A 60,948-nucleotide genomic window follows, 5' to 3' on the forward strand; every position below is an offset into this window, starting at 1 on the left:
CAGGGAAGGTGATGTTAATCATCCAGCATGAGCAGCTGCTGCTAGAGCTGTTCCTTGGCTGAAGTGCTGCTCAGCCAGGGGCCAGCAATTCCTCTGAAATATGTTTAATTTAGCAGTGTAATTTTCTGAGCACATTTCTTAAGAGGCAGCAGCCACTGGTATGAATAAATACACAGATCCACCTGCTACCCAGTCTGTGGCTAATGTTTCTACCTGGCTAATGTTTCTGGCTCAGCATTTGATCTGTTGCATGAATTTTGGCAAGGCATTTCTCTTTATAGCTGTTTCCCTTCCAGTTTGTCAAGTTGCAAGCACGTTGTGAGACAGGCTGAGTATAATCCTGTCTTTATATGAAGCCTAATGAAACAGGACTCTGATCTCAGCCAGTGCATCTAGACCAAACTTGTTGAACCTAAGTTTTTTTGCTAGGTACATAAAAAAAAAAAAAAAAAAAAGAAGGGCTCAGCAGCCTGTTTGCCAGCAGCAGCAGAGCCAGGAGCACAATGAAGTGACTGGGAGACTGCAAAGAAGTCTGGGATTTCCTCTAGGACTGCAGGACAAGTCTCATAGTGAAACCAGGCAAAACTTGCTTTCACTGAGATCCCCGACTGGAATCCTTTCACTGACTGGTGCTGGTTTAGACACTACTGTAATATAAATGATTGTAAGTGAAATCATACAACTTGCTCACAACCAGTTGTGGATCACACAACTGGTGATGTATCTAACAGCACACATGTACTGGCTTTTCTTCCTTGCTCTGGAAACCCCTGCTAGCCTTTAAATGTTCAGTCCCTTTCCAAGTCCTATGAAATTCTGGGTGGAAATAACCCTCCACGGGAAGATAAATACCATGTAGTCACCCGGCACCAGGGTGCCAGCTATGGTGCTGCAGCATGGCAGGTGGCATGCAAATGTGCTGCGTGCGGTGGCACCCAGAAGGAGGAGCTGGCTCTGCTAGAGGTGCTGTAGGCAGGGAGGCAGCACCCTGCCCTGTGTCCCTGTTGAGCTACGGAAATAATTCCTAGATTCATCCACTGTTTAAGGCTCACAGTGCAAGGAGAGGGCAAAGAAACAAGAAAATAAATTGCTGCTTTGTCAGCATTTTTTCAGGGAACCCCATGTTTTTCCCACTGGCTGATGCTGAAAGCCATACAACCTGCAGCAGAAATGCTTGCTAGCAGAAGGGAGAAAATAGTAAATATACTTGTTTGTTTCTTCACTTAAAAGAAGTACTTACAATCAGCAAAGGAACAGCAACACAGGTTGGCAAATGAACTCATTTTAAATGCTCCTTGTAGGACATCAGCGTCCGTTTTTTTCCTGAAAGCTGCACTGACTTATTTAATTAGCATAGTACAAGCTGCTGGTGTAATTTCTAGTGAAGATGGGGAGACAATCCAGCTGATCCCTGCCTCAGGTGATGTGTTCCAATAGAGTTGGTGCTACATACAAGCTGGGGCTCTCTGGCAGGAAAAAGAGCCCTCCCCAGCACAAACCAACCCATGCAGGCAGGCAGGCAGGAGGGCAAAGCATGAGGGTGATTCTCCACAGCCTCCCTTGGAGCCCGCCTGAGCATTGCCCCATGCCTGAGGCTACCCAGGGACACCCTCAAGCTGGTGGCACTCAGTTCATTTCCATTATGCCACTTCCAGAAAAATATTTTCTAGCTTTGAAATGGTGGGGTAGGAGAAGCTAAAAGGACTATTTATTCACAGTGAATCTTTGTTTCAGCAGCTAATGAGCAGATTCAGCAGACTGAGTGATGTCTCATCCTCTAAATTGCTCACACCAGAGGTCGCAGTGGCTCTTTCAAGGGCACCGGCTTTGTGTTAGCTGTCTCTGTATGCAAGAGGATGGATAAACTTTATTTTTCAGTACTCGTGGGTCAAACCCAACAAGGCGCTGAACACTTTCTGCAAGGCGCCAAGCACCCATTGACAAATGAGATGTCTTAGCACCTCTCAGGAGGTGATCAGCATCTGGCAGAATAAAAGGCTGCAGGGCTGAGCTACACAGACAGCCCCCACAGCAATAAATTAGACATCGCAGTTGGTGTGCTGGCAAATGTATTAGTTGCTTGCACTCAGCACCGCTTCTTGCACAGCTGGGCACACTGACATTAAACCTTACCTGCACAGGCAAATGACTCTTTCTCTCAAATATTTTCAAGAGCCAGTCTGTTGCAGAGGAAACACAGATATCCTGCACTCCCCTGCACACGGCCATGAGGAACTTCTATAATTTGCTTTGTCTGCTTAGAGAGGAACTGCCGGTTACTGCACGCTTTTTAAAAATCTGTACTTGACAGTCATTTCAACATATATGACCACATTCCTTATCAAAAGAAGCCAGTCTGATTTATTTTCCTTTTTCAGGTTGTATATTCCAGCATGCAGGTTTTCACTACCTAAGTTTGGATTTGATTGCCTCCAAGTTTTCTAGTTTACACCTCTTGGTATTTTGACCTAAGGTCAAACGGAGACTATAACCACCAAAGAAAATGCCTAATACCAACAATCTCAAACTGATCTCTCCCCAGCTCGTTATGTTAAAATAGGGCATTCCAAATTTGAACATGGTATAAACCACCTTACACATGCAGTATTTGCACAGTGGTAATGAACTGAAGGCAGCAGAGTGATTTTAGTGCCAATGAAACAACCTCCCTCTTAGTTATTGGAATATTTTTATTTTAGAGTCAGAAAGCATCTGCAGGCTAGTTTGCAGCACCTCAGCATAGCAACCCACTTCTCAGTTCCAGTGCAGTGCCTGTTGCTATTGTGCTGCATAAACTGAGTTCAAAAATCCCTCTGCACCAGAAATCATGGGGAAACTGTACTTCGAAGTTAGATTTTAAGATCTGACTCTTTAGGATTAATTTCTTTTTTTTCCAAATGTGCCAACTCATTATTCCTTTGTTTGAATATGAAGGTGATGGGGATTTGTCAGAGTCATAAGAGACACCAGAAATGCCACCTCAGATCTGAATAAGTTCTCTTTTTTATCTTGTGGGAAAAGTTTGATTTTGGACTAATGACCATTGAGATTTATCAGTAGAACCGTAGCGATAAAACCCATCGCGCTCAAACACTACAATTAATTCAGCCACATTGCACACGTGCTATGCAGGGACTTCTATTCCTCTCCTATGTAAAGGAGTATCTGTTGTTTACACCATCAAGTATAAATGCCAGTTTTCTCAAGAAGTGCAATGCAAACGAAGTGCTACTACTGGAATGGGAACGTCCCACTTTGTTGACTGGTGGGTACTTTAATTGTGTGATCTTCATGTTGCACAATGAGGGACATCAATTATCAAAAAGGCTGGGCAAGTGTAATGCTGCTGGAGAACTTGGGAATTTCTTGTGTGGTCATGTAACAAAAAAACTGAAAGGAAAGAAACTGCCTGCTCTGAATTAACTGGTATAAGGAATATCCACATTAGCACAGCTTACCATTAGTTTGTTTTGATATGTTCGTCATTTTAGACACATTGAAGCAACCACCTACCTTTACCTGCAAGAACCTAAAAAGAAACATAAAAGGAAGGGTAAACAAATGTGGGCCATGAACTTCCCTATAAAGAACTGTGATATATAATTAGAGACTCCTGCATCTGGGGATTTATTTTGCCTTTCATTTCATGATCAGTATGGATAATTGGAAGGTCTTAGAGCAGTCTAACAAGCACAACATATGGGAGAAGCTTGCTTTAAGACTTAATTGGCTATGCACTAAGGAAGGTGTAGCAGCAGCACCTTCCCAACCCTTGATGAACAGAGCAATTCCTCCCAGCCATCTGCAGCTATCTAAAAGGGAAGCAGCTTTCCCTGCAACTTGTCCAGGTTCCCTCTGATGTTAGAGGTACCCAGGTACCCCAGAGGGACATTCATGCTGACCGACCCAGGAGCTGCTCCTGCAATGGGACAAACAAGGTCTTCTGAAGTGCATACTCTTGCCTCCAGCTACAGAGGGCACCCAGATGACTTCTTTTATTTATTGGCAGTGGTGCTGTAGGTGGGAGGGTGTAAGGTCCAGGGCACTGCAGGGTTCTAAGCGAGGGAAATCTGACTTACGGATCAGTCAGCATAGCTGAAGAAAAACAGTCTTTTGGGCACACTTAAACTAGATAGTCATCTTTCATATGGCTAAAGTTACATGAGATCAGTCTTGTCATAATGACCAGTCTGTTTCTAGAAGCAATCATAACCCTTGAAGGTACATCTGCACTCCTTCTCAGCCTTGTGGTTGACACAACAGTATTAATTTTGGGTTAACATGAAGGTTATTGCATTGTGAATAAATGCATGTACTTCAGGAGAAAAAAACCTGCTAATGTGGGCAATGCAAAACATTTGAAATCCCTCATTTCCTCGCTTTTAAGCTACTACAAAAGCTTTTTGTAGATTTTAAGTAGATGACATGGTGTCCCTAAATTATGAAATTAAAAGCCTGAATGGCACTAGTCAAGCTACTGATACTACTCAGTGCCCTGGTTTCAGCTGGGATAGGGTTAATTTTCTTCCTCAAACCACGACACAGAGGTTCCCACCTCCCTGAAGCCAGACCTTACAGTGTTTGTCTTCTCTCTGCTGCTCAGTTAGGAACACATGTATGCAAACTAAGTGTTAAAGCAAAGACTCAGCGCCACAGCTCACACCAAACCTGCTAATGACAGTACTTCCCCAATTGCCACGCACAGCAGAGGGGTGACAGAGGATCAGATACAGAAAGCACCTTCCTGTCCCAACTTGATTTAAGGACAGAAAAGCCACATTTTAAACCAGCAAGAGGAAGATGTCTAGGCTTCAAACAATTGCTCCCAATGGAAAAAAAAAAAATCAAAACTTCGTAATACATAACTTTGTAATGCATAAAATGCAGCTGGGAGTAGCTCTGACAATCAAGCTGTGACATTTTTTACAGATGAAACCAAGATGCAACCAATACACAGTGTGCTGCTTAAGAAAGCAGTTTTCAAGGTCTTGTAAGGTCCCTTTTTCTGCTTGAACTGAAATGTGGACACTTTTTTCTCTCTCCTTTTTTTTAATGGCTGCACGACTCTTTAGCAACTGCAGTTCCAACCACTATTTAATTTTCTCTTTCTCTGGGTAATTCTGGAGTGCCTCTCTTTATATTAAATTATTGCTGCTCTAGTGGAGAATAAAAGAGATCCCGTTATACTATTTTTGGTTCATTAAATTTCTCATACTTTGGTTTTGATATTGAAAAGCACTAATTAATGCTTTTAATGTGTAATATTAGTAATGCCCTACAATTGAATTAATACCATTTTAAAGGAAAAATAGAAAATATTTATCCCCGATGAAATATATAGTAGAATTAAAGGCTGAGAATATTTATAAATTACTTATGACTAAAAAATATATAGAACTAATTGCTAGTATCTCATAACCCATCCTTCTGAATCCAGAAAATTAAATTAAGATTAGTCTTTTAAAAACCATAAAACAGTCTAAATAAATAATTCTCAGCTGAAACAATTCACAATGAAACCTCTCAAACAGCCCAAACTCCTGTCTGTTGTGTCTTAGGCTTTTTAATATTTCTCTTTAAAGACACAGGATATGTTTTCCAAATAGATTCCTCCTATGTAATTACTGAAAGGCAGCATTAACTCTTGTTTTTAAACTTGTATCCTTGTAATTACATATTTGGATAAGTATAACCACATCTCTCAGCATCCTGTGTTTATAAACAATTGGGTGCTTGAAAATAATTATTACACCACTGCAGCATTTTTTTTTTGTTTCACCTTTATGTCCCTGATATACGCTTACAGTCTGAACTTCATTTAACACAGGGCTTTCTTCATCTGACAATTGGCTTAATTTTGGTACAGCCTACTGAAAATTCCAAAGTGTGAGCACCAGCTAAGAAGTGCTTGTAGAGGATGCTACTGTATGCTCTTCACAAGGATTTGAAAAATTTATTATCAAACCTGCATCACTTTCCATTTTAGCTTTTTGAGGCAGATTTGCAGAAACCCGAATACATCACAAAAGCAAAGTAGATGCCGACTAGTTATACTGGAGCGACAGCCGCAAGGCAGTGCCAGGACGGTACAAAACAGCAGACTGTGATAGTGAGTCTCACCCGTAATTAGATATTGACTTATTGACTTGGAAGGAAGGTTGTGCTGCCCAGGACACCACTGAGGTGCCTGAGCCCCACCTCTGGCTCCCTGTAACTCATAAACTGCTTTTGGGCTCTTCCCCCAGCTCTCCCAAAGAAGAGGGTCTGTCTCAGTGGGGAAGGCAGCAGTGCTGGAGCCCTTCCCCACACCCAGCGCTGTGCTCCAGGCTTCCCAGTCCTCTGGGGAGGGGGTATCGCCAGGGCCAGGTACCCCCGAGGGCTGCATCAGCACCGGGCGCTCAGGCACCCACAGCTGTACAGAAGCAGGCGGTGAGCGGCTGAGTCAGTGCCCAGGTCTCGGGGGCCCCGTTTCAGAGCTGCTGTACTGCTGCAGCTCTGACTCCACTTGTTCCTTACACAGCCCCAACAATTAGATTTGGCAATCATTAACTGAGCTAAATAAGTACATTAGCTTTCAAATATAGCTTGTCCACTAGGTTTTCAACAATCTTAACTGCATGAAGCCTAATGACATTTTGTATGCCAAACAGCCTGATTTTTCCATCTTAGCTGAACATTTTCAATCTGCATACAATTTGCATACAATTTCAGTTGCAGCATCTCCCCTTCTCACTGCATCTTCCTGCCTTCCTTCTTTATTTGCACAAGATCTCACTGCTTTCCTCCAGTGTTTTGACTTTGGATCCCCCCACGCTGCCTCACATCCACTTATCTGTCTCTAATTCTTTACTGGTGCCGCAGACACAAAGCTCTCTTCCTTGTTTTTGTCCTCTTGCTCCTCTGCTTGCTCCTGTTCCACTTTCTCTCATCTCCTTAATTGCCTCACTCTCTTTAATTGCTCACCCTTCTCTGGCTCTTTATCATTTCAATAAATGCATCTGTTAATCCTCTTATTGTTTACAACCAACCGACCTTCTCCCCTCTCTCCCCCCTGCCACTCGTAACTACTCTTTATACATTTCCCTTTCTTTTAAACAACATTGTGGTGGGTTGACCCTGGCTGGACACCAGGTGCCCACCAAAGCTGCTCTACTACTCTCCCTCCTCAACTGGACAGGGGAGAGAAAATATAATGAAAGGCTCGTGGGTCGGGATAAGGGCAGGGAGAGATCACTTGCCAATTACCGTCACAGGCAAAACAGACTTGACTTGGGGAAAATTAATTTAATTTATTACTAATCAAATCAGAGTAGGATAAGGAGAAATAAAACCGAATCTTAAAACACCTCCCCCCAACCCTCCCTTCTTCCCAGGCTTAACTTTACTCCCGATTTTCTCTACCTCCTCTCTGTCCAGCAGCACAGGGGGCAGGGAATGGGGGTTGTAGTCAGTGTATCACACATTGTCTCTGCCACTCCTTCCTCCTCAGGGGCAGGACTCCTCACACTCTTCCCCTGCTCCTGCGTGGGGTCCCTCCGATGGGAGACAGTCCTCCACGAACTTCTCCAACATGGGTCCTTCCCTCGGGCTGCAGTTCTTCACGGACTGCTCCAGCATGGGTCCCTTCCACAGGCTGCAGTCCTTTAGGAACACACTGCTCCAGCGTGGGTCCCCTGTGGGGTCACAAGCCCTGCCAGCAAACCTGCTCCAGCGTGGGCTCCTCTCTCCACGGGGCCACAGGTCCTGCCAGGAGCCTGCTCCAGTGTGGGCTTCCCACGGGGTCACAGCCTCCTTTGGGCATCCACCTGCTCCGGCGTGGGGTCCTCCACAGGCTGCAGGTGGATATCTGCTCCACCGTGGACCTCCATGGGCTGCAGGGGGACAGCCTGCCTCACCATGGTCTTCCCCACGGGCTGCAGGGGAATCTCTGCTCCGGCACCTGGAGCACCTCCTCCCCCTCCTTCTTCACTGACCTGGAGGTCTGCAGGGTTGTTTCTCTCACATGTTCTCACTCCTCTCTCCAGAGGCACCAGGTTTTTTTCCCTTCTTAAATCTGTTATCACAGTGGCGCTACCACCGTCGCTGATGGGCTCAGCCTTGGCCGGCAGCGGGTCCATCTTGGAACCGGCTGGCATTGGCTCTGTCGGACATAGGGGAAGCTTCCAGCACCCTCTCACAGAAGCCACCCCTGTAGCCCCCCTGCTGCCAAAACCTGGCCACAGAGACCCAATACAAACATGCAACTCAGTTCTCTTTGCTTTTTAAGCTCAGTGAATGCCTGGAGTCCTCCTACTGCAGCTTCTTCTCCCTCACCTGGCCTCTGCCCCTGTATTCAGTCAGCATTGCTTTTGTGGGAGCCTTGAATGACCTCCTCTTAGGTAGCTCCAGCTCTCCCCTACATCTCTGTTCGCCTGTCAGGCACTTGCCACAAGTCAACTGAGCTTCTCTCGCTGAGAGGTTATTCTCTCTGTCTCTCACAGCTCTGCCCTCCCCTTTCCCTTCCCTCACTCAACCAGCATGGATTTTGGAGGTTCGTCTTTATGTCGCTTGCCAGACTCCAGCACGGGTGTTATAAAGCTCTGTCCTTGTCCTCTTTCTCTCCTATGCCTTATCTCTGGGTAATTCCAACGGCAAACATAAATTCAGCTGCTGAGCAACTTAAAGATCCAGTGCTCTATTCAGATCAGTCTCTCAAGGTGAGATTAACCTGACCAAAAATAAAGGGTACAGTGTAGGTGTCTCCACCTGCAATGCTGTCTAGACTCCCTTTACAGCTAATCCTATAGGAGCTATCTAAAGCAGGTCAGATGAATGGCACCCAGGAAAAACCTTTTTCCCTCCTCTACCTAAAAAGGGAGCCCAGCTGAGTGGCTCTGATGCTGATGCTGATGACTGCACCGTAGACACTTAAAACTGGGCAAGATGAATTGCAGACCTTCTTTCCAAACACAGCCTTGCCTGCCTCTCTGATGCCTGCTCAGATAAGCCTCACTGTCAGTTCAAGCTCAAGCTCAAGCTCAAGCTCAGGTGAACCAGACCACTTCATCATGCTGCTCGTCAGTCACGGTTTAGGCCAATGTTCATGTATGCCTACAACTGGGGGACATCTTTGGTCCAGATCTCTCCTTGTGTCCTTATTCAGGCCATGTCTGAGCCTTGCAAGGTTTGTTCTATAAATAATTCCTGACACGAAGCCTTTCTGTCTCCATCCATATAGATAAGGCTCTCACCCAAGCCGTTGCCACTTTGAATCGTGCTTACTGCCAAAGTGCTTGTCCCACCCTTAATAAATGCAGCCCTGTCCTGCACATAATCACTCTAAATGCCTCAGCAAAGGCTATGGTTCTAACTGGTCCTCCAGTGCTGCCATGCCTATCTTTGCATTTCTCCCCTAGCTCCCTACTGTCTGTCACATCAGATAGGAGCCACTTGTCCTCGCTTTCAAGACCTTCCATAGTCCACCCCAACTCTGCCTGTCTCAGGCACAGCCTCTCACACATAACAGAGTCAGCCCTGCCATCACCCATCAGCCGGTGGTATCACCCACTCAGTACGTTCTCATACGCAGTGCCACGGGTGTCACGCTGCCCAGCTTGTCTGGGAGGAGCTGCCTGCACACAGCTGCAAAAATAATGCACCTTCAGAATGCCCCTTTTCCTCACAAGAAACACTTGACAAGGGTTAGGCTTCCTTTTGTGCAGGGAAATACTGTCTCACCAATGCCTTGTGACTGTGCACAGCCTCCCCTGTTAGGTCAGGAGCCGGGCTGTTCCATGCGACTTCACTGCCTTGGCACGGTGGGCTCCTTGTCCTACACTGGTGCTCTTATATGCTACAAATTAATAGATCTAAACAGCAGCCACTGAGTCACAATCAGCATTTGCATAATAATATAAAGAATGGTAGACTTAACCTTAAGAGGCACAGGTGTAATTTAGAGATAATGTATGCTGTTAATAGTGCTGGGAGAAATTTAACATTATTTGTCACTCCTTTGATGGTCCTTCCACTTCTTAGAAGCATTGCAGATTTGTTTATTAACATCTGAAAATGTCTGGTTTAAAGTCAACAGTGTTTTGACCATGTTACAATACATACACTCAAAGGGGTATCATTGGACTTGCACTTTTCGCTTCATACTTACTTTCTCTCCTTTCAGTGACTAATGGTGTAACCTTAATTTTATGTTAACTGTGTTGGTTTTTTACATATGCTTTCTTATTAAAAATAAGAGGAAAACTGCAGCTAAATAGGCTATCCCTTTAAAATCCAGAGGCACTGGTGGGGGGAGGGCAAGCTGTTATCAGACAAGTTTGGGATATTGGCAGGGGCTTCCTCTCCTGGGAAAGGGGAGGTGAAGAAAGAGGTGGGTGTCTGCTAGTCGTCTTTGAACCACGCGCCTTAGATGGTTTATGTAGACTATATTCTAGAGTGTTCAGTGGAAATGTTTTATATTGAGGGTTTTTTCTTCTGAATTTTGTGTTGAATAAATTTGTGTCCTTAAATAAACTCTGAGTCTAACAGGGAGTCCTTGCTGTAATGGGAAACAGATTAGTCCTTACTTACAGGAAGCTATTGTGTTGAAAGAGTATACAGGAATCTCAGGTAGGATCATTTAGTGTTATTACCTGGTTCATTTTTTTTTCAGTAAACTTTTTTGAGCATGTATTACTGTGTTGCGGGTTTAAACATTCATCTCAAAGTTTAGCTGCTTTGCTCTAAAATCAAACTCATTATGGATGTGCTGAAGAGGTCTGGAATGCAAGAACTGGCTTGTATTCTGATTTTCACTCTTACCATTTGTAGGGTATTTTAGGACATACATGTGGGAGTGTGAGAGAAAAGGTAGGTATTAAACTGCTGGAGTGAGACTTAATAGCTCTGGTATTTTCTGGACAATTTGTAAATTGTAATGAAAATTATCTTGAATGTGATGTGCAATGAATCTCTTTGTGAAGGATACTATGTGGGTTGGAGAAAAAAACAGCATGAAGTGAAAATTCTGTTAAAATGCCAAACACCAAAATTCTCTCCTTTTGTTTTTAAAGTTGAAAACAGAAGACCTTTAGTTCCTTAGTTTGAGCTGAGGGATGAAGAGAAATTATGCTGCAGGCACTACTGTAACTTCAGTGAGCTTTACTTAACTTGTGACAACAGCAAAACACCCACGTAAAAGAAATTAGGTGGCTGCCATTTAAGTGTGTTAGTGGCTGCGTTATGCTCTGTTGAAGCTAGGATGGCTATTGGATTTCTTTTATTTAAGATAAGTATAAAAGAAATTGAGCTCTTTTGGTAGCTGAAGTAAAAGGAGTACCATATTCTAAACAGGTGTGTGCAGATTGATTAAAAACTGTCTTCTGCATGTTGATGGAGATTTTAATACACATGATAAAAAAGAACAAAATGCCTTGTCCTTGGCTACCTGGAGAAAAAGATGTGGTCTTAGCAGCAATTGTTAGGTGGAAAGGGGGTTGGAAATATCTTCTGTCACCTAATTCTTGCTCAGTACAAGAACGTGCGACTTTGCTCATTATTTGTACATAAACAATGTTGCTCAAGAGATACATCAGCCTGTTGTCACCGTCTCACCCTAATTGAAACAACATCCAGAACATCAAAAGTCATGAACTAGGATTCAGTGAACAGTAATTCACAAGTACAGTGATACTTCTCTCTCGCTGATGTTCTACCTCCAAGAGGCAAAACCCGAAAGGGTAAGTATCTTGCCAAGGTGATGGTGACATGTACCTTGTGCTGCAAAGTAAATGGAAAGAAGGTCACAACTCAGCTTGGCAAATTGACACAAAGAACTATCATCATGACAGTTGTAAATAGTTTTGTACAGGTAAGCACCTCCTGCTGCCCTCTCTTCAGTGGTGAATGCATGAGATAATCATGGTTTCTATTTGTAGAGAAATGCTTATTTATGCTGCCTTATGGGTATTTTTTTAGCTAAAATTTTATCTAATGTCTAGAGCTAAACTACTTCAAGTATTTTTAATTGCCAGTATTATTTCATTAGCGTCTAGCTATGTTTCTGCTTCCTTGCTGTTTAGACCTTTACAATCAAGTAGGAACAACTGAAATACACTGGAGACCAGGAATCCAGCATGCCTGGAAACCTGCTTATTTATGAAATGTACAAAGTCCTCTTCTCATTGGCACTTAGCATGTTCTACGAGCAAATACTTCTGGTGTAAACCCCATTCAGACTGCTGAAGGATGTTAATACAGAACCACCGCCTTTACAGACACCTCACATGCTGGTACCAGGCTTAAGCTTCACTGCACTATGGTTGCACCTTCTCCCGAGTTTTCACTGACACTGCCAAGATTGTAGTTGTTGCTGAAACAGCTGTGCTGGCAAGAGTGTGTAATGAGGTGTAAAAAACCACAAACGAAGCCTGCAAACTACTAGTGAGGAGTTCAATTTCCAGGCTAAGCTTGCCGGGAGTGGAGCCCAGTGGCGAGGGGTGCTGCCCTGCCAGCAGGGCCTCATGCCTGGGGAAGGCCGAGCTCCTCTGAAACCCATTTTCAGCAGCAACCAAGTGCCCCAAGGGGGACAGGTGGCCCCTGCGATGAAAGGGACACCCGTAGGCAGGGCTGGCCCTAGCAGGCCATCTCCCTGCCATGGCGAGTTCCCTCTTAGTGGGACAGGCCCGGCCCCGCAGGGTGAGGTGCTGGGGGCCGAGAGTGGGCTCTGCAGGGCATGTGGTTTTGCTGTGGGTGGGAGTGCTCCCTGTGGGCCGTGGGATCGCCCCCCTTCCAGGCTCCCCGGCGGCTGAGGTGGCCGCTGGGACCCGAGGCAGACTGCCGCCCCCGCTACAACCCGCTAAAAAGACGGGCGCCCTAGTAGGCCAGAAACTACGGTTCCCGGCTTGCCCCGCGCGAAGCCGGCCCGCACCGGAAAAAAGCCGGGGCGGGGAGCGGAAGCGGTTGTCAGCACGCTGGGACACGTAGTCCGGGGGCGGCCACCGCTCGGGGCCGTGTACCGCGAATTTGAAAATTCCCGCGGTGGCCGCGGCAGGTCTCGCGAGAACGTCGCCGCCCCGCCCCCCCCGCGCGGCGGGTGAGCGAGCGAGGTGGGTGCCGCGCGTGGGGGGAGGGGAGCGGCTCGGCACGGATCGGGGCGCGCGCGCGGCAGAGCAGGAACCGAGCGCGGAACGGGGCGCACTCTGTGGCGCAGTAGCCTCGCGTGGCGCGGCCGGGCAGGCGGAGGCCACCGCAGCCGCTGCGGGAGATGCCGCCGCCCTCATCGGCACGTACCGGGGAAAAACGGGCTGGGGGGGGGGGGCGGGTAGGAGGGAGCGGCGCGGAGAGAAGGCGGCGGCGGGGGTGGCGATGGCGGCCCCGGCCGGCCGGCCGGCGGCCCGGCCTGCCTGCCTTTCCCCCGCCTACCAGCAGGTACCGGCCGCTCCTGAGGCGGCTAGGCCGGCTCGGCCGCCGCTCGCGCAGCGCGGGCCCGGTGGGGCCCCTGGGCGGGCCCGGCTGCCGCCGGCCGGCCCCTTATGTAAGTGACCCCCTGGCCGGCGGCGCCTTGCCCCGCCGCACGTGGCCCGGCCGCGGCGGGGGCGGCCGGCGGCGCGGCCTGGGCAGCGCACATGGGAGGCGGCGGCGGCGGCGGCGGCGGAGGCGGCGTGCGAGGCTCCGCAGCCGGGAGGCGGCCGTCAGAGGCTGGGGGGCGTGGGAGATGGGGCGGCAGCCGCCGGGAGCCTTCTCTTCTGCCCGGCCACCCGCTGCCCGGCCGGCGGACGCCCCCGCCTCTCGCTCCTTCGGTCACTTTTTCGGAGGGTTTTTCTATTCTCTCTAGTGATTTTCTTACCCCCTCCCCCCCTTTCGATGTCGTTTTCCAGGAGGAGGCGGGAAATTCGCTCTCTGCGTAGAGCGGCGATTGATCGCGGGAAGAGGGCTGGGTTTAATGGGGAGAGCAGAGCTTTACAGGAATCCAGCGCGTTTTGTGGGGGGTCTCTTGATTTTTGCATGAAGCATGCATCACGCAGCAAAGTTGCTGACTTAAACAAAAGTGCTTGATTTCTTCCTGACTCGAGGTCTGGAGCATCTGCCAATAGAAGGAAGCGTGGAGTCAGTCTTTCAGCTCTAGCAATTGCTTGCTGATCGTCTTTGGTAAAACTAGGGGAAATTCAGGGGCTGAATTCTGTCGGGAATGCTGAACCCCGTGTAGGGTGTACGGCTAAACGTGGTAGTTCAAGTGCCGCCTTAGGCCCATCGGTCTGGATGATGGTATCAGTCTTGGCTGGCAGCTGTCACAGGTGTTTGGGCACACAGGACTGTATCCTGTTCTGCTGAGGACAGCTCCTCATCCACTTACTGCATCAGCTCGTTTTCCTGCATTGATTTGCCTGGGGTTTGCTTTTTTAAGAAGGTGAAATGAACTTAATCGGGCTTCTATTAGTTTTGTGTCTTCTCCCTAGCAAGCTGTTGGATATAGTTGTAGAGAAGTAATGGTGACAAGCCTTTGCTGGTGTGGTATTTTTTCACCTGTGTGGGGGAGAGAATACTTAAATTGGTAGGAGAGAGTCACCGAAAGCCTGGGCCTGTTGCACGTGTTGCCAACGTTTTTGCGGTTCAGCTTGTCAGGTTGCTGTTTGTCCAAGTACGTTTCAGAGCTGGATACTCAGAAGCCGTCTGGACGTGGTGCTGGGCAGGCTGCTCTAGGTGACCCTGCCTGAGCAGGGGGTTGGACCAGATGACCTCCAGTGATTCTGGAAGGCCGTCTTCTTCCAGAAGAGAACTTCTGGAAGTTCTCTTCCTTGTGATTCTGTGATTCTAGAATTTGTGCTGGGAGGGGCAAGCACCGGTGCGATGGCACACCGGTGTGGTATGCTGGAAATGTCAGCTGCTGTCTCCCTCTCTTAGGAAGGCTGCGTGGGTGTTCTGTACTGAGACACTTAGCACCTATGTCTGTCTGTCCAGGTACGCCAAGCAATGTAAAAAGAGCGTAAGTTCAGAAGGGACTTTAGGAACTTTTGCTAGCTTAGCCACGTTAGACAGGGGCTGCGACTCTTGAATGAAAGTATGGTCGTGTTAGAGAATAACCGTAGGAGGTGGCTGGGTAAACTGGCCCCAGTGTCAAATTCTGAGCTGTGTTGGTTTTGTTTGTGTTTTCATTTGAAGGGAAGTCAAATCTATGGTCTTAGCTGTTGGGGGTTGTTGGGATAGAGAGCTGAAATTCTTCCTTCTTCTCGCCTTCTGCTGTAGATTTGGGCTTGTGGAGCATCCGCACAAACTCTGCAAGAGAATCTGTAGGCTGCACTTGAGCGAAATAAGCCTGGTTGTGGAGTTCCGATACAGACCGTCTCTGTTATGCTAGTGGCTTTTTAGACTAGAACTTAGGCTTTGGAGTAAATGTAGGGTTGTTGCCTAAAGCACCGGGGCGGGGGGGTGTTTCCGCCTAAGTGGGAAAGAAATGACCCGGTGGTACTCACAAAATCACCTGCTAACTCACTCACTAAATCCTCTTTCGGCAGGAGTAAAATATGACAAAGTGCAAATTCACTGAACCCGACTACTAAGGTGCAGAAAGTGTCCTTTCCATCTACTGCTCCTCCAGCGCTTGTGAGTTGCCTCCTGCTTTTCTGGGGAAAATGTCATTGAACCAGTCATTAATAGTAATTCAGAAGATTCTGTCACTGTCATCTTTACCTGTTATTCAACAAAGTGGATGCTGTTTTTCTCAAAAGAACTTAGTTTTTCTTCCATTTCTTCTTCTTTGGCTTCTTCCCACTCTTTGTCCTGTTTCCTTGGAAAATGTGACCTGAATCGTGTCGCACACTGTTGTCCGTTCTCGGATCACCAGGTAGCACTTCCCTGAAATCGCTTTAGCTTCCACATCTGGCTGAATGAAAGAATGACGCCTGTCAGCTGCAGCCTTTCTCAGTGAGACAGTGAGTCTCTACGTGCACGAGGGAGTTAAAAGTTGACTGACTGTGTCTCGGGTGGTGTCCTTTCTAAAAGGAAAGGGTTCTTTAGCTCTCCTTGCAAACTGCGTGTGTAGTTTCACACGTGTATGAGCTAGCATAACGGCTTACTGCCACAAAATCGAGACGGACGAATTCCCTCTCCTTCTTCCCAATGCACTGTCCTGCCTCCTTCCTTGTGCCAGCTTTCATGCTTGCTAGTTCTCTCTGCAAGCCAGTTTAACTCTCTAAGCTGGTGGAAAACTATCTACTTTTCTGGGTTCGTTTCCCGTCTGCTTAGGCAGTTAACCTGGCTCGTAAAGTGCTCTAAAAAGTGCTCAAGTCAGTGCAAGGTAGGCCACAGGAATACAGCAGTAGAACAAAGGAGCAGATGGAGAGATGGGAGGCGGCAGCAAGGCCTCTCTTCTGGCGGCAGTGAAGGCAACGTGTTTTGTGAAACCGTATCTTCAGCTGCGACTGAGCGTATTTTTAGCTTTTTCTTCAGTAAGCCTGTAACATTGTTGGCCTTTGATTTTCCTGTACTACCGTCGGTCAGAACTGACATCGCAGAACTCTGACTTGGCTGTATGTGATTCCGCTTGAACATGTAATTTCTCAATTTTTTTTTTTTTTTTCCTGGGGATTTTTAATCCAGAAATCTGTCATCAGTCTATGACTTGTGGCATGTTCCTTTCTTTGGAAACAGTTCATGAGGTTTAGAGGTCATAAGTAGCAAGGGTGAAGAAGAATGGTAATTTTGGCAACTTGTACACAGACCACTTTGGTGTAGGATACAGCTGGGAGGTTGGATTCTGGCTTCCTCCTGAACATGGAGCAGGCCTGTGGCGTTTTACACTGATCTGTTTTCTACCAGACAGAAGGAGGAATGTGATCGTAGTTGTTGTTTTCAAAGAGAGCAGAAATGCAGTTAGTGTTGGATATCTCTCTTAAAGGAGAGGCTTCATGCCTTTAACCTAGTTCTATCTAACTATTTTCCCACTGTGTGGATTTGCCAGTAATCCTTGGTTTAACTTAGCAGAATGATGCAAGTAAAACATCTTAATAGCCAGGTCACTGTATATACGGTTCAGGCTTTATTATGGAGTTTATCTTCCTAGTTCCATATTGCCAAGCCAGATGTCTAGGAACAAAATGTTTCAAATGCCCATTGGCGTGCTGGAGGAAACCTGGGCATGGCTGATGGTCTAGCGTTTTCACGTGCTTTTATACGCAGTTAATAACTGCAGCGGAATTAAATTTAAAGTTCCATGAATGGTCCGGGCGTTGGAGTGTTACGTATTTGATGGTTCTTAGCGGTGGTATGGGACTGATAAGCACATTTGATGTGTGCTGTAGGCAGGAGTACACTGTGTCAAGGTGTGAGCTTTCCACCAGAGAAGAATTCTTTCTGATTTGGTGGGGAGTTTGGGGTGGTGAGTGGTTTGTTTTTAAACTCAACTCTCCCCAGTAGAGTATCTTAAAATTTGATGTGCAATTTGGCCACGTAACGTTCTGTGCTCTTGGCCTGTCCAGGTAGGCAGTGGCAAAGGCAGGGTGACGCAGGGTGACTCTTGTGAAATTTCTTCTCGTGATAATCTTCTCTGGTCATTCCTCCTTTCTTATTCAGCATCACGGTATTGCTGAAGGCACCTATCAAAAGAGTTGGACGTTGAAGGCCTTTGAAGGATGCTATTGACCAACCCAATAGATCTGTATTTGTGTTTGGTATTATGGGTTAGTCATAAAACATGTTGATTAAATCATTACAATTAAACTGAGCTGGAAGGCTGGTCAAATTGTGGGGCTTTTTACTCTCTGGAGCCCCTGGATGCAGTGCAAAAGTTCATCCCGCTGTCACTGTGAAAGGATGACAAGTACCAAAAAGCAAACGCGAGAAAACTACTGCAAATGAGTTGTCCCACTTGGGACTTGACCTGTGCTAGTTGTGAATGCTGGCAGGGTGGTCAGGCTGGCTGGCTGCAGCAGCAGCGTCCTGCAATACTGGCTTTGCCATCGGCAACCTTTTTTTCCAAAGGTTGACTTGCGCTTAGTGCGGGACCCTGGCTTACACTGCCTGTGTTTCACACACTCGTTGTTTTCATGCTGGCAGAAGGTACTGGAACATGTTCTCAGATAGAGCGCTTGTGACCTGAAATATAGTAGCTTCCAACGCCCAGGCTTTAGAGCGTAACCTTTCTCCACAGAAGTACAACTTGTATAAATGGTATTATTTATAAATGTTTCCCTTTAATAACTTTGTGTCGCTCCCAGAGTCTGGTCTTCAGAACTAGCTGTAACCTCCTATGCCATAAGGAAAATAGGTTATTAGTGCATGCTGGAAGAAGCAACCATAAAACTTTGTTTGCAGGAGAACATGTGGGCTACAGTTAATGCAATAGGCTTTGTGTGCCCATTGAAGTGGCTGGCTGTACTGGTTTGTGGCATAGGGTAAGGGTTCTGTTTGATGCCCGAGTTGGTCAGCATGTGTAACGCCCAGGAATAGTGAGCTACGTAGAATATCTTCCTTCTGAGACTCCGTGGAGAAAGCAGTGCTATTTGAAGAGATACTCGAACCTGTCTTGTCTTCCGGAGGCTTTTTCAATAACCCATAGAACTTGCAAAACGTAGTGAGCTAAAGTAGTTTGTATTTCCATGTGTGTGGAATATCTCTTACTTAGCCACCTATTCAATCTTGTAAGTCACTTGAGCTTTTAAGTTTTCCTCCCCAAAAATCTATCTATCTTGACATAGTGAAATGTGAACTGTCTGTGGAGCACCGATAGAGGTGTGGAAACTGGAAGGCCTCAAAGTTCTTGTAAAATACCACAGAGATGTGATAAGGACTGGCAATAGGAAGGAAAGGACTGGAATAAGGAATATGGGGATTTAAGTGTAGAAAAGAATCCGTGTTGTAAGGTGCTGTGTTATGTTCAGGTGATAAGTGTATGGAAAACTACTTTCCAACTGATGAGGTATGAAAGTCTGTATTGCTTGTCATGTGGAAACATCAACAGTACATTTTCTGGAAGAGTTTGAGAGTGAAGGTAGTTAAGAACTTAGTATTCCTTAAAGTTCAAAATAAACACACAAAAAGTGAACAAGACACAAATGATGCCTGAAATCTACTAGAAGACAATTGGCCATAAATAATGAAGTACAAAATCAAGAGCAAGGGCAAATGGAAACTCATACCTCTTACTGCAGCGCTAATTGAAATACGCTTTTTCTCGGATCGCATCTTACTACAGACTTACATGTCTGAGTAGACTTGAACTCGGTGTATTGGTTTTTTTCCCTGTTATTTACCTTATCAATACCCCTGTGTCACTTTTTGTTGGTGATCTCATAGGCATTAGAAAAGTAAAAGGATTCTCCTTTTGCTCTGCTGTGAGATCAAAAACTGTCCCGAGTGCCATTTTTTTAAGGAAAAGAGCTACAGGAGCTGTATAGGAGATTATTTGCGGCATACTGATGAAACTTCTGTCAATCTCAAAAACAGTTATGGCTGACATGAGTCTATTTTTGCATTTTTTTCTTTATTTACAGTGAAGAATGCGAGACCTATCGGCTCAGGTAACGAGCAGTCTGCTGCAGTTTCCAGAGGTGACTACTCAGGCACTTGGGCAAGATGAGATAACCCTAGATTCTGTGCTGAGCGGGAAGTTTTCTGGAGGTGAGCATTCTCCTTTAAATTTGGTCTTGGTCTGAAGTTGTTATTGCCTGGAGGTTACCCGAAGCACAGGGTCACAGTATCGACTGTGTCAGGCTGGTGCTGTTAAGATGCATCGGGTTTCGAGAGAACAGGAAGGATGTTTTAACAATTAAAAATGCTAATATGAAAACCTTAGTATAGTTAAACTTTGAAATTACAGCAACCTTCACCAATCTTGTGCTATTAAAATAATTTACTTAAGCATGCTGAGTCAGCGGGCCTTCCTCAATGTCGTGGTCACTCAATTTTTAATTAAATAAAAGGCAGTTTTCAAAACAGTAATAGTGTTGTTTTGGGCCCTATTTATTTGTACCAGCTCAAGCTCTATGACCATCATAGCACCACATGCCGAACTAGTTCTTCTACAGCGTTACAGAGGCACCCCCCCCCCCAGCTTTTTCTTTTCCTAGTCTGAACACAAACAGCAAAGGAAGAGGATAACACTGTTAAGCGCTGCAGCCATATTTCCAACGTATTTAATAGGGTGCAGATGAGTACCCAGGGAGAGTTGCTGAAAGTGGCTAAGCAGATTAGGTAGTTGACTTTCTAGGTGATCCGCAAGTAGAGCTAGCTGGGTGCCTATCTGGTTGTCTAGGCTTCTGTTAGACCAGGTAGAATGCATCTACCTGACTGAAAGTGCAGTAATTGAGTTAATACTTCCTCCGAGTTTGTTCAGTGAAACAAAATGTGTTAAATTCTTTCTGTCATCAGCCCGTGTAAAAGATTAGATTTACTCACGCGGTGCCCATTTTACGATAATTTCTTGCTGCCGTCCAAATCCCTGCCCCACGTAGGCGTGTGTCAAGTAAATGAATAAACTAGAAATGAATTGGTTTAGATTTGTTATCTTTGAAGTGTGCTTTAAGACTCGTATTCCCGTATGTATTTAGACGATCTCTAGCCAAAACAAGCCGAATATGGGATGAAGACTCTAGATCAATATGTTGTCATCTTCATCCCAAACAGTCAAAATCCTTCAGTGCGGGAATGACAAGTAGAAATGCAAAATAATAAGGTTGTTAATATTAAGAGGTAGTGATGGAGGATTTCCATGGGTGATTTTAAATAATTGACCACAACTAGGTAAGTCGGTCTTCCCTTTTGGGTACTTTTATTGAAGGAAAGGGGCAGTGGCTGTGATTTTTCAGTTGTTTTCAATCTTGTATTGGAAATTTGCTTTAGTCAGCTTTCTTTTCTCTTACAGGGAGAAATGGTTTGGCATGGTTGGCGTGTGGTCCTCAACTGGAGGTAGTGAACTCTGTGACGGGAGAACGGCTCTCTGCTTACCGTTTCAGTGGTGTAAATGAACAGCCTCCCACCATTCATGTGGTAAAGGAGTTTTCCTGGCAGAAGAGAACGGGACTGCTGGTTGGGTTGGAAGAAGCAGAGGGAAGTGTTCTCTGTCTGTACGACCTTGGAATATCGAGAGTGGTTAAAGCAGTTGTTCTTCCAGGAAGGGTACGTACACTTTAATCGGAGGAGAGAAGCTTTTGCGTTGTCAGGTGCTGCATAATCCTGTTTCAGGAGAAGCTTTGGAGCGTCTCTTTGTAGGCGGTATTTTTTCTGTCTTGCATTAGTGCATCCTGTCACTTCAGAGTATCCAGTCAAGAGAGCCTTGGTGCAAACTCTTGGGCTTAACGGTACCGTTATCTTTTGAGCTTACTGATCGTAAAACAAGTTTTCTGGGTTTATGGTAGAGCACATAGTTACCTAATTCTCCACTGCCACAAAAAGGCATTGAGAACTATCTTTTTTTGGCCAGAGTGAAAAAGAAAAAAAGCCCCCGCCGTTCCCAGTGTCTGTAACGTACATTTCCTAAATGCTTGATTTCTATATATGTTAGAAATACCGTCTTTAAAATATCTGAAACTTCCATAGTTGTGCTGTAAATGACTTAGACACATTCCCCTGAATCTCAGACTAGCAAGCAGGTGGCTTTAGAGCAGAACAGATTTTTATGTTGACTTAGGATAGGAAAAAAGAGCCATTAGGGAGTTACCTGACGGATTGTTGAAAGATTGACTTTCAACCTGCAGGCCTTGAATCTCTGCTTATTGAATATTGTGTTTGTGTAGATGGGAGAGACTGGTGGAATGTTACTCATTTTTTCTGTCTCCTGTAACCCGTAAGTCCAATGATGTAATGTCCCCTGGTCTCATTATCTTAATGTAAAGAAGAATCATCGTAAGTTAATAGTACATCAAGATTCACTATATTTTTTTTATCAGCTTAGAATCTGCAACACATAAGTACTTATTTATTACTTGGCTTTCCATAACTTTATTTGGCTTGACTTGCTAGAATACAGGTGGAGGTTTGTTTGTTTGTAATGCTGCAGTGTGATTACCAGTAGTAAGCATTTGTATTGAGGTCATTTCTAAAGATATGAGTTGGTTTGGTGCTGCACTGTGTTAGTTTGCCTGTCACCTTGATAAGTCTTAGAGTTTTACATGGAAAGGCAAGCTGTGTGCTGACAAAAGCATATAATCAATAAGTAAATTGTGTTTGTGAAAAATGACATAGCTTTGTTAAGTTTTATGTATTAAATCTAAGTAGGGTGGGAATAGGAAGAGGAAAGGTTAAGAAGCATCATGTCACATATTGAATTTGTGTCCGCAGAAGTGATTTGAAATTGAATGTAGTTACCAGTTGTATTAGCGAGTTTTTCTATTGCACAAAAAAATTGTTCAGGAGAAAATATGAATAAGCCTTGGGGAGTGAAGTTAGCTGTTGTGTGATAAAGGTTATGAATTTTGAAATAAAGCCAAAGCTTGTCTGAATTTTTGCTCTTATGCCCCAAATGCTCCTGATGAGAAGCATGTTTGGTCTGTTGCTTTCATTTTGCTTCCTGTCTTTTTGCTATTAGATTAGGTAGGTCAGCATAGACAGGACACAGGTATTGCTAGTTGGACTGTTAACTTCTAAGTTGTGAGTGGCAATAAGGGTAAGGAAAAACAAGTGGTTAAAACTTGCACTTGGCCACTGTCCATATGTTTTGAATTTATTCTGCAACTCATACTTCCCAATTCTACGTTACATAATACACGCTTTTAATCTGCCTGAATGTTTCTCTGATTTTCACACTGATTATTTTTAAAAGTAAAATGCGGATCTATTCTTAACATCACTTTCCACAGTTTTTGTTGTTACTGTTTTAAGGCTTTAGTGAGCACCTTATACGCACAGGGAAAACAGTCCAGGAATTATCTTCTGTGGACAACTAAGTTTTACAGGTTAATGCTAAATTAGAGTAACCGTGGTTCAAGGTGTCAAGCCACCAGTGTATTAATGCAGGGTGTTTGAAGTGACTGTATGACTACCTTTTAGTGTAAGAGTAGCTGTGTAGTCATTCAGAGAGTGAAGGAATGAGTTAAAAAAACCAAACTCACAAGCTTAGAAAGAATTTTGGCATAATTTTTTTTTTTTTTTTTTGGGGGGGAGCATCTCTCATTGCCCTCCAGATATACATGTGAAATGTAGCAGAAAACTGAAAATGTTAATGGAGTATTGTTTGGATTGGAGTCTAGTAGAAGTGTATCTGAATTTAAAACATTAATTATATGAAATTGCTTTATAATGGTTGTATGTTCCAGAACTATTGAGCGGTATTTTCACAAATTTTCCTGGTTTGTATGAGGCAGAAGGGTAGCATTTGGATTCAGTGAGCTGAGAAAAGCTTGCTTTGTTCATTCCCAGAATGAGTTGGCAGTAGTCTAGGAGAATAGGAAAAGCCAGTGCATAGCGCAATGGAAAAATATGCTGTTTCAGGAGTTTCTACATGGAAAACTGAAGTGTTAAAACTGGGAAATGTTTTTTGGAAGACTGTATGCAAAAATGGAAAAGATTCATTTGGTGCCAATTGTACAATAGAAAAGAATCTTAAAAGAATCTAGAAGCAACACTTGAACTTTGGCTAATTCTGCAGCAAGATATGTACACTATTTCTGCTTTCCTCATAACAGTCATCAAGACTTGGAGCAGCAAGAATTTGAATAATCAAAACGCTTTTGATAGTCCTTTGAGTAGCAGAGAAGATTGGAATTTTAATTCGATTTATAGGAAACCTGAAACAAAATAAAGCTGTCTAAGTTAACTGTAGGTGCTTCTAAGATTAGAATTCTTGTGACCGAGGTGAAAGGTAAATTCTGTAGTAGATTGCCAGGCAGTGTAGTCATAGCAAGTGCTTGATATGGGAGAGGAGAAAACTTTGGAGCTTAGGGGTTTGGTTATTTTTCCCCACATCTAGGGGTAAAAAAATAAATTAAAAAATGGACTACCTTGTCATGCTCTCTTCTTTGTTTTATTTTCATGTAAAACTTTGTTGTTGACATAAGGATTCCTGTTTTCATTGTGTTGCATTTTGGAAGGCTAAAGGATAGCCCATGTTCTTTTGTTGGTTAGCTTTAGTGCAGGAGTGTCTATGTGCTTTTATCTCTGCTATAGCACTCAGTATTGTCCTGGGATGTCTTGCAGGTGCTGAAAAGCCTGTCTTCACCCACCTTGTAATAAAATTGCATGCAGACTGCTTCGCACGTTAAAGAGCAGTGTGCACTTCTTCCTTAGCTGGAGTTAGCTTTTTATCTTAACAAGCTGCTGTTCTTTTTGCCGTTGTTTTAGGCTGGCTTTTAACACTTTTGTTAACACTCATAAAAGTGCTGGTGCGCATTTAAAACTTTTTTTGCTTTATCTGGTTGTTATTTTTATTCTAAATGAGAACTACTGTAAATTTTACTAAGTTGGTATCTCCGTTCAACACTATCTACAAGTGTTGCATTCCCGTGGAAATGGTGTGTCTACCATGCAACTTGACCGCTGCCTCGTCCGACTGACAGCCATGAGTTATTGTAATACCCGTTTGGCAAAGAAGGCATAGACGGTATCACGGTGCTGATGGGCTGTGAGCAGTGGAGAATGAGATTTACTTTTGTCTTCCTTACTCAAGTCCCTTAAATATGATAAAGTTTCTTGCATATAACTGATCTTATGTGGGTTCATAGAGTTCATTATTTCTCAGTAGGAAATGGAAATTAGTAAGATGTAATAATAGAATGCACCATTGAAGTTGAAGTTAATTCAGTTAAATAACTGTAGGAAATCTAGTAAGTGGAAGGCAATAACAGATTTTTGTATAGGTGGTTTTTTTTTTCTTGATAAAATTGGAAACAATGCTTTGGTTTTAAGTCTTATGGTCCTGTATTTACTTTCTTGTTTCTGATGTGCTAATTCTGGCTTCACTTTTGAATGATTTCTGTTTAGCTTGTCAAACAGCTTAAATGCTAGCTTGCAGTTTTCCTGTAGGTAACTGCTATAGAACCCATAACGAATCACGGAGGAGCCAGCGTGAGCACTCGGCACCTACATCAGAGTCTGCGATGGCTCTTTGGAGTGGCAGCAGTGGCTACAGATGTTGGTCATCTACTTCTGGTGGACCTTTGCTTGGATGATTTATCTTGCAGTCAGAATGAAATAGAAGCATCGGGTAAGCTTGCAGTTTTTAAACTTGAATTTGAGAGTAAGAAAACTTGTGTATAAACAATATGCATCCCACTTGGAAGAGACTAGTGTGCAGGCATTTCTGACTGCTGATTACAGATGGTGGTTTGACGTGGTATGCTCCTGACCTGATTAAAAATGGGAGTGACTTAATACTCCTTCTAAAGTTATAAATGCCCCCCTGCCACCAAGATCCGTATGTCACTATGATTCTTGCCAGTGAGGTGTAGGAATTTTACCACGTGAGTCAGTGCAGCTGCCTGAGAGGAAGTTGTGTCAGAGGCGCCCTATTTCTTGGGAATGTTCTTCTGCTGCTGTTAATTGACTTGGGGCAAATTTTAGGCTTGCTTGTTAAAATAAATCCGACTTGTCAATAATCGTGCATTTGGATGACTGAAATCTCTAATTTGCATATTTGGATTGCATACGCTGTTTTGGCTATTACAAGAGTGGCTTCAGGAGTTGGTGTCGCTCCTGACAGCTTCATCATGAGGCCCAAACGCGTGATTTATAGAGTTCAGGAAGAATTTGTCTACGAAGGTTACGCTTTTACCTGGTTTTAAAATACGAGTGAGAATACCTGTCCGATCAGAGAGTTCTTCTGTTCTTTGGAAACATACAAAAGAAGGCGTTGCATAAATGGGTATTTTGCCTGGGAAGGTAGAATTGGATGAGACGTGTTGTCACGTCAGTGTTCAAAATGCAGCCTAAATGGCCTAACACATTAATTCATGGCGTGGTTTTGTGTGTGTAGATCTAGAAGTTGTCACTAGAATTCCTGCTGAAGTTCCACAAAGAAGAGAAACTGTGACCAGAGAAGGGAGACATCTCTGCTTTCAACTACAAAATCCTTCAGGAACAGCAATATCGACCCTGTGCTACATAAGCAGAAGCAATCAGCTCGTTGTGGGTTTTTCAGATGGCTACCTGTCACTGTGGAATATGAAAACTTTGAAGAGGGAGTAAGTAGGCCTTTACACCTGGCCACACCTGGAGGTGCAGGGGTCTCAATTGTTTGCTTACGGAAGCCCGTTCATTAAAGAGAACCTTTTCAGGGACTGAAATTTTGGGTATAATCTTGGAATGTTTAGAAATCCTCTTCCAAAATAATTATTAAAAGTCATACATGGATTAAGTGGACCTCCTTCTCCCCAGTGGAGTAGGATTCTTTTCCTTCTTGTGCCTGTGGCTCGAGGGATTGTGGAAAGCATGTTTCTTTGGGTTACGTCAAGCAGTTTAGGATGCGATAGAGCTGATTTTTATAAGATGCTTTGTCCGATCAGTAGCGTTCAGGGAAGCCAGGAAATGTGTGTATTTTGATGAACCAGATTTTAGGAATGATTTTTCAGAACCAGTTACTGCAATTAGAGCATACATTGAGAAGCTGAAGTATGTTAATAATGTGGTTTTGGTGATAATATTCTTTAAAGTGTCCAGGATGAAACTAGTGAGACATGAAAAATCAATAGCTGATCTGTGCCTGAAAAGATATTCTTTCCTACATGTCAGCCTTGTCCAAAATAGGGGACTGACCCACTCCGAGGCAACGTTGCGTGTGAATGAAAATTTGCTTGGAACACTTGGAGATGAGGATAAGGGGCATGTAAATCTATAAGCAATAGAAAAATTAAGAGACGATTTTATATCTGCCGAAGGGCAATCACACGTGAAATATGTGACCAAATTCAGGTAGGGATTGGCTTAAGCAAACCTGCAGTGACTCTCCAGAAACTGTTGGATGCATAAATAGCCAGTGGAGGACTAATTGGGTGGCAAGAATAGATTGTGAAGGTACACGTAAGGTTCAGAAGTCTGGAGGAAAAATGCTTTACATAGCATCGGAGTAAAGAAATGAGAAAGTACTTGTGTTCGGCACTGTCTTAAATTTGTTCAGAAGATAGGCTGCATTTTAAGTTCAATATTGAAGTCGGCTGGAACAGGAGGAACAATCTTTTGCCTGGCAGCTGAAGTAATCATTTATGTTCTTCCTCCCCAGGCAGAGGAGGATATACACCCAGGTTATTGCATTTGATGGACAGTAATTTCGTCAGCTCTTGACTGTTGCATAAAAAGTAGTCGCTTCCCTGACTCACTTGTCTGAGATGGAAGTATGACCTTCTGTACTTTGAGGATAAGCATGGAAGGATAAGCTCTTTTCTCAGAAGATGCTTCTACCCTTCTACAAACAGTTAGGGCCCATCGTAGGCTCACCGTTTTGGTTTTTTTTTTCCTCTCTTTTCCCCTTTTCCTTTTTTTTTTTTTTTCATTTTTTCTTTCTTTTTTTTTTTTTCCCCAAACACGTAGGCACCACTCTCAGCTTGAAGGAGGAAGGATTCCTGTCTATGCTGTTACTTTTCAGGAGCCTGAGAATGATCCTCGCAATTGTTGCTACTTGTGGGCTGTTCAGTCTACACAAGAAAGGTGAATAAAAAGTTACTATAAGCCACTGAATGCATTTAAATTTTTTTGTATCTTTGTTCACATACAGTTGATACATGTATATTTGTTTTGTTTATGTAGCTGTGCAGGAGATTCTCTCAGGTATGGAAGGTGTTAAGCTTACAATGCAATTTTTACAGGATTTAGCGGATGTGAAGAGGGACCTACTAGTGCCTACCTTCTGAAAGAAGGCAAAGCAACAGTGGCTATGTTTTCGTGCTTGCATTCTTAAATGATTTCCTTTGTTTCTTGAGGACTGCTTCACGGTTTGTTTGGTACTCGCACCATGGTATTAAAATACCATTAAAAGTAGTTGCGGCTGCAGATCTCGAGCGCTAAACGTGCCAATATAACAGCCGGCTGCCCCTAAAGGAGGGAGGTGACAGTATTGCGGATTACCTTGTGCCAACTTCCACGGTCTTTGGAGCCTTTGTCAGCCAGGTCAGCTCACCTGGCAGAGACCGATCACTGTTCAGCAGCAAAGTCAATGGTTTCCTGCTGGGCTAATGGCCCAAATCAGTATGTGGAAGGGTGCAGTGTGTGTATGCAAGAGAGGGGCTGGAACTTTGGTGGGAAGGGAAGGGGAGAAAGATCTCCCTCTTTCAGCATCAGCAAGCTATTTAATCAGCTCAGCTGTTCATAGAGTGGCAGTCTTTTTAAGTTTGACTTTAAAGCAACAATTTGTAGTCCATACAACATATTAAAGCTTTCAAATTGTATGGTTAGCATTTGCCCCTGAAGCTGTTAGTGTCCAAATGTCCTCCTTTGTGTTACAGCGGCTACACGTGACCGGTTATCTGATGGTTTGGGAAGTGGTGTTTTTCTTTTCAGCAAGAAAACATCAGTCTAGATCTAATAAAATGATAACAAGGCCTATAAAGCAGCTTTGTAATCAAATGTCATAATTCCTACCTTTTTCAGTGAAGGTGACGTTGTGAGTTTACATCTGTTGCAGTTAGCATTTGGTGACAGAAAACGCTTGGCCTCAGGACAAGTCATGTATGAGGTAAGGCGTGCGTGTATGTGAAAAGATGAAAATAGTGATTTTGTCTATGTGAGTACCAGTTAAGTTGTCAGGGGTGATTTTTACCATCAGAATTCAGAGGTGACTGAAAACCCAATCTTTTGCTGAGTCTTCTTGGGCATGTTTTATACTGCTGCATCTCTTGTAGTGCTGTAAGCACTTTGGCAGGTCGATAGGAGAAAGATGCTTTAATCGTTCTCCAGTTTCACTTTTGAACTTCTGCTTTGCTTTATCCTCTTTTAAAAGTTACTTGTAGCTACAGTCTTAGCAGTGGCAAAGACAATACCTTGTACTGTGTGCTGCTTTGGAAGAAAATCCAGTCGTTGACATCCATCCCTCACGTGGCTACTTTGTTCTGTCTCAACGCTTTAATGTTAAAATGGGGGACCTTTTACTATTTGGCAATGCTTTGTCTTGGTCATCTTATTTTCCTGAATAAGGTGTGATGAGTGTCAGATTTCACCTCAGAGGGTTGAAATGTTTCAGCAGCTTTGAAAAATGGGTCTACTAAAAATTCCAGTTTTAAAAAAAGCACACAAAGTGATTCAATAATGTGGTTTGCGTTTGCGACCTGAGAAAGCTGTGCTGTCGTTAGTGTAAGACTTTTAACCCTCTACAGACAGTGCAACCAGTAATACATTCACAGGCTTCTAAGAGGTGTCAGGCGCCAGTCTCTGGATTTGAGATACTTTACTCCCCTGCTGTTCCTGCGTTCCTGTGATGAGCGTTGTGCAAGGTTGAAACAGGAACCGATCTCACAAGGTAGTTGAAGAGAGAACTAAACAGCTGGATCCCCTGGGGAGAAAAGACAGGTTCTTCAGCTAGCTTCCACATGAGCCACTTACACATGTAGCTTCATACCAAGACTTGCTAACACCTACTGCCAAAAAACCCCCCAGACAACTCCCACCTCCCCCCAAAAACCCCCAAAGAAGCATTAGTACAGGATCTGTCTCCTACAGAGGACACTTGGAGTGTCGGAATACTTCCCTGTAGTCACAGATTGGTCAGTACTACATGACTGTCTGCCTGCGTGCCTGGCCGAGTCAAGTTTCTTGTCCGTCTTCCGTGGCAGAAAATTTAAGAGTTGTTCCCAATTGCCAGGCCAAATTTGAGTAAAGGAGGAGGAATCTACTGTTGACCCTTGTTCGTTGAAGAGAGTTCACAGAAGCTTGAAGGAAAGCTTGAAATCTAGTGCATCCAGCCATGGTCATGAAGCGCACCTTTACATTTGTCCTACATATTGCTTGCAGGTGGATAGAGTATACAGCCTCCACTTCCACATCAGAGTCTGACGAGTGCATCTCATTTGAAAACTGTCTTCAGATTTTACGGGTCAATAAAGTCATTACTTAACATCTTCCATGCAGTGGAGTTCCTTAACTTCTTAGATTTGCTTGCCCCAGTGGAGAATTTAAAATGCACTGTTTTGCTTCAGAAGTTGTCTTAGGCAGGAATTGTTTGATATCTTTTTCCCTTCCCCTCAGCCCTAACTTTGGGGGGAGCTGGCTCTTCATAGGTGAATAAAAGTTGAAATCTCTAGCAGTTAAAATTCATCTCTAAGAGGTTGATGGAGTTGTAGTACTTTATCCGACGAAAGGGTCTTTTGGCATGGTGGACCTGTTCAGGACATCTTTTATTATAAACTGTGTTTGGTGATTATTCCTTCTGTAATAAAAATGGGATTCTTTACTTAGGCTTCATGCTAGTTTTTCAAAGAGATGGTTTAGATTTTTCGTATCTACTCTGCACATGTCTGTTATTTCCAAAGTTACTTGATAAAGTAGAATGAACTGTGCATACTTCAGAGGAAATTTTAGCTAGGGAAATGCTAAATTTTGAAAATGTGCAAAGCCCGTTACTATTTGACACTTCATTCTCTTGCATGTCAGATGTAGTTTCTCTTTGCCATCAGAAATAAGCTCATGGGAAATATACAGGACAATATGCATATTATATTATACATATACACATTCTTTCATATTTAGCTATAATGTATGTTTTTATCTCAAAATGACCTTTTCTCTCTCCTTTTATTTTTCCCCCAGGGTCTGGAATACTGTGATGAAAGGTACAGTTTAGATCTTACGGGTGGAGTCTTTCCCTTGAGAGGGCAGACCAGCAATACCAAACTACTGAGCTGTCAGACCGTAGAAAAATTTCGCAACCATGTTGACAGAGAGGATAGTGTTAATGAAGGTTTGTTCTAATGTCCCTGTTTGGTTATTCTAAAATAAATAGTTTTGGAATCTAAGCAATGAATGCTGTTCTGTACCCCAGTCTGTGAGTCTTGAATACCTTTATAGACTAGCTGGTTGGGCTTATTTAAAAAGAAAAAATGGGTGCTTAAGTTATATGGGACTTCTTTAAAGGAAAAAATAAGTTGTATTTTATGCTTGCTGACGTGCTATAGCGATGTATGGTGGGGTCACCTGCATGATGCTTGTCAGTCGTTTTATTCCTCCAGCTGTCATCTTTGAACAATAAGATGATGCTCCCCATTGCTTAGGAATGTTACGTGAATTTTTCTTTCCCTGTTCAAACCTATGTCTGCATCTGCATCCAGCTGGTGGCCGGTCACAAGTGGTGTTCCCCAGGGCTCGGTATTGGGGCCAGTTCTGTTTAATATCTCTGTCAATGATCTGGACAAGGGGATTGAGTGCACCCTCAGTAAGTTTGCAGATGACACCAAGTTGGGTGGGAGTGTTGATCTGCTTGAGGGTCTACAGAGGCTCTATGGAAGGATCTGGACGGGCTGGCTCAATGGGCCAAGGCCAACTGTATGAGGTTCATCAAGGCTAAGTGCCAGGTCCTGCTCTTGGGTCACAAGAACCCCATGCAACACTACAGGCTTGGGAGGGAGTGGCTGGAAAGCTGCCTGGCTTTGGGCCCCTCGCTACAAGAAAGACATTGAGGTGCTGGAGCGCATCCAAAGAAGGGCAACAGAGCTGGGGAAGGGTCTGGAGAACAAGTCTTACGGGGGCAGCTGAGGGAACTGGGGTTGTTTAGCCTGGAGAGAAGGAGGCTGAGGGGAGACCTTACCGTTCCCTACAAGTACCTGAAAGGGGGTTGTAGCGAGGTGGGTGTTGGTCTCTTCTCCCAGGTAGCAAGTGATAGGAGGAGAGGAAATGGCCTCAAGTTGCGCCTGGGGAGGTTCAGGTTGGATATTAGGAAAAATTTCCTCACTGAATGTGTTACGAAGCATTGGAACAGGCTGCCCGGGGTTGAGTCACCTTCCCTGGAGGTATTTAAAAGACAGGGAGATGTGGCGCTTAGGGACATGGTTTGGTGGTGGACTTGGCAGTTCTGTTTAGGGTTGGGCTCAATGAACATAAAGGTCTTTTCCAACCTCACCAACTCTATGATTCTATGATCTGCCTGTCCATTTCTTCCTCTCTAAATCTAATAGGTTCCTACACCTGCAAGTTCTTAAAGCAATAGCTTTCCTTGTCCATATACTCAGTTAAAACTTTTACGATGTCTTTCATTATCTTGCAATAATTAAATGTCCATCTCTGGGTTTACAAATTCAGTTATGCTCTGACCATATTTTTGAGCCTGCTGCAGTGATAACTTTCATGGCCCTTTGTTCTGACTGCATTATTCGCCTTCCTTCTCTTCTTACTGGCCTTTACTTATGTATGATGTTTACAAAGACGACACTTGCATGATCTTTCTAGGCTACTTCTGTTTATCATCTTTGACTTAGTCCTGAAGCGGCAACTTGCATCTCTTTTGTGATGCCATCCTCTATCAACAGTGTGTCAAAATCTAACAAAAACACCTTTGGATTTTCTCCACTTGTGTCGCGTTTCTGAGGAGAGTGCCTCCTAAAAGCTTGTTAAAAACAAACACACACCACTGCTCCACCACACTCGACGTGTGTCCCCCCCCCCCCCCCCCCCCAACCAAAATAAGAACAACAACCCCCCTTTCTGTCTCCTTTTTATGAAGCATGAGGCATGGAGAAATACCTGTAATTTCTCTGATGGTTTCTAATTAGCTTTTATTCAGAATCTGTTCAAGTTAAGTTCTAGGCACACATGAGCTGCTGTTGGATGTGGGTTGAGGCTAGCAATGAAGCCGTCTTCTGAATTATGAAAATAATTGATATCTTCAAAGGCACTTGCAGCAGCTACAAAACGGAAGCGGCACAGATGTTCACAATGAAACATAGTAAAGTGTGTGGGGATCCCTAAATGTAATGATGAATTCAGCAGAGAACAGAGAAACATTTTGCCAAACGAACTGTCGTCTTCTTCCTTACTCTATTAGGGTAAATGATATACCACATCCTTTGCTTACATCTAGAGAATGCATTCTCCCCAGAGAAGACAAACCATTCCACTTACTGAGAGAACTGGAGTATAACATTGTGAATGTTTTATGTTAAAATCTTTATTCCAATTTCTCGTTTGTTGGGTTTGGGGTTTTTGTATTTATTTTGTGTGATAATTGTGTTCGTTCATTCTGAATGTGCTGGAAAAGAGCTATTCGTAAAACCTGTAATTGAGTGCAGTCTGGAAATTAATAGTGCCTGCTAAGTGATACAAGAAGAAGGGGCAGTATGACTGAAACCTGTCACAGAGATGTTTGCTATTCCGTAAATTCTTTTTGTTATTCTTAGCGAGTGTTGTGCTTCATGAGTGATATAACAGAATTAAGCCAAAATAGGAAGTGGTGTTTTAAAAATATCAGCTATAGCGTTATTTTCTACAAACAAGAAACAATGTCTTGTCTTTTACAGTAATATCGCCTGACACCAGTGTATCAATCTTCAGCTGGCAAGTGAATACATATGGTCAGGGAAAAGCATCTGCTTATTTGGGTGTATTTGACATTAATCGCTGGTATCATGCTCAAATGCCAGATTCACTAAGGTATATTTTTATTAAGTTGTTTTCAATATCCCTACAAATAAATCATTTGAAAGTCAGTGTTTAGCTTATGCACTTGCTTGCTTTCAGGCCAGAAGAATTCCTTCAGGATTGCCCCTATTTTGCGTTGTGGTCACTGGATACTGTAATAAGCATGACTTCTCCAAACCCCATTTTGGATATTCTGGTACACGAGCGGAGTCTAAGTCGGGGAGTTCCTCCTTCTTATCCACCACCTGAGCAGTTTTTTAACCCAAGCTCCTACAATTTTGGTGGGTATTTCACTGCTTTTGATAGTGATAAGCTTAAAGTGAGGTCAAATGCCATTTATTGGTTCTCCTGTTCATTGTTTGTCACTCACACCCATCCCAAACCAAAAAGCCCCAAACCCCCACAAGCCCAACCCTTGATTACGTTGCACTAACAAGGTGTTTAATACTGTGACATATCTGACAGTCTGCTGAGTTTGGGGGGTTTGGTGCTTTTGTAATGTAGCCTGTGAAGTGGTGATGGTCGTTGAACTGAAGCTCAGAGCAGAGCACCTCGATAGCACTAGAGATAAAATTTCTACACGCAGTAATTATTTTCAAAAAAATAAGTTTGGAAGTGATCTGATGAAGAAAATGGGTACTCAGTTACAGCTTTCCAGATACTGCTATTTACAAAACGTAAACTGGTCATAACCTAAGTGCGAGAGTATGGAAGGTTGTCAAACGTTCATTGTCTCTGCAGATGGTACGTGCTTGCTGAACTCTGGAGTTGTTCATATGACTTGCACCGGCTTCCAGAAGGAGGTGATCTTTTACTGTATCTTTATTGAGAATGGCAAGAGATGAACCTTTCCTATGTTTTCTATTGTACTGCTTTCAGTGTCGGAGACCATTTTATGCCCATCTTGCCCATCCACACGCATGACGGCAATTGTGTCCTGCCAGTTTTATGCAAATGGTAACATTTTAGGTCCACTCTTGGGACTGTAAAACTACCACTGTCTCCTGTTGAAACACGCTGAGGGATTGAATGTCTAGAGCGGAATACAACGTTGCTGTAGGAGCAAGAACAAAAATGTTGTGGACGTTGGGGAAAGCTGTTACTTCTGCATTACCCATCAGTGGAACTGCCTCCATAGTCCTGAGTTAGGGTTTTGATGCCTGATTAACTTGAAAAAGGAGGGCGGAATGGAGAAAATGAAATATTACTTAACTGTTTGAGAAGAAATGTTTTTTTTTTTTTTCTCCCACACTTGGCCGAATTAAAACTTCCAAGCCACTGCACAGCTTGTGACAAATAATTTTGAATTAAATTTCAGCTCACTAAGTATTTCCAACATAAATCAACTTCTGCAGAAACAAGCACAGAAAGGGTCTTCCAAAGCGTGATTTAAAGTTGTGTGCTAGCTTTAGCTTATATAGAATGTATTTTGTGTCAGTGTTCAGGGAAAAAAAAAGGTCTGTGTATTGACAGAGAAGCTAGAAAATACCTAAAAGGTTAGCCATCGCAACGCTCTAGTTGTTTTACAGGATATTTTTTATAAACCATAGTAGTTAGTTTGGCTGCCGTCTTTAACTCTACGTAGTACTGCTTTTTCAGGTAGTTAACCTAAAGCATATTACCGATGCAAGCTTTCTGACAGTTTAAGTGAATATTTATATTATTTCTCTTAGTGATTATCCAGAACCTTAATGACTGAATAATGCTACTGTCTTAATCTGTAGTTTTTGATTGATGTTTCAGACCTTGAATTTTTTAAAGAAATCTGGTCCTTCTATAAGTGAAGCCATTCATGATAGCTACAACAGGTGTCTTGTAGCTGGCTTGCTGTCTCCAAGACTAGTTGATGTCCAGCCATCCAGTTTGAGTCAGGTGAGTGCATATCAGGGAATCAAGGGGGAAATACATCCGTCTTGTCTGACAGGGCTGTAGAGGCTACAAGACATGATAATCTGATTTTCCTGTTATTCGCAAGTTGCACTGAAATGCAGGTGTTGACTTGAGTTAGCATAAGTTATAGTATTCTTAGGTCCAAACTACTGAGTTGTTTTAGAAAAACCAACAAAACAAACAAAAAAACAAAAAGAAAAAAGTAAAATTTTATGAAGGATCTTTTCACCTGAAAGAAGTATCACAAGACAAAATGAAATAAGCTACTACTTAATACTGCATGTCTGTGCATAGCTGTGCATTGTCCTTACCTTGCTGGTAAGAATTACCACTGCATTATAATACAGTATTCAAACAGCCTAAAATTTAAACCTATTAGAATTTAAACGTTTCACTTCTTTTTCTGTCATTTTAGAAAATGATAACTTGAAGTTTTGGGTGTCTGAACTGCTTCATGTCTTCAGAGTCTAGGAAGCTGCTTGACCTTAGCTTCACTGTTTCCGTGCAAGCGTTGCACCGTTGTATTTGCTCTGTCCCCTTCACGCATTCCTGATGGCAAACTTCTACGTGCAAAATGCGTGACGGGTATTAGCAGAGGATGTTACCGGACATAGTTAATTGGAACTCGGTAAACTGAGACTATACTGCAGAGGCATGCAAATAAATGTTAGAATCAGCCTTCAGTAAGTTGAAAAGTTAGAGGAAAAGTTTAACGTGTTTCTCAGACCAACAAGCAGTCCAGCCTGTGGCTAGAATTAAGAAAAGGAATGTGGAATTAGCTGCGTGTGTACTAGTGGACTTTGTGATGTCTGAATGAGTGTACAGTTAGAAACAAACACTTGCTGTTGCTGGTTCAGATATTGAAAGCATGTAAGATTCTCAGTTCATTTTGTCGGTTACATTTAGGAGGAGCAGTTAGAAGCGGTATTGTCAGCTGCTGTCCAGACAGGTTCTTTAGAACTTCTGACTGGATGCATTAAACATTGGGCATCTGAAGGTAATACTTCTTACGTTGTTCTTATGTTATGTATTTTCTAGTTTGCAATTGTCGATTCATTTCTTTTTTGTTTTCTTTTTTTTAAAGCGCAGCCAAGTTCTGCTGCTAATTTACGGTTTGTTCTTGAGTGGACATGGAACAAAGTGATCTATACAAAAGATGAGTTTGACCAAATATGTGAGTACTAGTGTAGTCATTCTGCAAACATAAAATCGTTCTTTCTAATTGAGCTTATTCAGGAATGTGGCGGTATATGGTACTGCACGGGGTTCTTCAAGCGTACTTTGAAACTCTGAAATTGCTCTGTAGGCTAATGATGTAATATTTATTCTTGAAAAGGTGTTCCGCTGTTTGATGGCTCTCGCAACTTTGTTGACCCGCAGACGTTACAGTCTCTTCAGCACTGCCAGTTGCTTTTGAGCAACCTTAGCACGGTCTTAACCTGTTTTCTAACAGAAGCACAAGAGCTTACTGAAAAAGGTTTGTAATCGTATATATGAAACCTTTGGTATGTTTTACTAAGATTTGGAATTATGCTTGAGTTGTAAGTGTGGAAAGATGAGCTTCTGTTGGTTTTGATGATTGGAAGACAGCCAAATTTAGCTGGGAGAAGGGGCTTAAATCTGAGGAGTTGGGACCACCACTTAATATGTGTTGATTTCAGGGAAATAGTTGGTTGTGGAGTTCATGCAAGTGGGTAGGGGAGGCTACATTCAGCAAGAAGCTGTGTAAGCAGCTGGGTGGAGATTCCAGCAGCCGGATGTGGTAGTGCTGCAAATTATTCCTTTTAATTCTTAGCTAGCAATTTATAATTGCATGCAAATATTGTATTGCCAATTGCTAGAAAATATAAAGGAAGCACAAATGAGTAACTTGTAAAGTAAGTTACTTGAGTTTCTGTAGCTTTTTATGTTATCACTTGTCCTTGGCATATTGAGGGGAAAAGAAGAATATCCCTTTGCTACGGTAAAAATCCCCGCTACGTGAAAAACAAATGTCTTATTCGTGAGTGTATTTAATAGTTCCGGCTTTATTTTTTTTTCTTTTAACCTTTAGTGAATCTGGTTCTTTGTAGGGGTTGCTTTTTGTTTTGGCGGTGAATGTGGGGTTTTTTTCTTCAGGTAAGAAGGTGCTACAGAGTGAGAAATGCAAAGACCACAATTTCTACCGCTTTACTTTTACTCTTTCTATTTGGGATGATGAAGGGGGTTTTGTAAAAATGAAAGGAATTGGATAACAAAAATCATCTTATGCCTTTTTTTCAGGTTTTGCAGACTTGACAAACAAGCAGGTGGTCACTGGCCTCCTTTCTTTGTATGCACAAGTGATCATCTGGTTCTGTCGATCCAGTCTCCTTCCAGAGGGTTTAGGTAAGCATAAACTGTAATACAGTTGTAACAGGGAGACTATCCAGTAAGTGATTCCGATGAACACATGCTTAGCCATGTTTTTGTAAATGTTTTGTCAGTGCTGAAGTTTTGTTGGTGAAACGGCGATTTTACTGTTTTTTCAAATACATAGTGTGGAATAATGCAAGCAGTTTCTTTCCTGGATGTTCCTTAGAAAGAGCAATAAGCCTCTGACTTGAAGGAGTTGCTTGTGTCCACAGCTTGAAAGACTTGGGATTTTAAACAAATTACTATTACACAACAAATACTGGAATGCTTGTTTTTACAGCAAAGGCATTACCTGCGTGTTTGGAACTTTTTATTTATTGCTTGAGGAAAAAATACACCGTGGAAATACTTCTTTATTTGGGTGGATTATAAAGTCTATTGTCAGCCTTCATTGTCTCACAGATGCTCACATGACATGTTTAAGAAACCATTCCCTTTGAGAATTGTCCTTTTTGTAGTGAGCTTCCGCTTACAGTACATGTTCTGAATGCTACCTCAATTGTAAGCTTGAAATGGCACTTGAGACAACAAGGAATTGAGTCTTGGGTCTTACCGCTCCTTTAGCGAAGGCAGAAAGAGGATTGGCTTCTTTCAAAGTTGGAGGCTTGCCTGTGCTTCTTGATGCTTAGCTCGTATGATCTTCTGTCTTTTTAGTCAAACATTTTAGTTTCAAAATGTGATATTGCTTCTTTAACTTGCTTTTACTTTATTGCCTGTAGATGATGCTATGCATTTGGGTAGACCTTTCTACAATTACCCTCTGATTCAGAGCTACTACACTGGTCATCGACAGAAACTTGAGCGTTTATCAAGGTAAGCCTTACGGGAAAACTCGAGAGCACTTCCACTGCGAATTCAGAAGTGGCAGCACGTGGCTTTGCTATCAACAGTTGGTGTTTGCTTTGCTTAATGCAGTTGCCGGCAATCCTCTTCACTTCAGCGATGCATGCGTTCTCTTGAACACGGAGGTTACTTTCCTGTGTTACAATATTTGTATATACCTCTGCTTAGTACCATTTGTTGGCATCATCGTTTCTTGGTAGCGTACTTAATCCAGCGGCCAATCTGTATAATTTAGTACTACTGAAAAAGGTCACGTGTTCAGGATAGGGTCAGCGATCTCCCGTTCAGCAAAGCACGGCGTTCACAGAACAGGTGTTTTGGACAGAGAAGAAAGCAAGTTTTAAAAACAAAACAAACCTCATCTCGTTTATTGACCAGCGAGCGATGGTAATAACTGTATTGGCCTAAATCACAAGTACATTTGTGTGATTTAATGAGATAGTCAGAGTTCGATGTAGTTGGCACACCTAGCACTCTACTGGCTGTTGGATAAAAGTCACTTGCTGAACGTGAACTCTCTTTCCTGCACTAGCTCACTAGCATATAGGTGATATGCCTTGGATTAGATGACAATAGATTTTTCTTTGGAAATTGTGCTGAAAACTAAATAAAGAGCTAAAGAAGCTTAGGCTATGGCACTGCGAACAAGAACAAGATGCTGCAAGATGAGTTGAGGTGCAAGCTGCGGTGTAGTAGCTATTGACTTTAAAGTTCCTCTTACTTAGCTTACTTCTCAAGTAACTTACATACCGGCTCAGGTGTTCCTTAGAAGCATACAACCTCCAGTGTGCTCCTTCTGCTTCTTATTATGGGGAAAGTAAAGGGTAGTGTCACAGTCAGCCAAAGACTGCGATGGACTCGTGAAGAAAGCAATTTTAAAGGTTCACCCATCCATGGTTGTAATGGTCTGTGCATAGAAACGTAATGGGTATGTGCATAGAAACATAAACGCTGCTTAAGATGACACTAAACTTCACCTGTATGCTCAGCTTTCTGGAAACAACTTTTTTTCAGTAACAAAAGTGAGATGCTGAGAACAAAATCTGAACTTTCCATGGTGTTGTCTTCTCGCAGCTGTGTATTGGAACACTCCAACAGGAGGCATGAGACTTGTGTTGAAGAATAGTCCTGGTATTTTGATACTGTTACGTTTCCTCTGTTAGACAGTAGGAGAGTGGTTATTTCTGGCACATAAAAAACTTTGTTTACACTTCCTTTGTACTACAAGTAAGACAACAAAAGAGAAAACCTGAAAACGAAAAGGTCCCTTAGTAGGAGAGCTTTCCAGGATGTCTATTTGGAACTCCTTTAATAATTCAGTATGATCTAACAAACATCTTTCATCTGACTCGGAAATTTCTTTCATGTGCGTTTCAAGTCATAATCATGCCTTTGTGTGTTTGTCACTTTCTTTGCCTCATGGGAGCTTTTTTTTGTTTGGTTTGACTGGAGGAGATCTGTTACACTGAGAGGCTGGAATTAGTGTTTGACTCTCCGATTCCTTGCTACCTTTTGTTCCAGAGGAAAATGGGATTCTGACTGCTTGATGATTGATGGAATGGTTTCCCAGTTAGGAGACCAAGTTGAGAAGTTGTGGCGGAGAGATGAAGGAGGAACTGGGAAATACCCACCTGCTAGTTTACACGTGAGTGTTATGTTCACTGAAAACAGCAACGAACCCCCCAAAGCCCCACCCAAAAGCCAATGATTCATGAAAGACAGGAGTTTTTAAAAAACTTTTGATTTTTCATTTTCAGGCACTGCTGGATCTCTATTTGCTAGAAAGCATTGAAGAAAGCTACAAACATGCAATTGTATCCTTTCTCGTTATTTTTACTACACCTTCAGTATACGCACATAAATGTTCTTAAATGTTTGTCACCTGCGCGTTTAATAACATTTTTGAATTTATGCTTCCAAGACAGTGCAAGTGAAAACATTTAGTTTAGAATGAAGTCATGGACAGGAGCATTGTTTTATTTCTTTGTACTGTGGATTCCTTATGTTGTGGGGGTTTTTTTTTTGATGTTTTGTTGCAAAGTCTCTTTTCTGACATGCAAAAACAGGTTTGATAAGAAATGTTAAAGATAAAAATCTCCCTTGGTTTTTTCAAAACTTAGCACAGTTTTTAATTTTTTAAAGCACTCGTATCTGTAGCAAATGGCTGCTTACTAGGATGATGCACTAATACGTGCTGCTTCAGAGCAGAAGGATTTCTAACCGGTACCTGATTTTTGCCCAATTCATCCATCTTCCAGCCCAGATAGCAGTGCTTGCTTTTGTTCTGTTAGAAGTGCAGGCACACCGAAAAAGAAAGAGAGAGAAGAGAAAAGTCATTGGGCAGAAACTGAATTTTTAAGCTGCTGAAATATACAGAATTACTTGTTGTTGTTTGCTGCCTAACCCGAGAGGGGAGCCTAGAGAGCAAGGGGTTTAAAAACGGTTGTACCCCAGAGCTGTCTTATTAGAATATGTCCCTAAAAACGGATGTCAGAAACAGAAAATGACACTACCGATGAGTGATCCACATACTGTTTTAAATCCAGTTTCAATCGCTCAGTGCTACGTTGTCTTGTAAGGACACCTTAATTTACATTGTTCTATATACTCTGGAAATGAGGGAAAAAGCCAATGGTAGAATTTGTTTGCTTTAATAATTAAGCCTTGGATGTTCAGGTGTTTTGAATGTCCAACTGGTAGCTCCAGTGACTAAAGAGGGAGCCTGAGTTTGTAACAACGGAAGTATTTAAGTATCTAAAGTTAACCTTTCTGAATGCCTTACAGAAATCAAAGAGTGTTTCTTTCTGGCTATATATTCAAAATGCAGTTTGGGGGTTAGGACCTGACCGTCTTCAGATAGCTCAAAATGGCAAGACTAACATGGCAGTATTTTCTGCTTCCTACCACTTGTATATTCTGATTTCACTGTGTTTTTCGAAACATGATGTGATAAATGTTTGGTCTTCCAAATTTATTAGCCTTAACAAGATACTTGATGTCAGACAATTTACTTGCTGCTAGATATCATGCATTCCTTTCCGAATAAAACAGAAACTTCAATCGACTCCTTCCCAACTGCCTTTGCTATCCCTTGGGGACTTGTTAAGCTTATTCAAGGTTTTTGGCTTCTAGATCACAATGATTACGAAGTAAGTACGTTACAGTTCAGTTAGACATCCCTTACAGTCCAAAGCTGTAATCTGTAAAATGATTTCAAAAAATCGGTGCTTAGCTAATAACAGGTGCTACAACATTAGAAGCCCTTTTGTCATACTGCTACGACATCTTCAGCAATAAGTTATAATCTGAAATTTTCTTTTAGCCACTTTGACAGGAAATTGATTAAAACGAAGAAGAAATCAACTTTAATAATGCTTGATACTTGAATTTTCAAAGCCATCCATTTAGGTTGTTTTCAGCAGACCGATGGAGCGCTTTCTCAAAAACAGTGTTTTAGGTACTTTAAATATTAAAACTATGATCATAGCAGCAAGGTTTGAGGCAGAAGACTGCAGAAGTGACTGTTCAACCTAATTCATGTTCTTTGTGATGCTGAAGGTTGTTCTTTGCCTGTCACGAAGTTAATATATCTGTTTGTCTGGGAGAATAGCTTATTATTTAGTAATGTATTTCTAAAAAGTTCTGTTTGTACACAGAGATTTGGTTACTCTGGAAGAGTGTGAATTACTCCTTTTAAAACACTCGCTTTGTTCTGTACGGCTAACTGAACTTTGTCTTTGCAAATACTTGAGAATTTTTATTTACATTAGTTAGTCATCTAAGTTTATTTAACACACGTCCACCCTTATTTAAGATACTTTTGAATATTCTTGTTGCGTGCGTGCATGTGCATATCGTAATACACCTGACCTCTAACCTCTACAGAATTCACTGGCCCTGCTCTTTCATCCAGCTACAATCAAAACAGTGTCATGGCAGCACGTGAGAATTATTCAATCCCTGATGTGCCAAGGAGAGCATAGGCGAGCCCTCAGATACATACAGATGATGAAGCCATCAATGTCAAGCAGCAGTGAAGTGCGGCTTTTCCTCACTGTGTTGTTGTCCAATAGGTAAAGAAACCTATCCCACCGTTTTGGCATTCAAATATTGTGAAAGGTGGAGAACAAAGAATACGAATCACCGTCCCCTAAATTCCCTTTAAACTCTGAATGCAGTAGTTTGGGGGCATCTTTTTGGTTATACTATTAATATTCCTTTACGTCTCAAAAAATTTAATTACAGGTGCGTGGTGGAGGCTTGGGGTCTGCTGCATCAACATGCCACGAAGTTAAACATCGAAGAGCTGTTAAAACACATGTATGAAATCTGTCAGGAGATGGGACTAATGGAAGACTTACTGAAGCTACCTTTCACAGGCACTGAACAAGTAAGTGTGGACACGAAAAAAACCCTTAATGGTCTCTTTGAAAAGAGAAGAGGCAGAATCATAACAGATTTTTGAAATGTGTTGTTTGTCATAGGAGTGTTTGGAGAAGTTTTTACAGAGCGATGCTGCTGTTCAGAATCCTGAATTTCTTTTAGTCCACCATCTGCAGCATGCCAACTATATCCCAGCGCTGCAGTTGAATCATTCAATGAACGTTAATCTTATGGTAAGCATAAAAGTTGTGTCAAGTGTGCAGGTTTCTGCTAGGTGTTACTAACCATTTTTGGTAGTAAATAAAATAAAAATCAATGCTTTGTTTTTTATACCATTCTTTGAAATACTAGGAATAAGTTTCTACACTTTCCGTTACAGCTGAACCTAAAGGTTGAACAAAATATTCCACTACTCCAAAGCTACTCCGTGAAGTTATAAATTAAGTGTTGCAGACCACTGTTGACTCCACTTAAAATAGTTTGTTTGCATCTAAGGAATAATGGTTTAGATTGCTGAACGCTGTTTGTGTCAGTCTTTTCTGTGGCATGAAGAGTATGTTGTATGTCACCTCTTGAATCTTGCACACAGCTTTATTTTTCTAGCTGAGAGCAGTCTGGATGCCAATCCACAGGTAAAATCTGTGTGCTGGTTTGGTTTTCTTTTCATTTCCTCCAGTTATAGCATGAGCTCTGCGATTCCACAACTTCTGTTTTACCCCTTTTATGACAGAAATTCTTATCTAACTTCTATTTCTCAAAACAGCCAGATTAAATTTTGCGTTTTGCAAACTTCTGTTATGAATCTGTGATACGTTTTCTGTTTTCCGGAACCATAGTTTTCCAGTGAATCACACTTAGAAGGTGGTCTTGGAAGGTTTAGGTCCTGCATTTGAAAACTTTCATTCGGCCAGAAGGTGTGTGTAGGTAGCCTTTTCTTACTTGTTTTAATATTCACATCATTGTGTCCACTGTAATTTGCAGTTGCCCTGTATAGTCAGTCATCTCGGCCATTGGTGTTTCAGGAAAAACAAGGGAAAGCCTGCTATTTTGTAAGCCATTTGAAGACTGCAGGTGAGAACAAGCGTATCGGAGTAAGGTTCTGCCGAGTGCCAGAATTGTTTCAACTTGAAGTTGTAGGTTCTGTTATTATCCTAGTCTGCCTTGCCCTTTGCTGAAATTACCAGGTGGAATTGGTGTGTGCTGAGGAGTAGAACTTGCTGCTCTTCTGTGCAGTGGCTGTATTTTACAGTATCTGTGGAGGAAATGTATTCGCTAATTAGAAATAGCAGAGATAGTTGTGTGCAATGAACTTCCGGTAATCAGTTACCTTCTTGCTTTATGCTTTTTGTTCATCAGAATGATCGTGAGCCTCGCTTGAGAGAGAGAGCAGTTGCCAGAAATTCTATATTAGACCAATATGGCAAGATCCTTCCTAGAGTTCAAAGGAAGCTGGCTGTAGAGAGAGCCAAGCCTTACCACTTGCCTTCATCGGTCTCAAGAGAAGGTAGTTTTTAGGGGAGGGAAATACAATGGACAACTGACCATGACTTTGATCACACAAGGCTGATAATTTTTCCCTTCTTGCTTTACAGTCGCAAGACCAAAGCCATTATCAACAATAACAAAACAAGCAAATGCAGGAAATGTGCATACAAGAGCAACGTTCATCAGCAATGTATTGTCCAAAATTGGAGAAGTAGGGGTAGACAATGAGCAGAAAACCAGTTGCTCATGCCGTGATAGGTAAGCAGCCTTTTAACAAAGTTTAGTCTTGAGCTGCGTGTTTGGAGAGAGAGAGAGAGAGACAAAAAAATCCATTTGAATTATGTTAGTGTTTTGGAGGGAAGGGGCACCTGAATAAAGCTTCGTTTGGCTTTTTTGCACATACAAGACATAACATTTAAGAATCAATTCATCGTAAGTAATACTTGGAGAGAGAGTTCTTCTGCTATGATAATCTCATTTATGCAAATACATCTAGTTCCATTACAGTAAATGTGTTTACAGAATTTAAGGTAGCTGAAACGAAAACCATGATTGCCAACAAGCTATTGGTGTACAGGTTTTGGTAGACTTGATTGTGTGATCAAATAGTAATCTTTTACCACTTTGTGCCCAGTTTCTGCTTCGTTTCTGCCTGTTTTTTTTATTTTTACTCAAAACCAGGCAGAATTATAAAGAGCAAAAAAGAAGCTAGCAGTTGTCAGATGATGGTATGGTCAAATAAACTTGAATTCTGGTACGTTTGGACTTCAGGGGAGTGAAAGTCAGTTACATTTTCCTTTTAATTCTAGGCCTAGAGCTACAGAACCACCAGTCATAACACGTCCTCTCCCGGATGCAGAGTTGCCCGATGCATTTGTTGGGACACCTATTACAAAATTTTCACGAACCTATTCCAGGTATAGTAGAACTACAGAATGAATATTTCAAAAAGGTGTTGCTTCTCATATAGTGTGTGCGTGTATATACTTTCAGTGTTTGCAAAGTGTTCTGTTTGCATTTAGTTTTGTACCTGTTAAAGAAAAGGTCAGGTTCGGGAGACAACTAAGTGCAAATTTGAAGTGGTGCCAGCATTGAAATGCAGAGGAATTTTCTTCTGACATGAGAATTACATCACTTGTGCAACGTAAAATTGCATTACTCTTGCCTCAGATGGCAGGGATTTAGGAAATTAAGTGTGAAATGTAACGAAATAATGAAAAAACAAGAGAAGGCCTGTAACTTGTTCATGGGCCTGATACATCAGCCCAGCAGTGAGGGTTCACCTGTATTTCTTGTTCATTGAATGTTTTTGTTATGTGTCATCTCAGATGTCTTGAGCGCAGCATGGTTTTATTTCATTTATTTATTTATGTTCATATTTTCAATTGTGTATCTTCACAGATTGCTGGATTTGGTGGTTCGTCCTATTCCTTCATGTTCTGCAGCACAGGGTGGTAGCTGGCAGTCACCATGCAGAGCTTCTACTTCATTCATGGCATCCAGCCCATTGAAATCAAATATGAATGGTTCCATCTCACAAAAGAATTTTTCGAGAGCGTCAGAGCTGAATTTACTGGCGACGCCTCTTGTGGTTAAGGTTTGTGTTTTAAAAAACAGGATCAACCAACCAAACCAAAAGCCTGTTAACGTTGTTTAACATGAAACCACCAAAGTATTTAACACAAACCCTGTTGGATTCAGAGTGTGGAATATTTTCAGCATACGTGTGGTTATTGTATGTAGAATCCTTTTGGAAGCAGGACGTTGGGAACAGTCTTGAAGAGGGAAAGTTTAGTTCTAAGTTAACTGCAGTACGCACATTGTCCCATAGCTTTCTGAAATACACTCGTGTTTATTGCATGGAACAAAGTAAGTTAAAATTGGACTTCTCAATATACTTAGATCCTTAGAGATGCAATTTGTAGCTTAACCATCTCATTAGTTAAGTGCTCAATAGCTCTGTGGAGTTTGACTTGCATGCCTACAAGCAAGAATGTAGATGCTTCAGTTTCTTAATCCACCTAAGGGAATAACAACGTAAGTGATGCCAGTTAAGCGATGTCAGTCTCCATCAAATTCAGTGACGGCTTTTTGCAGGGATTTTACTTATTGATGTTTGCGTTAAACTCTTTCCATTCACCGCCATCAAACTCTCCTCATGTAAGGAAATAACAACTGACCAATCTTCTTGGTGCTGATCTTTTTGCCTTTGCCTACCTGAACAAAATAGTAGTGATCTCTCTGATTTATAACCTTTTTCTTCTTACTAACTATTGTCCATATCATTAAGCTGGTTTCATTATCTTCCTTTTAAACCCGTTCAATACCGTAAAGTCTTTTCTGAGCTGAGGTAAGAAGACCTGAACGCTTCTAGATGAAGATGTGTAGGTATGTTTACAGCAGTGTCACTTCATTCAGTCCAGTGCGTGGATTGATTAATCAGAGAAGAAAGAAGGTATCGCTGTTGCTTTGCCGATTGCCATTTCTCATGGCAGTGTTTTCAGTTGCTGTATCTGGGGTAGCATTTGAAGTGGTATGCCTTTTAGAAGAGCAGTGTAGATATGGCAAAAATTACTGGGATGGGAGATAGCATTGCAGACAAGAAGATGCCATATCCTTGTTTCTTCAGGAAATTAATTTGAACACTAACATTTTATGTTGCATTAATAAAAAAAAAAAAAGAAAGAAGCCAAAAGAATCATAAGAAACATGAAACGCATGGGTTTTTTACCATTAAGTTTTTTGTCCCTTTGGAAAAAGAGCAGTGCAGAGGCTAAACTTTGTCCTCTCTGCTGGTACAAACTCAGTTTAATTTGAACTAATACTTTTGACAAGTGAAGTCTTCTGTTTTGAAGATTTAACAGGTCTGAAATTAAATATTTTTATTTCTTTTCATAGAGAGCTAAAGTTTTGGCCACAGCTGCTTCTGGTTTTCCTGCGTTTACTCCTCAGTCTATTCTCAGATCCAGCCTTCGCGCTACACCCCTAGCAACTCCCTCTGCATCTCCAGGACGATCAGTTACTCCTCCTCTACGAGCAAAGGAGCCTAGAATATCTTTCAGGGAAGAGAACTCGAATGCAAAATGGACTGTTGGGGTAAGCTGGCCTGTAGTTAGTGATCTTTATAGTTAAAGGCTTTACAGACTGTGATTTGATTTATTTTTTTTAAAGTTTTCCAAAACTCCTTATATTGAGAACTGGAATACCAAATCAGAACGGCAGACTTGAATTTGGTCAAAAAAGGTTATGTTGGACCTTCTGTAACATCACCTGCCTGCAGGAACATATTCATAACAAATACCAGTGACCTTGGTGGTTTTTACTCCAGCATCGCTAGGCGCTGTGATTGTTCCAAATTGCATGTGTGCAGCTTCCCGCTATACCTTTTGAAATGGTGGTGTGGCAGGAAGTTAAGGAATACAGATTCAGTTGTTTGGGTTCGCTAAGCTTTGTGAATGAAACACCTCTGAAAGCAACAAAAGTCATGAGCTGCATTTACTTTCAGTCTCTCTTTTTGCAAGGACTGGGTTTCCTTAAGTTATGGTAAAAATAGACTCCCGATGAAGAGAGCTGTATGGCTGTCTCTTCTCTAGCCCTAAAGTTCTCGGTTTTGCTACTTGCCTTGCACCAGCGATAGCATTCGTATAGTTGTCAAATGAAGTCTGTCCACCTGGAAGTTGCCCCCTTCTACTCCTCCTTTTGTTCTGTCAGGTGGCTTCCCTGATTCAGCTCGTCATGCGGTTGCCAAAGTAACGTACCAAACGGACGGGGGCATGTGCTAGTATCTACCTGTAGGAGCTTTCCATACCTGTACTAACGAATTGTCATAACCTGTTTTTATTGTACCTGTTATTGCCTGTTATAAAGAGCTACTCAACTGTAAGAAGAGGCTCTCTCTCCTGTAGGAAGTTCTTAGTAATAGTGCAGCGTGGCCGGATTAATTCACTTGTTCCATGCCACAGGCATAGTGAATGCTAAAATATGTTAGTAGTGCATACAAGCTGAAGAGGCAAGCATAAAAAAAGAGAAATCTTGGAGTTATGATTTTAGGTATGCAAAGCTCCCTCTTCCTGAAAACACAGTAGTGAACCCAATGAACAGCCTTGAGATGACAGGGTAAGCAAGCACTTACAAGACCCACTTCATCTTAATTCTCCAAGGTTGTGGAAACTCAATAAGCAGTCAACAGTGTGATTGGTTTTTACGCTGAGCTTTAAAAGCTAAGACAGTGCTAGAATGAGAACTAATTTTGTAGCGCCTTGCTTAAGGTGACACTTGTAAAACTGACAAATATCAGTATATATTTGTTCCTTTTTTTTTTTTGTCTTGCTTTGACAAAAAGCATATGTGTGATCTTGATTGTGAACTTTCTTTTTAAAAAATAAAGGTAACGGAAGATAATAAAGCACCGTCTGGAGTTTCATCTGAGCATCATCACGGAGTGGTGGAGGATGCTTGGTCTGAAAGTAGAGATAAACCAACTCTGTTTCCTCTGAGCAATCCCGAGGATGATGGTGCTGAAATGGAAGAGTCTGGAGATGGTTTGGAGAAAATGGATGTCAGCAAAGAAAACAGTAACTTCTCTGCCAGGTCAGACCAAACTGCTTTGGAGTATCATGATGCAAAATCACCTGGCGATTTTGAAGATGATGTCATCTTTATAGCTGCTAATCCAGCTAATTCTTCCACTGAAGAAACTGCCGATTTTGAAGAACTGGAGAAGGAGGAAGACAGTGAAATAGTTGAAGAGAAACCCTTCCCGATGGAACAACCAGGTTCATCAGAACTAAGAAAAGCAGCTGGTGCGTTTCCTGCTATGATAACCTAAGCTTCTGCATTTTTCAAATGTCTTCAAAAGGCTAAATTACTGATGGGTGCAACAGTCAATGATGAGCATTCACGAATGTCCGAGGCACTTCCTTGTCCTAGGCTTTTAAAATTGCCACTGTGTTTTGAGTCCTTTTTTAGGTCTCGTGGACATTATGGATGTATACTGCTTTTGGCTGGCACTTCTTGTGTGTAACTGCAGCGGAGAGGCAGCAGTGACTTGTGGGAGTTTTGAGAGGGGTACAAGTTGAAAACTTAGGCTTCTGGTTATGTTTTAGGGGTACTTCTGTAGGCTGCAGGTTTTTTTACAGCACGTTTAGCGTATGGCGTGCTTTGACTAGATAGGTAATTTTTTGTTGTTCTTTTGTTTTTTTACCCCCCTCGTTAGTGCTCAGTTAAATAGTTTTCTTCGGGAAGTGAGTCTGCTTGGGTATCTGCTTCTCATTACAGCTATGCTTGCTCCTTTTGCTGGCTCAACAGCTTATGCAGCCTTTTCCAAACCTATTTCAGCTGGTCTTTGGCAATTCAGCTCAATTCAACTCATTCAAGCCAGTGCAGCTGCTGAGGATGTGTTCATATGAGCAGGTCTGCTGGCAGATTAGAAGAGATGTAGCTCACTAGCTGGTGAGCAGTGATGAAGAGCTGGGAATGACAGTAGTGCAGGAACAGGGAGAAGGTGTGTAAAGACAGCTACAGTCAGGATTTGACAAACAGAGCTCAGTCCGCTCAGCTGCTTATAACAAAAGTTTGCTATTCCTGGGAGAGGTATGCAAGTGTCGGAGTTCTGCGTCCGAGGTCTTGAAACAGTTTGTAGCGGGGAGTGTGTACTCCAGTATCGGTGCATCATATGCAGCCTGATTCAGTGCTAAGCCTGAGATGATCCCGGAGGATCCTGGAGAGTGATTGCTGCTACTGAAGTTCCTCAGCTCCTTTTCTTTTTCAGTAAGAGCAGTGCCCAGACAGGGACTCCGTGTACATGGGTAAAAGGGGTTCTCCAGCTCTGAGTGTTTCTAGTAAGATAGGTCAAAACATTTGCCTGTCTGATTTTAGCTGTCCCGTGTTTGGACAAGAAATCAAGGGTGCTTTTCCTTAAAAATAATGATAAGGTCCTAATCATTAAAGAATAACCTTATGAAGAAAGTTTGTCATTGCCGGACTATGGTACAAACAGTTCTGTACAATTTCAGTACTCTGGAAGCGTTAGAGGGCAGCCAGTATAGCTCTTGTTTGGCCTGAGCTAGCAAAATTATCCCAGTCCTGCGTACTGTCTGCAAAGGTAATTGTTGGATCTGGAGGAAGCAGACGGCAGAAACAAAGAAGAAAAGGAGGAGGGTGTTTCTAAAATTTGGCCTGTTGAGAGAAAAACAGGCTAGCAAGCAGTTGGGTTTCAACGCCACCAGTCAATCTCTAGAGAAAAGAACAGGAGACGACCTTAGATGCGTTCTTGTAGAAGAGGGGAAATGAAGTCAAGAAAGGAAGGAAGCATTGCTGGGATGAGTTAAATATCCAAAGAGAAATAAGAAAAACTTACGACCCAATTTTAAGAAGGAGGGATGTTTCCCGAGGTTTTTATGTATTAGGTCAGTAACATATCAAGTTGAGTTTGTAAACAGAATGTCAATGGCCATGTTGTTTTCTTGATGGAAATTATGCATCAGACTTCTTGTTTTACTGGAAAGAAGCATTCAGACCTTCTGTGCATTTGAAGTCTTGGTGGCGTTATCTTGTTAGATCACCATCCTAGGTGAAATGCGTTACGGCTCTCTTGAAAATCATATGAGCATTTTAAAAGAAATGATGTTAAGTGCAACAGGGAAGTCACCCATCTGTCTGTTTTTGTAGGATTTGTGGAAGAATCAAATGCTGAACGTCTTACCCTTCCTGAGGATGGTAAATTGTTGTTTAAAGCTGCTGAGGCTGCTACTTCTGGGACTGCAAGTGAAGGGTAAGTTTGTGAAATAGATACACCTTTAGGTTCACACAACATGTGACTGCTGGCTTTCCTGTGTTTGAAAACTATGATTTTGAGCTGGTATTGGTTCTCTCCTGTGTTCTTAAATATAACAGGTTTCCTGTTCCTTTCTGTCTGTGAACAGAACTAATGTGGCATGAATAGAAGTCAAATTGACGAGCTGTCAGTTTGAGCCTTTTTTCTCAAATCATTGCAGACCCCAAAGTAATGGGATAAGGACTTCATTCAGCGGGCTATATGCACCTTTTTACAGTTTGAGGGGGCTACTAAGCAGATACTGTGAAGAGAAGCCCTCCTTTTGTCTGAATGTTATGTAGGTGAAAATTACAGCTGAGATTCCTGTAACTTTAGTGGGTTTATTGTGGGGCTTGAATACTTTCTGGCAGTACTTTATACACTTAATTTCTATTTTCTATGTGTGGTCAATTAGCATCTATTTGTTTCTGGAAAGGGAAGCAGTTTTCTCACCAGGTACTTTAAAAGCTGCAACTGCTTAGTGAGAGATGTTAGCAATGAAATAACCCTTAATTTCAAGTGGTAACTTACAGTGGCACAAACTTTTGTTCAGTTGGTTCTAGACCTCGAATATGGCAGTTGGAGTCTTTCTACAGAAGACAAGTAAGATATTATTCTTTAATACAACTCTGTTGTTATGTTCTTATCCAGTGTGAGATAGCTGGGAAGAATGTTAAGTACTTGATTCGTTGTACAAAATGAGTCGGGAATTGAATGTAGATGTGTTGGTAAAGGAATTTCTAATTTTTCTTAATTTTTTTCTGTTTGGAAACTTGAAGACTTTACAGTGAGAAAGTAATTTGTAAAGCTCTTCAAGGTTTGTTTTGAAGCTTTATGATGGATTTCTCTCTTTCTGTTCATGCAGTGAAGCAAACCAGCAGGAGTCCAAAATGTCCTCTTCATCAGAAGAAAAAGCCATACCAGTTGCAACAAACCCACAGCTTTCTGAATCCCCGCAGGCAGAGGGTGAATGTACGTACAGTATGTGGGAGATGTTATGTGAGTTAAGGTAGCTGAACTCCTCAAGTAACACGTGCAGTTTGCCATAGCGCTACAGGTGTCTCAGACTGAAGTAGTACTAGCATGTTACTGCTAACTTCCATTAAACTCTAGAGAGAAGAATACCCTCCTCAGAGAAAGTCCTCGTAGAAAATGCATAGCCAATGTTCCTGTTCTGGATAAAGGTACTGAGAAAACTGGTAGAATATAAAATATTGGAAGGAGAGATCAGTATTTATTTCGGTGTTGTACACCACTACTAATTTGTGTGCTATGGGATCTGCTGCTTGAGTTACTATTTTGAAAGATGATGCATCCCTCAGTATTCAGGCTGTGAAGAATAACTAGCTACCAGGTAGATGGTTCTGGTTTCTAGCGTTTGGGGAAAGCCCGGTGTATGTGGCAGGATGGAGAACTGTGTTCTTGGCTCCTGCTCCCTCTGTCACTTCCCGTTGCTTAAACGCGTGTCATTTATAGAGCAGTTAAGTTAAAATCATGTAAATCTCTTCCAGCTGTGATACGTATCCTTGACAGCGAGGATGTGGTCAGTACTCATTCAGAAAATTGCCTTGAGGGGAAGTGTGTGGATTTACCTGAAGAACGCAACCCAGAAGCAGCTGAAGATGAAGGAAACGTTCCTTTTCCACAGGAAGAAGTGACTGTTTCTAACAATCTTCCTAAAACTGAGGAAATTAATGTAAGTAAACTATTTTCCCATTTTCTACAAAAGAGAAAACACTTTGCAAATTGAGGACAGTCCTGTCTAACTGACAATTAGAAGGCACGCAAAACCGTCTCAGTTTCTTTAGCTGGGTAACACAAGTTAAAACCTCGTTGGGTAAGGGCAGATAGGTTTTTCTCCTATGCATTTGCTGTACCTATAACACAGAATAGAACCTGTCAAGACTTGGGCATTTGAGAGCTGCAGGAGTGCCAAAACCCGCCTAAATATTTGTTAAAAATCACCATGCCTTCATTTGGTTTGCTAGACTGTAAATGTTTCTTATTTGACTTAAGAAAAGAAATAGTTTTAATGTTAAAGACAATAAGAAAAGTTGGGGAGTGCAGCTTTTCAATACTGGAGGCCGTTTACCAAATGACAAAATGATGTGGGAACCGGACTCATTTTCAGAATGATTTAGGTGCTTAGATCCTTTGCTATTTGTTCCTTATTAACATAAAGAGAATTCCCAGTAATGAGTTAATTTCAGTGTCAAGATATTTCCGGCTACCTAAAACTCTTTTTGTGTGTGTGAAAATGTGGGGGGTTTAACATCTAAACTTTGTAAAATATGAATTTTAAAAGGTTGTTCACAAGGGCTGAAAATCAGAGCCAGAGATTCCTCAGTTGTCGCAGGTTTTCCCCATTGTTCTCACTTCTGCTGGGGCCGATGAGTGATTTGGGTTCATTGTGGATGTCCTCTAAGTACCATATAGAGTATGCTGTCGATTTCCTGTAGGGTTATACTCACAGGAGTTAGTAATAGTTAGAGTGAAATACAAACTGAAAGGTAGGCGTAGCACAAATAGATTGGTCTTAAGTAACAGAAGATGCTTTTCGGTGTCCCAGATTTCAGATGAAGTTGAACAGGCAGTCGCTTACGTAGCTCGTCTCGGCTTTGGGGTTTAGGACAATGCTCTAGAGAAGATGATTATAGACTTGGGAATACATAAATCACTTACTTATGGGAGTAAATGGAAAATCTGTGATGGGAAGAAGGGAGCCGGTATGTGAGACGGTCACAAAGCTGCTGCAGTCCTTCCTGTAGCAGTACAGCGAAGGTTTTCCTGCTTTCGTTATGACTGGTTCTTACTGAGTTATACGTAAACATGTCTTTTTGGCTTGTCTACCTTCACTGAATTTAGGACAAACTACTTACTGCTTTCTTGGTCGTAGATTTGTAAGCATAAAAGGAAAGTTTATGCAGACTAGTATTTCTCGAATTTCGCTTTGAAGCGTGGCATGTTGCTATATGCATGTTGCGCAACTACACGCACTCGTTCTCAAATTTGTGCTAATACCTCGCTTGCAGTCTGTGCTCCCTGCCGTGCTGTTAATGGCCGGTGGGAACCGGGCTGGAGTGACCCTATCGTTGTACTTTGTAACGCCGGCTTATGACAGGGTAGAATTGCTGGTGGTCGTGAAACTAGTCTGGTATTTGTACTCGGTATTGCCGTCACCTTCGTACTTCGGGAGCCACCCATCGGAAACTACTAGTAATTACAGCTTTTAGCTTTTTCCCTCGGCGAGCCTGCCTATGGGGGGCATCTCCGTACTCCGGGTGCCATCGCCTGGAGACTGTTACTGATTACACCTTTTACCTTTTCTCCTTGGGGAGCCAGCCTAGGGAGGAGAGATCTTCCCGCATCTTCCCCTTCTCTGCCAGGCTAATTACAATAGTGTTTGAGGACTTTGAAAATTTGCATAACCTTGGGATGTTGAAACCAGCAGGGTCCTATGCGAGGTCTCCTGCATGTCGTTCAGGTCTTGTTTAGGGTTAAACAGCTGTTTAAGGATACGATAAAAGATGATGCTTTAGCAACTTTTGACAAGGCAGGAGGCAAGAAAATAAGCAGATTCTATGGAGACTCGCGCTGAGTGGCTTCTTCCTTCTGCCCTCTTTGGCTAGCACTATAAGTTAGAGGGTTGGGCAAAGGTCTTCACGCGTTGATTAAATTATCTTGGCCATCTGAGTCACTTGAAATACATAACAGAGACTACTTTTGTTCTCAACATAAAAGCTTGAGTGTCTCATGTGGCTCTAGCAGGAGAGAATAATTGCTCAGTACAGGGGGCTACAAAGGCAGAGATGGAGGTATTTAGAATCTATGTGTCGACTCCTGCAATCCAAGTGATTCCTTACAGTGCGGTGTTGAGTTGTGGGATGTGATACCTGACCAGTTTGACTAAGTGTTGCGGTGACAGCTATGATGACCGAAACTTTAAGCTTGGGGGACATCGTTGTACTTTACCCCGTTAGATGCAGAGTCGGTCACTCTGTGTGGCTTTGTAGTCAGTCCGGAAAGTACTGCAATGTGATGATTACTGCCAGCTGGGTATACAGCTTGTATTGTAAAACTGCTCACTTTGTTCATGGGTGGTGGCAAATCGTTAGTCATGAACAGAAGTATCAGAAATGGAGCATGGGATTGCACACACGGAATACTCTGTTCTCTGTCCCTTAAACGCATAAACTTTTGCCTGTAGTAGAGAGTACATTGTATGTTTCTAACTTTACATTTGGTGGTGATCTGAAAGGAAAAGCAGCATTTCACTGTCCTCAGCTTCATCTAGCTCAGCCTGAAGTTAGTCTGTTTGGTAACTGATAATGCATTAAGAGACATTTTTTTATCTTTAGGTTATTGAAGATGGTGCGGTTAAGGCACAAACCTCAGAAGAAGCACCTGAAACATCACCATATAGTGAACTACATCCCTCAGACAATCTTCAGTACAGCTATGATACTACAGAGCAACGGTTTGCATGTCATTTGCCTGATCAAAGAGATGGTGAATGTGATGCAGCTGAGGGAGATGGAGAGCTTTTTCTATCTCAGAGTAATTTTACTTTAGTCTTGGAAGGAGAAGAAGGTGAAGCAGAGATGGGAGACCCTACATTAGTAGATGCTTCTAAAGCAGCTGGCACAACAACAGAGGAAAAACCTGTCAGCAGTTTAGGAAATACTGAAAACCAAGAACATGTTACCAACTCGGTGTCCACTGTAACTAGTGATCAGGAATCTCAAAATATTGCAGAGTCGCTCCCGTATGTGCCTGAACCCATTAAGGTAGCTATTGCTGAGAACTTACTGGACGTCATCAAAGACACAAGAAGTAAAGAATTTACATCTGAAGTTGTAGAACAATCTATTCATGAAACCATAGGTAAAAAGGTAACTGGGTTCCAGAAGGCAAAAGCTCCCTTAAGAACCGTGCCAGAAGGAGAGGAAGACGAAACCAGCGTACGTCAAGTAGAGTACGGCATCGCTCCTAGAACACGTGCAAGGGGACAACTGAGTAGAAGTCTAAGTACTCCATCGGCAGGCACTCAGCAGCTACCGAAGACAGGCAAACCAGGTCTGTTTGCACTGTCTCCTAGGAGAAGTACCAGGCGAACAAAAGAAGCACCCGAGACTTCTAGTCTTCAAACAGAAGAAAATGCTCAAGAGGAGCAAATGCTTGTGATGCCTGTTACTCCTAGGAGAGGCAGGAAGCCTAAACCAAGCACTGCAGAAAAAGTAGAAAGCAGTCTTTCTGAGGGACGAACATTGTCCCTCCGTACACAGTCCATAGCTGCTACTCCAAGAAGAGGATTAAGGAGAGCGAAGGAAGCTGCAGCTGAACTCTTGGAAGAGGCTGATGAGGAAACTTCTCTTGCTGAAGGTAGCATTATCGCTTCTGCTACTTCCCAAAGGACTAGAGGAGGGAAAAGTTCAGCAGGAGGTCAAGAAACTGGCCAGATTGACACTGGTCATAAGATAAAAACGTCAGTCAGTCCCAGCAGAAGTGCAAGAAAACTGAAAAGCGTTAATTTACAATTTATGGAAAATATTGTCAAGGATCAAGAGGTGCAGCCTAGTGCCCAACTCCTTTTACCGGTGCCAACTAAAAGAGGCAGAAGAAGAAAGATGAGTTCATCAGAAGTTTCAGAAAATTCTGACCTTGATCTGTCTAAATCATCGCTTCCTCAAACAGAATTCAAACCTCCCGTCACTCCGAGAAGAAGTGCCAGGAAGGGGGCACAAAATCTCCTGGCAGACACAGAATCTCTCTCTGCTCAGGAAGACGTGCGTGCAGGTGGGAAATTGGGAATTCTTGGTACTCCTAAGAGAAGAATAAGAAGAGTCCCACATGCTAAACTAGAAAAAACGGATGCTCCTGAGCAAAGAGCTGCTCAGCCAAACGAGGAATCAAGCACACCCAGGACTACAGTAAGAACAGGGCATCGGGGCAGAAAGAGACGATTAGTATTGGAGGAGAGCGCAGGGGAGGAGGCCTTCCCCCAAGGACCTGGTGGCAGCCCTTTGCTGCTTGAAGAGAGAAACCCATCAGGACATGCTGAAACATCAAGAACTTTAACAGGTCGTATTACAAGAACCAGATCCCGTAAAACTTCTATGCTTCAGAAACTGTCTCTTGAGGAAAATGAGTCCTTCCTTTTCTCTCCTCCTCTCACTAAGCTGACAAAGAAATTTAAAGGTAGGTGCACTATGTTTATATGCAAAATAGGGCATATTGCTGTTTTGTAAACCACAGAAAACAGCTTGTGAGGATGGCTTTAAGTATTGTAAGAATATAACCATACAAAATAAAAAATTGGGAAAGAGGCAATTCCTCTTTTTTCTGAACTCTATATGACTGCCTGGCTAGTTGTGGTGGAGACAGGAGAGGAGGCTGATCTGATTACACTGACATGAAATTTAAGCTTAATTTTTTGTCATGAGCTTAATGTCTATCCATTTTGAAAACTGGAGGATATATGTTAATATGTGGTTGCCATCACTTCCCCCCAGTGGAGAAGTAAAGGAGACATGCTTTCAAATTCTGTTAATTTTTTAACTTAACATGAGCTGCAACTTGCAATAAACTATACAGCTGTTTGTTTATGTGATTGTTTTTCATGGGCATATACTTTGTTAGTGAAGTTACTGCTCATGGGGTTCTTTGTACTGGAGTACATGATAAAAAAATATTTTTTGAGATGTGTAAGGACTGTCGATGCCTCTTGAGCATAATATCTTTCATTATGTAAGTGCAGGTAAAATCGCTACACTGGCTTATTTTTGTTTCACTATTTACTGTAAAAGAATGGATCTCAAGAGGCAGTTACTAGGGGAAGAATACCTGCACATTTTTTATAAACCCAATTGGACCTTTTATTTCAGGAATCTGTTGTGCTTTTGATTATTAGCTGTAATTTAATGTCACTGTCGTTTATGTATAATGTACATGCATGTTAAGAATGCATTGTCATTTTAGCTGGAAAAGCAGACCATCCTGTGCAGCTTAAGGATATAGACCCGGACTTGTCTTCTCAATTTGTCTTTTCACCCCCTCTGTTGAGGTCAAGGAGAAAAAATGAATCTAGTATTTCCCAAATTGTGAAAGAACCAGTAAGTAAAAACTCTAGTTGTCTCATGTTCTTGTTTTTTGCTCTGTACTGCTTTTTCCAGTCATACTTTGTGATGCCTTGCCTTTTTCCTGGAAAGTATATCTAAAAAGAGAGCTTTAAATTAATCAGCTAAACTGTTTATTTTTTTTCTTCATGAAAACTAGCTACAGAAATCAGTTCTGAATCTATGTAAGTCAAGGATTAATAAGTACTGCTTTGTCTTTAACAAAAGGCACAGTGGCTTTCTTTAAACATACTTGTGTTATCTGTTAATATCGGCATGGAACTTTGAGGATGGTACAGTTATTTGAGATGGCAGGTTTTTGCGGGGAGAAACTGTAATGCTTTTGGAAATAACTTTGGCGTGACTACTTCATGAAAGAAACATTCATTTGTATTCCGTAGAAGTGTAAGAACTTGTGCATGATTAATGTTTTTGTTGCCTTAACACAGGACCTTCCAACTAAAGAGGAAGAGGATACCAAATCCATAGAGTCTGTGGGAAAACAAAAATTGAAGAGAGGTAGAGCTGCAAAATCAAAAATGAAAAAAGCAAGCAAGTATGAATTTTTTTTTGAACACTTACTTGCATTCCTTTATTGTGGTAGTGATTCCGCTGTTAGCCACCTAACTTCCTCTTCCTTTCTTGGCTGTGCAGTTCTGCTCTGACTTTATGAGTATGTCGAGCTTGCTGGTCTAATAGGTACCTTTTTCCCCACTTAACGGTTTAGTTTTCTAATGGAAGCAGAAGAGAAAGGGAATGGAAAAGGGCAAGTGGATACTAATCTTTGCAATGATGGCGTGCTCTTACACTATCTTATTCCACCTTATGAAGCCACACTCTTATGGTCTTTTGTTCCCCATACAAGGCAGGAGAGGGTCAGACAATGAGTAGAGAGAACTTCTTGTCTCTGGACATGTTCTCTGGTTCCTTCTGGAAAACTGTTTGAGGGCATCTGCCTCTTAAAAGCTGGGGTGGGGGCCTCTAAAAGCTTGTATGAATAGTGACTGAGAATGCTTGGGACAGTTGGTAAGGAATGAAAGCAAACGGATGCTTATTTATGTACTTTTTCTGCCTTGATCCTGTCTACAAAGAAGCCCATAAATAATCCTTTGGCATGGACTTTGTAATTCCATGGGGTTTTTTTCATCTACTAAATACTGTTGGTAATAAAAAAATCAATTTGATACTTCTCTTTCTTATTAGAACCACAAGAAAAGAAGGTTCTTGGTCACCTCCACCAGTGGAAATAAAATTCATCTCTCCTTTTGGAAGTCCAGTGGACGGAACAAAAAGCAAGCAGCAAGAAACCGCAGATGCAGCAGAGAAGATGCTACGAAAGAACAAAAAAAGACTGTCTAATTTTCCAAAGCCAGTTGGGCGCCGGAAGATGCTGTAACTGTTTTTTAAGTTTATACTGTACACCACTGTTTGTAAAGTCATCAAAATTGTGTGGGTTAGTAAAAAGAAAAAAAATCACCTAATTTGGAAGAGATAATTTATATAAATTATTGTAAAATTTCATAAACAAATGGTCTTCAGTAAGTAACTCCATATGGAGTGTGATTTCTTCAGTCAATGCAGTTTTCTATTTTATATTAAGACTTCATACATTTATATAATATGTAAATACAGCTTATTTTAGGAATGTTAAATAAAAATGTATACTTCACAATATGCTTACTGTCTGATAGCTTTTTGAGGGAATAGTGGGTTGAATGGCCTGTATTGCTCAGAAATTTTAATGTTGGTTTGCAAGAGTTGCAGATGCTCAAAAGTGAGGCCAAAAGCTTCGCTTAGAATTCCTATAACAAGTAAACATTTAAAACATACTAGTTTAAATTTTGTATATGATGTTTGACCTTCTGGCACAAATAATTGGGCTCACAATACAAACTGGTAATTCTTTACATTCACAGTTAAGTTGTACTGTGTTGAAGTCAGAATGTAAACAGTTGTATTTTAAGCTGTGCAATATTTTTTGTATTTGTCTTAAACTTTGGGAAAGCTGCTGTTTAGTTCATAAAACTAGATCGCACCTCAGATGCTTCACTATTTTTTACAGTTTGTTGTCAGCAAAAAATTAACTCTATAGAGGGTGTGATGCTTACAATAGCATATCAAATTTAAAGGGATATTACCCACATAGTTTGAAATTTGAGCCAAAACTATTTTCATAAGGTTAATAGGAATGCTACTATAATTGAAATAATTATTGTCTGTAAGCATATTTTTCAGTATTTGAACCCTGCATATCACAGCACTGAAAACCTGATGGTAAAGCTAACATGATAGTCTGAAAAAGGTACCAAAATGTACAGAAATCTTACATACGAACCATATTTTTTTAAAAATTATTACATTAATAATCTTGGGTTATGGAGTAAATATCCCTATAAAGCTTCAATTTGTAAAAATAAATTAAAAAACCCTATTCTTTTAAAAGCAGACATGGAAGTACTATTTTGATGTGCAGTCTTTTAGACAATGGATTATTTTTCTGTATGTTAATTTATATATGGTTGCAACTTTTAAGATTACAGAATGGTTGAACCTGACATTAAACTTTTCAAT

At 42.1% G+C, this 60,948-nt stretch overlaps 1 protein-coding gene across 2 annotated transcripts; it reads left to right on the forward strand.

The window, feature by feature from the left end:
- Window positions 1-13,105: 13,105 nt before the first annotated feature.
- On the forward strand, window positions 13,106-60,051 carry LOC128150338 (protein ELYS-like). 2 transcript variants are annotated; one of them, XM_052806453.1, is made up of 36 exons: window positions 13,106-13,258; window positions 19,464-19,590; window positions 20,834-21,087; window positions 24,928-25,108; window positions 25,877-26,084; window positions 27,427-27,543; window positions 28,483-28,567; window positions 30,634-30,784; window positions 33,333-33,465; window positions 33,553-33,734; window positions 34,195-34,256; window positions 35,197-35,325; window positions 36,250-36,340; window positions 36,428-36,517; window positions 36,680-36,820; window positions 37,606-37,710; window positions 38,457-38,550; window positions 40,102-40,225; window positions 40,338-40,394; window positions 41,583-41,729; window positions 42,466-42,653; window positions 42,826-42,970; window positions 43,065-43,196; window positions 44,320-44,467; window positions 44,556-44,706; window positions 45,258-45,365; window positions 45,850-46,045; window positions 47,347-47,544; window positions 48,836-49,250; window positions 51,118-51,220; window positions 52,128-52,234; window positions 52,774-52,958; window positions 55,621-57,460; window positions 58,241-58,374; window positions 58,827-58,933; window positions 59,581-60,051. In XM_052806453.1, the coding sequence occupies exons 2-36, from the start codon at window positions 19,470-19,472 to the stop codon at window positions 59,771-59,773; spliced, it is 6,822 nt and encodes a 2,273-aa protein (XP_052662413.1). In that variant the 5' UTR covers window positions 13,106-13,258; window positions 19,464-19,469; the 3' UTR covers window positions 59,774-60,051. The 2 variants fall into 2 exon arrangements, with proteins under 2 accessions (XP_052662413.1, XP_052662415.1); XM_052806455.1 differs by having other exon boundaries at window positions 52,128-52,228.
- The last annotated feature ends 897 nt before the right edge of the window (window positions 60,052-60,948 follow it).

This window comes from Harpia harpyja, chromosome 13, assembly GCF_026419915.1.
Source record: "Harpia harpyja isolate bHarHar1 chromosome 13, bHarHar1 primary haplotype, whole genome shotgun sequence".
In the NCBI taxonomy this organism is placed as follows: domain Eukaryota; kingdom Metazoa; phylum Chordata; class Aves; order Accipitriformes; family Accipitridae; genus Harpia; species Harpia harpyja.

Excerpts from the sequence above, each read along its gene's own strand:
- LOC128150338 (XM_052806453.1), top strand. The coding sequence starts at position 19,470 with ATGCGAGACCTATCGGCTCAGGTAACGAGCAGTCTGCTGCAGTTTCCA. Across the intron at positions 34,257-35,196 it reads GCACCGGCTTCCAGAAGGAG|ACCTTGAATTTTTTAAAGAA; the intron begins GTGATCTTTTAC and ends TTGATGTTTCAG. Across the intron at positions 36,518-36,679 it reads AGATGAGTTTGACCAAATAT|GTGTTCCGCTGTTTGATGGC; the intron begins GTGAGTACTAGT and ends ATTCTTGAAAAG.